This window comes from Anopheles cruzii, chromosome 3, assembly GCF_943734635.1.
Source record: "Anopheles cruzii chromosome 3, idAnoCruzAS_RS32_06, whole genome shotgun sequence".
NCBI classification, from domain to species: domain Eukaryota; kingdom Metazoa; phylum Arthropoda; class Insecta; order Diptera; family Culicidae; genus Anopheles; species Anopheles cruzii.
Genome location: NC_069145.1, coordinates 11,787,960 through 11,840,595, shown reverse-complemented (window position 1 = coordinate 11,840,595; position 52,636 = coordinate 11,787,960). Strand labels below are relative to the sequence as shown.

The window sequence follows — 52,636 nt, the reverse complement described above, 5'->3', positions numbered from 1 at the left end:
GGTAAAGCTTTAGTTTCACTATCAAGTAGCATAACCTAAGCGAAGTACCTTGAAGCTTTAGCTACTGCTTGTATAATACTGTAAACTGTGTTTCGAAATAATCATTACCGAGCAAAACGGCGAACGTAAGCTGTGTTCTAGGAAACGGATATTGGAGAAGATCAGCCATCGCTTATTCGCTGGCTCACGCTACCGTTAAACGAGTTCAACTAAAGCTATTAAAGTTCGCGCGGATTCTTTCTCGGTGTCTAGCTATCGTACCTCAATTCCCCGCTTTCGCATCACCCGCACTGGAATTCATAGATTTGGTCGCGATACGAATCTGCATCATGTGTGGTACTGTAACTGGAGAACTTTTTCTTGCTACCTTCGTTCTCAACGCTATCGGTTACTAATCGGTTTCCGCTAATTGGCCAAGTGAACGTGCTACCATTTTTGTGTGTCACTTCCTTACCTACATGGGCCTTATCATTAGTTTGTTAGCCCCCTGAACACCCCGCTCGGTGCTCGATCATTTTATTCACCACCAAAATAAAAAAGTGAAATTAGGTAGAGAGGGCGATTCGTAAAAAAGTTATGACTCCAGCGAGCTTTCCGGGTGTTTCCTAGTGGTCTGTTCTCTCTGTGTTGGTGAATGGTGAGTTTCTTTCGTTTGAACTAAATCACACGGCACGGGGGTGTTAGTTGGTTGTCTAGAAAAGTTGTGGTTTTATGCATTATTTGTTTAGAGGTCTAGATTATTTAATTTGTTCAATCAACCGCTTTGTTCCGCTGTTGCCTAGATTCCATCTCAGCACGCCTAGCACGCCTAAGTGATAAGTACAGTTGGTCGTTTTCGTTTTTGTAAACAATTCGAATTGCCCTTTCTGCGCACCCGTTACACTACGTTACACGTCGTTACGCGTGTTGTTTCTATCATCATTCGGCTGTTTTCCTGTAACAGTTCGCTAGAGTAATATCGTATCGTGTATAGACTGTATTGTTTGGTTGCTCCTGCCTGCCGCGAAGAGAAGGTATTAAACTCTATTTCAACACTAATAACGTAGTTTGTAGTTTTTGCTTCGCTAGTTTTGAACGTAGTAACTTTATCTCTCTTGGTTTAGGGTTGCTGCTGCCGTCACGTCGCCTATCCTATTTAGTTGTCGATTGTTAGGTGTTTGTTTGCTTGCTTCGCTTGGAGCGGTCTGGTTTGTGTAACTGCAACTTGGTTGGTTGGGGCTGTATGTTGTTTGTGTTGATGTTTGATTTGTTTTCTATCAATTATTAAAACTCTTTTCAACAAGTTATAGCTCACTAGTTCTACTTTCTGTGTTCTTTTTGTATTACTTGCTAGGTTTTTGCTTTGCATTAGTTCATTCGGGAAGGTGGTCTATGCGCGATAAGTCTTGATACAAATCTATAAACCCTACCGTTGGACTAGTCGAACTGAGAGGGGTCGCTTAGTACACTATCCGCCGCATCTAGTGGCGCGCTTTACAGGACCTTAATTGCTTTGTGCTAAAACCATGGAGTGGCGTGAACTAGAGCGTCTACCGTCGTAACAGCCAACAACAACGTATCGAGGCCGTGACAATAACACAAAGGTGACAACATAGGTACGGTAAATTCGAACGTTGTTAACTTCTCTACAGCCATCCTGCCGGCGGCCGAACCAAAGCCTGAACATGCGATCCCTGATCGCGCGAGGTCCCTAGACCGAATGCTGGACGGGAATGAGTAACAGATGCTTGCCGATTGCTACGTAAATTGCCAATTGAATTTGTTTGAACTCTCACTAACAACGGTCGCCTTTTGAAGCACTTCGGAGGGGGAAGAAAAAAGGGAACAGAGGACACAGGGCCCGCTACGCGCTTAACCCTCACTCACTCGCGTCCTTCCGCTGGCCTCGGCCCCGTCCGGTGCGGTGGTCCACTCGAACACCACCATTTTGGTGATGCTGGAGTACATGCACACCTCGCAGTGAAATTCTAAGTCTCAGAGCCGATCTTTGTCCCGGTCGAAGCTCATGGCCTTGAAGATGCCACCCCGGGACCGGAACGAGCCCCGGCTGCCGGTCGGAGGCGCCGTCGCCGCCGTCGAGCCGTTACCGCGCCGCTGCAGGTTGTGCTGATCGAGGGAGGAAGCCCGTGGCCGACCGAAGGCGTCCCGGTCCGCTCCCGGGGCGTCGCTTCCTTCCGTGTCCGTGTCGCTGCGCTTCCGGTGCCGCCGGCGCAGCATCCCGTCCCCGCCGGTAGCTTCGAGTTCGCTCGGGAAGTCCGTACTGAAGCTTTCGCGCTTCTTCAATTCGGCCGCCAACATGCGCACTTCCCAATCGTTGTGGTTCAGCTCCTCGTCGTCGTCCTCGCCCTCTTCCTCTTCTTCCAGTTCCTGTTCCTGTTCCGCCACCAGCTCCTCTTCGGCGTTGTCATCTTCGGTAGAATCCTCGCCGTCAGTGTAATCGTTGTCTCGATCTTCGTCCATTTCGCGACTCCGGGAGCGACTTCGCCGCATCAAGCGCCTCAGTTCCTGTTCGTCGTCCCCATCTTCCCCCTCCTCTTCCTCTTCCGCAATGTCCTGCGTGGGTCCCTCCACCGCCACCTCGTGTTCGTTCTCGGACTGCGAACTGGACGTGGTCTCGATGTTGACGATCACACTGTCGGAGACGATATTCCCCGTGAGCTCGGAAATTACCAGGTCCCGGTACGGGGTTCGGCCTGCCCGCCCGTGCTCCGTCACGGTCGTGGACAGTGTGACGCAGGTAGCCGTCGCCGTGGTGGACATGCGTCGCGGTGGCACTGGCGGTGGCACTGGAGGCGATGGCACCGGTGCGGATCCGCCGCCGCCATTACCGGACGCAGTGCGAGATGATGGCGGTGAGTCCTTGCGGTCGAAGCTGTCCTGATCGGTCGATTCGTCCCAGGTCGGTCGGTTGCGTAGCTGCCGGTGGCGCGGTGACGTCCGGGGTTTCCGGCTGCGCACCTTGGGCTGCCGAGGGGCGTCCGAGTCCGAGTGGGGCGACGAAGCGAAGATCGTGTCCAGCGAGTCGCCACGCTGCGGGAGAAAGCGACCGGAAGCCGGATGATTCGATCATGCACCGGGACGGAACCACGACGCGACGACCTTGAACTCACCATGAACGGCAACTCGTTCGACGAGCCGGTGCTGCCGGACCCGGAAGAACCGGACTTCGGGTGCTCCGGCGGGAGCTGCACCTGGAGGCCGACGCCGACGTACTGCTGCTCGGCCTCCAGCTCCAGGATGCGGTTCTGCAGCTTTGATATGATGTCGTCCCGCTTCTTCACCTCCAGCTCCAGGTTGAAGAACTCGTCCTGAAACTTCACCTGTATCTCCTTCATATGCGTCTGGATGACCTGCTTGATGCCGAGCAGCACCTCGCCGAAGAATTCCTGCTCCTCCAGGGAACCTAGGTGATGTAGTGGAACGAAGGTGATTCGGTGGAATGGGTCCCGGGGGTGAGTTGTTTGTCGAGACCCCACGGTTCGCCCGAAAGCCGTGCAGTGCGGTGTGCGGTACGATGTGTTTTTGTGGGGGGAAACGAACGCAAGACGCGTGTATCGGTGACAGCGACACAAGAGAAAAGCACTCGATTAGTGTTCCGGAAGTCAGGAGCGTCGCAAGACGGGGAAACGTTCGTTGTCGATTGGTCGGCCGGCGTCGATGTCTTCGGGTTCGGGGAGGAAAATCGGTACCGGAAGTCGGAAATCGGAGACCGGACACAGAAAAACCCATCCTCCGCCCACCGGATGGTCCGACCGGGACCGGCTCTGCCGGCGGCCGGCGCTGGGTCGCCCAGAGGACTGTACTACTTACTCGCCACTGGCACGGGACGGTGTATTATGTATGCGCTCAGTTCCGTTCCCTCCCTCGTCAGACATTGAGTTCAGGCCAATCAACAACAAATTGTGTTACGGTCACGACTTTTGGGGCGCCCAATTCGCAGGAGGGAACAGGAGTCTGTGGCACGCAACGGGCGGACAACGGGCAAGCGAAGCGTACGTGCGTAGAATGATATGCTGTGGCATGCAAATAAGTGGATTGATAAGAAGCTTGATTCGATGATGGTTGGTTCCGGTTACGGACTGGAATAGCGAACACACACACTGGGATGGCGAACACACTCAAAGCACGAAGCAAACGATTGCTCTTGGGATTGGCCAATCAGCGCCACGGTGAGTAATTGAACGAAAAGATCATTGATGAATTATGAAGCTCCGGAATCCTTTTGATTCACAGAGCGCACAGGCAAAGGCCTATCATGTCCAGAAGCGTCGATGAGAAGGAGCAGCACTCGCATCGATGAGTCGATTTTGCCAGAGGCACTCATGGTTTCAAGCGCAACTCTTCTGCCGTAGTTTTTGCGTAGGAAGAGGCAGGTGTTGTAATTGATTCCTGGATATTCTCGAGTGATTGGCTAGTTCTCATCATTAGAAAGATGCCGGATGCATCGATTCAATCGCTCCGATATGGCCACAATGGAGCAACACAGCTCATCAGGCCACTCGAGTATTAATCTTTCCAATTACGGTGGTTAAATGGCAACGGAAACCAATCCACCATTCAAACGGCCGAACGCACTGAATGCAAACGTATTCCGAATTGCCTAACTTCAGGCGCTTTGACAGTAACGCTTCGTAACGCGCGAAAGGCGAAAGCTCCGTTACAGGATTGAATGCAACATTGCTAGCAAGCAGGGCAGGATTTGTGGGATTTTGTTCGCACGCGGAACCGCGGGAGGTAGGTTTGGGCAACAGAAAAGAAAAGGATGGTGAAGCTAAAATTGGGATGATGAAATTTGCTCGGAATGCAAGGCAGCAGCCGATGAGCGGGCGCCCTGCTGCGTGCCACACATGCCAGCGCGCGCACTACTCTACCCCTTGCGGACACACCTACCTCTGATGAGCTTCCGCTGGTTGGCCAGCGCGGAAAGGGTGGTGCGGGACGTCGGGTCGACGACGGCGTCCGGATCGAGGTCGAGGTCGGTGTCGGGATCGCCGTGAACCGCGTACGGGAAGCCCGCGGGAAGCGGTTCACCGTTACCGAGGAGCGCCAGGGTGCCGGGATGCGGAACTCCCGTCCCACCGGCGCCCCGCAACCGACGCTCGTCCACCGGCTCCCGTACCTGGTGGTGGCGCTCCTCGAGCACCGCGTAGTAACTCGAGCGGAGTTCGTGCTCTTGCTCGACGGCAGTGGCCACCGGTGGCGCTGCCTGGCTGTCATCGTCCGCCGGCAGCGCCGTGGTAGGCGGTGGTGGTGGCGGCGGTGGTGACGACGACGAGGACGCCGCCGCCGCTGCCGCCGGCGGCACAACGGCACCGCTAGGGGACGTTTGTACGCTAGGAATGGGAAAAAGGCTACGGTCTTCAATAGAGTCACAGGGCAACAGAGTCGCACTGGCGGGGGGACTAGAGAGGGTGTTTCTGTGGAAGGTGACGCTCTTGCTGAACTTGCTGTGTCTGGCAACGTACCCTTCGACCGTCTGCGCCCGCAGCAGCCGCCTCATGTCCCGGCCCGGGCGCTGTTCTAGCGCCGCCTTGTCCTCGGACAGTTTCTTCAGTATGCTCTTCAGCTGGCGCCGCTCGAGCGTTTCGTTCGACTCGGGACTGAGGGGGACCAGAGCCCCGCCGGTGGTCGGGGATTCGCTTTTCGAGCGCCCCGTGGCCCCGTGCGCCATGCCGGAGCCCTCGCTCTGGCTGCGCGTCAGCTGGTCCAGCAGGTCGTGCGTGCTGGCCGCGCCGCTCGTGCTCGAGTCGGTGGTGGTGCAGTCGAGGCTGAGGCTGCGCGTCTTGCTGATGGCCGACTCCAGCTCGGCCAGCTTCTGGCGCTCGTTTAGGATCTTCAGCTTCTTCACGAACGGCAACCCGCAGTACTCGGGCGACAGGTCGTCCACCGACAGGTACGCCTTCGGTTCGCTCTCCAGCTGGATCGGCTTCGGTTTCAGGCGCACCCGGGCGGGCGAAGTTCCGTCCGCCCGGCTGTTGGCAGCTCGGACTGCTGGCTGCGTGCCACTCCCCGACGCAGCCACCTCGCTATCGCTGACGGACACCTTCTCACCGGTACCGAACGGGAAGGAGGAAGTCTTTTTGGGCACCACCGGACGCGCGTCCGCTCGTGGGTCACAGGTCGTGGGCGGGGCCGACAAGATCGGCGGTGGGGCCATCGAGACGAGCGAGTTCAGGTTCAGGTCCGCCGGGATCGACGTCTTGAGGGCGCGGTTCCGTTTCGATTGCTTCAGTATCGGCGACTCCTCGGAGGCCGCATTCTGGAGGCTGGTGTAGCTCCCGCCGAGACTGACGACCGTCGCCAGCTTCAGCTTGGACCACGGCTTCAGCTGGTCGTCGCGCTGCAGCTGCCCGAGCGAGCGGATCTTCTCCTTCAGCGACAGTCCCGTGGACCCTTTACCGTGCTGATGGGGCTGATGCTGGTGGTGGTGGGGATGCAGGTGAGGATGCAGGCCAACCTTGCCGTGCGACGGGCCGCCCTGGAGCAGGTGCTGCTTCATGTCGGTGGTTTCGTGGATCGTCCCGGGCCGTTCCGGGCCCGGGACCTTCGCGTCCCCGTGCTGCTTCGAGTCCTGGTGGTGCAGGCTCCGTAGCCGGTCCCGGAACGACACGCGCATGGTCGGCTTCGCGTGGTGTCCGACCGCTCCCGAGGTGTTCAGTATCGGACTGGGTGGTGCCTTCACCGTCGGCGACGTTGGGCTCAGGCTCTGCACGATCGACGGCGAGCTGGACGTCTGATTCGACGTGACTTGCAGCTGCGCGTGTGTGTGCGATGGGGGAAAGAGAGAAAGGGCAAAGGACACGACAAACATTACTTGCAACCGATCCGGCGAGCCGTGCGGGTGTATCGTGAGGCTTGGCGCTAGTTTTGGTGTGGGGTTAGAACTCCTTACACTCGTGACAGTTGCTGAGGGGAGGGTCACTAATTTGCATTTGCACATTCTCACGATGCAGGGCCAGGGCTTTGGGGGGCGGGCCGGGTTGGTGTGCTCGTGAGGTGAGGTTTTCGCTACGGATGCATATCTACGGGGCCAGCGCCCGAACTGAGCCGAGAGTCGGGTCGAGTGGAAAGAATTTACAATCATGAAGTGGGCCGCGATTCCAACGTCATTGAATCGGGCCAGTATCCTCTCATATGTCCATCGGAGAGGTAGCTGGGTGGAGTCTACAACTCGCTGGACAGAGCCGCAATGTACAGTACCTTTAGGGCCAACGGAACGGATCCGAAATAGTGGATCCAGAATATCCGTATACGATGCGATGTTGACTTGACCTGGTTGCAACAGGGTTGCTTTGATCACCCCGAAAGAATGTGTTCTACTCTTTTACACGGCGCAGCAGCCTACTGCGAGGCTTTGCGGAAATGTCTGCCATATTTTCTTCTCGAACGGAAGCAACTACAAGTGTCAGTAGTGCTCAAGAAGTCTCAACGTAGCTCGGCGTAGCAGTCGAACGCAACCGGGTTCTTATGTAGGAATGGTTCGCTCTAAAACATTCCATCTTAGTCATGGGCATGGAGCAGTAAATTGTAAAGTAATGGCCACCAGATTGTAGCATTGAATAAGTAATTTATCCAACCCATTCTCCGGGTCGAGAAGCGAAGAAGGGTAACGCAATTCACCCACACCGAGGCCAATCGAAGTCCAATACGGGCAATCGCCAGTGCACATCTGTGGCCGCCGGTAAATTGTTTTACCAGGTTCAAAAGTATGAAAGCGGTTTGCGTAAACAGATGACTCTAGCTGTCAATTTGGTCCTATCCACTATCATTGTTGGCAACATTACCTTGCAAAGGATTTCCACTTAACACGAAGCCGGCAGTTTTAGTCGGCAACTTACGTTTGAGAGCGTTCGAACATGCTCACGTTTGTGCCTGAAAAGTACGAAATGCAGTTTTCTGGTTCATTGGTTCCGAATGATTGGTTTTCTGCTCAAGAAAAGTGTTAGAGAATCGCATCAAATGCTGGTCGAAGCTTACGGTGATCATGCTCTTGGAAGATCGCAGCGCTTGGAGAGGTTCAAAGAATTTAAATATGGGGACTTTGACATCAAAAACAAAGTGCTTGAGAGCTACAAGAACTTTTGAACGAAAATGACACCCAAACGCAACAACATATCGCGGATCAGCTCAATGTGTCTCAACACGCCTTATCCCAGCGTTTAAAGGATCTGGAAGACAAAAGGAAGACATTTGTCCATCAGATTATGATTGGGGATAGAAAGTGGTTTCATTTCCATTACTATTCACCGAATCCGATAAAGAAATCCTACAATGCTGTGAGTCTGATGGGACCAGAAAGGTGTGGTGTACCACAAGCTTCTAAAACTCGGCGAAACCCCTAATACAGATGGCTGCCGATGGCAAATGATCCATTTAAACCAAGTATTGATCGACAAACGACCAGAATGGGCCAGAAGACACGGTAAGGTAACATGGCGCGAAGAACAGGTGGGGGCCTCATCTCGGGGGCCGCCGGGGGCCAAGAAAAGTTCACTCGCCAGAGTCGCACCGCCTTTACCTTCGAGTGGCATTCCTTCGCCAGCCGATCCTCTTTCGCTTTGAGCAACTTCAGTCTTTGCATCAGCGGCAAGCCGGCGCCGATCACTTCCGGTTCCGGTTCTTCCTGTATCGATTCCTGTGGTGATATGGCAGAGGTAACGTGAGTATGCGGTGGTGAGATTATTTGTGCGGTTGCTTTCGCGGCACGCTCTTCGCGGTCCTGCTTGGTCGGTGGTCGGTGGTGGTGGTGGTGGTGGTGGTGGGTTCATCGTCCATTTCCGAGTCCCGGTGCGTTCCCAGTTTCGATCGCGGAGGTGTGTTTGTGTGTATCGCACAAAAAGCACGTTGCAACGATTGGGGGTTTGTTTTGGTTGGTTGGTTGGGGTGGTTTGTGATTGTTGGCGGTGGCGTGTTGTTGGTGTTAGTTTCCGGGGTGTACACGTGGATTACAAACACACATATACACACACGTACGCACGCACACACACACACACACACACACACACACATACGAAAACACAGACAAATTTACATATCGATTGGTGTTCATAGTGTGGCAGGTGGCAGGTTCAATGGGTACGCGGGTGGGCACGTGTAAATAAAAAAGAGAAAAAGAAGAGAGAAAACAACGTTCTAAGAATGCTAAAAAGGCGGCAGATCTAGGAGGGTATGTACAACAACGCGACGTGAGCGATGCGGCAATGGAGCGTGTGGATGATCGAGTCCGAATCTGTGTCTCAACGCCGGTGAATGATTACGATCCGATGATGATGATGATGATGATGATGGTGACGAGATGGTGAGGGCCCTCTGTTTGGTGAGTGTAGTGTCACTGTAATGATGCTCCGGTGCTCCGAAGGGGCCCGGTTCTTGGTTTCCCGGGCCGGCAGAGCACGCAGACGAGACGGTGCTAAAAAAGGCAAAGCGTTACGCACGTACGGAGGGTAGGGTGTTACAATAGGGAATGTACAGGGGAAGCTCTACAACGCCATCGAAAGCCACCGGCTAGTGTGAGGGTGCTCTAAGACATCTGCGGAATACGAAGGTCCACTGCTCCAACGCGGATCGGACTCTAACGGGGGGCTCTAGTGGGTAGCACTTTTACCAGGCTGTTCAATAAGTTTTGAGCTTCAATAACCGAGGACGCTGTGTATAAGGACTCTTTGCCTTCAATGAATACAGTAGAAAGAAAGGTTACTGAATTTAAACTTGATTGTAGAAGCCTTAAAAGACGATCCACGTCAATGACGTCCAAAAACAGTAACCAAACAGATTTTATGCGTCGACTCATCATTATGGCTGAGACTTGGTCTATCAACATGATCCTGAATCAAAGAGTGATGTTGAACCTGGTTCTTCGGCTCCGAAACGAGTTTGTGTTCAGAAATCGGCCAAGAAGGTATTGGCATCAGTTTTTTTTTAAACAATTTTGTTTGTGGATTATTTGCAAACTGATAAAACAATAAATTCTGAATATGATTGTAAACTTTTAAAGCAGCTGGAGGAGAATAGAAAGAAAATAATAATGAAAAGACTCGGTTTGCAGAAGAAAATAATTCTAGACATAGAAATAAATAACCACAAGAGCATTTTGACAATGGCGAAAATCCATGAATTGTTGGAGCACCCACAGTATTTAGAAGATTTGGCTCCTAGCGACTTCCATCTGTTTCCAGACCTTAAAATCCTTATACATTGAAAGCGTTTCCCGTCAAATGATGAGGCCATAACAGCTGTAAAAGCGTATATTGCAGTCCTTCCAGATTCTTTCTTCAGGAATCGAATTCATAAATTGAAATCTCGTTGGCAAAAGTTCTTTGATGTTCAAGGAGACCATACTAAATAATAAAGTGTAAACCATAAAATTGTGTTTTTCTCATTGAAGCTCAAAACTTATTGAACAACTCAGTGGATACACCGACACCGGTTGTGAGATGCGCGCACACGGACAGGACCAACGGGTTCTCTAGCCGCGCTAAGCTCTACGGTCACACTGGAGGGCACAGTGGGCGGAGGTGGCCACTATAGGTGTGTGTGTGACAACGCAACTGTGTGTGTGCTAGTCCCAAATTCGTGGTGGTGGTCATAACGTGGTGGTGTGTGTCTCAAGGTGCTGTTAGGTCGGAGATGAGATGAGATGGTGGCCTAGGTGTGTGACTGGTCCTAGGATGGGGTCGTGAGGTGATGACTGCTGTGTGGATGGGTGGGTCTCGGGCAGGGCACTGACTTGTTTCTCTTTCAGCATTCGCAGCCGCTGCAGCAGCGGAAGTCCGGCCCCGATCGGGCTCGGCACCTTATCGGAGGCGGCCTCCTTGCTGGCCTCGTCCTCCGTGTGGATGTCGTCGGACTTGACGCGTGGCATGCGCTTCAGCATGGTTTTGGGCGTTTTGCTGCCACTGCCCCCGCTGCCGCCGCTACCGGTTCCGCCGGCAGCCGGTTGGAGCGGTTGCATCTCGATCGATTCGTTGCTCCTCCGGGTCGTACCCGTCCTGGCGATACGGAGCGAGCGATACGAACGGGAGATCAGGGATCAGTGCCCACCATCGGTCGTCAGCCACCTTGGGGACTTACCTGGACTTGCGCAGGGCGTTCTTCAGTCCCTTCACATCACACCTTAGCTTATCTACGATACGTTTTGAGGCACTATTATCACTACTATCACCTTGGTTATTGTGGGTATTTGAGCTCCGTTCGGCGGCGGCGGCGGCGTGTTCCTTGGCGGCGTGCCGGTTGGCGTGCTTCTTGTTGACGCACCGCACCTCCATCAGTCTTTTCCTTCCGAGCGTCTGCAGGATCTCTTGTGCTTCCGGGTAGTCCTTCATCGCGGTCAGGACGTCCTCGCGGGAGAGCGAGAACAGCTCCGAGTAGCCGACCGAGCGCACGTCCGCCGTTCGCCTAGACACACACCCAGACACAATTTACCATAAAAGAGCCCCACTCTTCCGGTCCGCCACTCACTTGTTCAGCCCGTCCAGGTTGAGGATGCCGATCTCGCCGAAAAAGTCGCCCGCCTTCATCGTCGTCAGCACCTTGCCGGTCTCGCTCAGCACCTCCAGGATGCCGTCGGCGATGATGAACATCTCGCGGGCGACCTCGCCCTTCCGGCAGATCGAGTCGCCGGGCGTGAAGATGTACGCCTTCATCTTCAGCACCAGGTCGTGCAGGAACTCGGGCTGGCACTCCTGGAATATTGTCACCTTCTTCAGCACGCTCAAATTGACATGTAAGGCCAGTTCGGTTTTCAGCTTGTCCGGCAGCAGCCCGAGCGCCGTGTTGATGTCCCCGCCGCCCTGAATCCGGCCGCGCGACCAGCTGTAGTCGTACCACCGGAGCACCCGCCGCTTCATCCCCCCCGGCACCTTATGGTGGCGCATGTAGGTCTTCGCCCCGTCCAGCAGCCGCTCGAACTCGAGCCGGTTCGCGTTCCGGTTCGTGATGACGTTGCCCACCTGGCCGACGATGGTGGCGAAGATGAACACACCGATCAGGTAGCTAACGATGGTGAACACGTACCTATCGGAACGGGGAACACAGAACGCCGGAATTACGCCTCGCGCTAGCTACTGTTGGCCGATGCCGATCGTATCAAAGTTTTCGAATATAACTGCCCACCGTTCTCTTGTGTCCCCCTGCCCGTTTGTGTCCCGGGAAAAGTGCTCTGAAGGTCTGTCCATCTAACGAAGCAACTGCGCGGAACCCAACAACACTTGGAGAGCCGAGAGCCGAGGGAGTGATATTCGAAAACTTTGATTCACTTCTGGATTGCCTCAGACGCGTGACGGGCCTTCAAGACGCAGAAGTCGAAGTTTCTTTTCCGACAGTCTTTCGCCAGTCCGAAAGGGCCATCAATTCCCCCCACCCCCACGGTTCGGTGTCCAATTGACTCGAACCGACATGATTGGGGCCCGTCAATCGATAAATCAACTTCAAGCTTCAGCCAGTCTAGTTCGGGCGTGACATGCAAAATATCTGCGTGTGTGTGTGTGATGAGGATACGGTTGACCCACGCCCAATATGACGAGGATGTGGAGCTTGGACAGTTGAGTAAGGGTAACGGACTAGACGGACGGACGAATCGACGGACAGCCTCCAGAAAACTTCGTGGACACCGAGACACAGATATGGTGGAGTTATATTCGAAAACATTGCCGCCATGACAGCGGCGGCGCATGCAGAACCCAAAAGGGACACAAAAATGCCGGCAGCGGCAGAATAGCGACCTCGGGTCCTATCTGCGTGACCTGCGTGTGCCTACCCGCGGGACGAGTTGAACTGGAGCAGCCGAGACTTGAGGCCACGGCGCGGAAGTGATCTAGGGCCGTCCGCCGATTGTGACGGTCTGGTGGGGAATGGTGGTGTTCCGTGTTCCCGGCCAGCCAGCCAGCCAGGTAGCCGGAAAGGCAGAGTAAGGCATTTGTGGGGCGTTAGACACGAACTCGCGGCGGCAGCAGACGGGTGCTTACTTACTCGGCGTTCGTCTCCGGGGTCGGCAGATCGCCGATGGTCGTCAGGGTGAGCGTCGACCAGTACAGACTGCCCAGATACTTGCGCGTCAGGGTGGCGTAGTCACCGGGCCGGTACGGGTAGACCCAGTCGCCCTGTGTGAAGAGAACCAGCGTCTTAAATTAGCACCGGGTGCCTTTGTTAACTTGAGCCGCTATGGTCTCCTACCTGGAAGCCCTCGGCCTCGGACAGCAGGAAGTAGAAGCACCCGAACCAGTGCGCCAGGATCAGCAGGATGTGGATCAGGTTGACCACCCGCCACAGGTTAGGCCACACGGTGCGACTCTCCACGATGTAGTAATACTTGACCGCTCGATAGACCTGCGGACGAACGGAAGAGCAAAGGGCACCGATCAGAGGGCTACGGATATCCCTCTCTGGGGTGGCTCACTTTGAAGAACCTCGGAAATCGCAGCATCGGCTGACTGCCCAGCCGAATCTGCAGAATGTCCAGCGGGATCAGTGCCGCCAGGTCGAAGAGGAAGGCGCGGGACCGCAGGTAGTGTCCCGCCAGTTTCTTCGAGTCGTACACCTGTGTGTGGAAGCAGTCCACGATTAGTAGTCCACCCAGACAGCGGATCTGGATCCGGTGGGGCACTCACCATTAGACCCTGCTCCAGGTAGCCCGTCCGCAGCTGTACCGCCACGTCGAAGATGAATACTATATCGGTGAGGCAATCACAGGAGATCCAGAAGCGATTCGCGTTGCTCTGCAGTTCCGGGAAGCTCTGGCGCACGATCAGCGTCCAGAGGTTGTACAGGATGCTGATCGTCACGAGCATCAGCCAGTAGAAGTAAAAGTTCTCGTCCGGATTGACGACCGTGCGGGGAATCTTGGCAAACCGACGCCTTCGGCGGACCGTTTTCTCCGCGTCGGTCGCACCCTCCGATCCAGTATCCTCGACCGTTTCCTGTTGAGGGGATGGTGTACCGCGTTAGGGCCGATCCACGACCTCGACACCATTCTTGGACCTACCTGAGCCTCCGGTATCTGGCGGGTCGAAAAGCGCTTCATAAAGGAATCCTCTCGCTTCAGAGGAGGTTTCTTCTGCATGGCAGAGGAAATTTGTACCGTTGTCCGCAGCTTCATCCATCGCTGGTTCGACTTCGTTCTGATGGTGGTGTGTGGAGACGGCAGAAGCACAGAAAGGTGAGGAAAGCAAACGGAGAACGGAGAGGATCGTTAAAAGACTTCGCTTCGCGCAGACACTAGCACTACACGCTGCCACTCGGCGTGGCGACTGCGGAGCACCAGCTTACGACTAGAGAGAGACAGACAGAGAGAGTGAGAGAGAGGCTTGCGAAAGAAGCGACTGTTACCAATCGAGAATGGTTTAAATTTCGAGCACGCCATAGTTTTCCGACAGCGGAAAGTGTTTGGTTTATTTACGATTGCTTTGCTGTGATTACGACACATGATATTAAGATCTCAAAAGCAAAATACACACTCGGGCACACGCTAGGGAGGGTTGTTAACGGGTTAGGTACATCAATAAGGGAACAGATAGTAAAGACCGTTGCCGTAGTTTGAACACGTTAGTACACATTTAAAATCTGTCAACGTTCGCCGAACACGTCTAGGTAGGCTAAGCTAAGCTTTGGGCCACGGGTTGGTCTAATCGTTCGCTTAACTTTAAACACACACACACACACACACACGTACGCTAATTGTTCGACTAAATCGGTGTGTGTGTGTGCGTGAGCTGGGACGTTACGAAACGTTACGCAAAAGACGACAGAACACATTCAGGAAGAGCAGAAGAATAAAGTAGTAAAAACTGTAAACGATTAAGAAACACTATACACGACACCAACCAAACCGTATCCATCTATTCGAGTTTTCTATTTTTTATCTGGTTAAAATGGAGTGCGTGTGTGTGTGTGTGAGGTCGCTTTCGGAAGGTGGTTGTGGGTTCAATCAATCACAGCTTGAGCCGCGCAGTAGTACTGTTGTTATTGTGAAGGTATATCGAGTGCTTCGGGTTAACAAATTTTGTGACCCTAACTGGGTGAGGTGTCGTTGCGACCCACTGATGCGGTGTACTAGTAAGTGGTGCGGTGTACTAGCAAGGAAGCCGGCGTAGCTTCCGTCGCAGTGTTTACTCGACAAGGACCACATCGTACAACAATATACACCGGACAGAGACAGAGCGAAGAGTGAGTGAAAGAAGTAAAATGTGAGAGAGAAAGAGAGAGAGAGAGAGACAGAGAGAAATAGGACACGTGGTCCAGGATGGTAGAGGAGATTGTCTAAATTGCAGAAGAGATAAAAAGACAGGACACATTCTTGAAAAGTAACGAAAGTGGAGCAGAACAGACGAGACAGAGTGACGAACGAACGAACGAACGAACGCCAACGAATAAACGCACAAAATCCGATCGCCAGCAAGTTTCACCGTTGTGTAGCTAGAGTTGTTAAGTAAAAAGAACGAGTATGAACGAGAAAAACGACACGATTTGAAAGTTTTAGCAACATAGCGAGCAACAACGTAGTTCCTCACAATAATGTGGTCAAGGTTTTTTTTGCACTCCACCAAATGTTGCTAAAGCTTGCAAGTTGTTTAGAAAACAGTGAGACACACAACATTTATTGTTAGTTTTGTTTTTATTTTCTATTCTATCTGGTAATTATCTGGAAAATTGATTGACATGTGAGAGAAATCGGTATATTTAGCGCCTTTGTAGAGATCAAATTAGAACTATTAATCAAATAATGTTAAGTGAGAAACGAGGACATAACGAAACAGTAACTAACAACCGTTCGGTGAATTGAATCGATTTCATCTAGAAAGAACCGCACAACAGAGGAATTTGACGCATTTCAATCAGCGCTACAATCAGTAAAGGGCAACATTGTAGGGTCCGGTTACGAAACGTGGGCAGGAGCTCGAAAGTCAATTAAAATCTATTTACGGAGCGAAAACCTAACGTGAGAGTTAAAAAAACTTTCCAAGAATTTCAACACGGCCTAGGATCGCCTAATGTGTGTCGACAGACTTAGGACTCAAAACTGGAAGTTAATGATTGGCGGTTAGTGGTTACGGTTCCCGCAGCCTTTAGCGTAGCGTAGCCGTCTGCATGATTCGTCCTAATTTCGCAAATTAGATTAGTCCATAGTTCGCAAACTAAATCGCGGTCGCCGTTTGCTTCACCAATAAACAGCAATTACACGCTTTGATAATGGCACAGTGTCGGTGGTCGGTGGTGGTCAAGGTTGCTGAAAGTCGTTAGAAAGTCTCCGCGTCGACTAGGCCCGGGCATGCTTGGGACACCCAACCACGAAGCCCAACAGGGTTGACAAGAGGCCGAGAGTTTCCTGGAAACAATCCAAACGCGCAAACAATATAATTGTGACTGCTTTTGCAATGAAGCGAAGGGAAGAATTCGGTCGCCTCCGGAGCGAAGGTAATTTAGACACAACCCCCCTTCGGCTTAAGGATCAGCGGGGCAGCGTTTGGGCCCCCCCCGCAAAGTCCGCTCGCAAAAGGAAGGCTTCTACAAAGTGCGACCGAGCTACCAAGAAAATGGTGGCCCAAAAGAAGTTTCCGAAAATTAATCTCAAAGTTGGGGGGTTAGCACCGGGCTAGACCCCGGCGGGTGGCGTTCGATCAAAGCCCACCGTGGTTCGCCGGGATTTGGCAGCGCAGTCGGATTAATGGCTTGACCTTTGGCGGTGTTTAATCAAACTTTAACCGGTGATCGCGACGGTATTCGGGTATTTGGATTGTCTGCACAAATGGTTGCACATTTTTGGTTGGTATTATAATTGGGCAAAATTGACTTAATGGGGTGCCTCTCCGAATGCCTTAAGGTTTCTGAAGATTTTAAGCGCCCCGCTTTGGGCGGCTTTCGATTGCCACGATGTGACAAACTCGCGGAGTCGCGAAACTCTGCTCATAACTTAGGCACACAAAATTGGTCTCCTTAGCATATTGAAACTTAATTGCTTCCAGGGCATTGTAAAACGGTCTTTCTGGCAGCGCTTTAACAAGACAAAGTGGCAAAGTTTTCCAATCAGCTGTCCTACTATCAGACGCCATTATGGCGAGCCATTCGTCATTGCAGACGCTGTCGGTTTCGCGCGGTGTCGAGCCCCGTGCTTGAAATTTGTTCATCCTGCGTGGGACTTTGCTCCACGATAGTTTGCCAACGGCCAGAATCCAAACGCGTTAACTTGAACGGAATTGCTTCTACGGAGCAGCCTGACGAAACACTTTTCCTCTGTTGTGCAGCTTTTTTTTCCTATCGTAAAACGGTGGAAAACAGGCACCGCGCAGTCATGGTGAGTTGCCAGGGCCAGTTCACTTTGTGCGTGCAGCTATGGGGACCGTTCGGGCGAGCCTGCTTCGTAACCACCGCCGGATCACCGGACAGAACGCTGTCCGGCGGTTCGTAACGACCCTTTAACCTGGTGCTAGGATACGCGGCCTGGTTGCTCGTGGGGCATCGCCACGACGTCCGCGTGGACTAAACGTGTGTTGAGCGACCTCTCTTCCTCGACCATTGGCTGGCACTACGTTAACAGGATCATAAGTTTGAGTTGCCACCGGCTAAGCTTATTAGTGCACGGCCCCGTTGCTGCTACTACTTATCGGCGGCCGGCCAGAACACTCTTGCGGAATGTGCGTTCCCAAAGGGCAGCAGGGGTTTTGCGTAAGGTATGTGGGTCATGCTCGTCATGCGGCTCGTAACGTATCGAACTCGCACCATCCGTGGGTGACCGTGGTGACTTGGCACGGTTTGTGTTGCCTATTGTTTGAGTTCGAGAGGTTGTAGTGTGTGTACTATTCGTCTACTGACGGAAAGCTGAGATTTAAGACAAACAAGAAATGCCATCACGAAGGCCGAATGGTTGGTTACATCCTTGGCACTCGGTTCGATACTTCCGTTCCCGTTTACAAGACTCTATCTCTAGCACCAGGTTTTCTAGCGAGACGCGTTTAATGACTAGTTGACTATCGCGGTGGTTACTTGCAAGCTACGCACATCCGGGTCCGAGCCTTCTCACCATCACTGGCGATACTCTAAAACAAACTAGTGTTCTAATCCATCCGGTCCAGCTAGTGGTACAAATAATAGAGACGGGCCAGAAATGTGTTTTTGAAACAAAAGAAAAAAGGAACAATTGTGAGAACAGTTTTAGAGAAAATATCACGACCAAAGTTGCAAATAAAAGAAAGGTTGCTTGAAAAATCCGATTTAACCGATGGTTCTCCGCATCTTCTTGAGTATCACTTTATCACTTGGCGCCATTGCACAGAGTGCAGCAGAAAACCAACAAAACTGTCACAAAACCTTCGAACAAGTTCGTAGAACCAACAAGCCAAGTTTTGGCAGTTTGGAGCATAACTGTCAAAGTTTGCACGTGTAACATCTTGTTTTTTGCGCCGCCCACCGTCAACGGCGCTCGGCTTTGGTCTGCCAAACGGCGATCTTCGATGGGTGAGGCCGACGCCCACCACGTTTGGGGTCGGTTGCCGGTCGACAGCCGGTTGTCGAAAACAACGCAAGTCGTTGTAATAAATGAACCTGCTTTCGTGGCTGTCAGAGCTGTCAAAGCTCAGCGCGGCCGATCCGTCGTCGTTCGCCCGAATCGTTCGTATGGAAAGCCGTGGGTGCCAAGCCATCGGGAATTGTTTTCTCTGCTTGCGCTGCACAGGCACAGGCCAGATGATTTATTTTATGAAACAGTAATGTAGGTCATCGCAGGCCGGAGATAAGTGCCGTCCGCCGGGGGTCCCGGAGGCGGACTCATCGTGCAACTCGGTTCGTTTGCAGTAATTTATGATCTGAATCGGAGAAGAATTGAGCATCAATAATGGCTGCTCTTGGCAGTGCAGTGTTGCAGTAATGGGTTTTCCCAAGTGATAAAGGCTACTCGCTCGTAAGATGACGGGGACACATTCACATTCTGGAACCGGAAAGAAAAAGTGGCCAAAAACAGAAAGGTTACTTTGCTGGAATTAGAAGACTAAATGTTACAGACGTCAAGAAAGGATTCGGAACGAGACAGAGAATGGGAGAGAGAGAGAGCGAGAGTGAGAAGGACATAGTGGTAGTGGAAGTAGTAGTATCTAAGTAGGCCGGTGGCCGAAGAAACAACATAAAAAACGAGTACGGAGACAAAGCATTAGATTTGGCACCGTTCCTCTTAATCTTCCGCAGCGAACAGTAGTAGGCCATGACGGCGCGCAGGTTCTTCCAGCTTTGCGCTCCGCGCGTCGTGCCGTTGGACGAGATGGACTTGCTGAGCTGCTGCTGCTGTTGGTGGTGCGGTCCTGCGATCCCGGACGGCTGCAGGTGGCTCGAGAGCGACCCGAGCGAGGCTGTTAACCGACCTGCGTCCAGCGACGAACTAGCCATCGACGGGTGGCTGACACGATGCCGGGTCAGCAACGCACCGCCGCCGCCGTGCTCGGCGACACTGTCGAAGGACACCATCCGGTTCAGGGGTCCGTCGCCATCGCCGTCGTCATCGTCGTCGTCGCGCAGCGAGAAGTGCCTCGATCGTCGGCTGCCCGTGCGGGACAGCGGATGGCGCTGCCGGTGGTACTGATACCAGCGGGCCATGGCCGCGCTATGATCGGTCTCGTTGAAGCTCTGGCTACGGTCGATCGCTTGATAGTGGGCCCGCCTCAGCCCGGCAGCCGCGGCCCGGCTCGAGCTGCCGGCCGCTTGGTCCGCACTGTTTGCGCGAGACACCAGCGGACCACGCGCTTCCGGTGCCGTGCGCCACGAACTACGACCGATGCAAGGGGTAAGCAAGGGTTTGTTTTCGGTGGACACATTCGGTGGACACCGACAAATTCGCGCGACAAACGACAAGTGAGAAAGAAACAGAGAGAGAGAGAGAAAGAGAGAGAGAGAAAGAAAGAGAGAAATGGGCGAGAGAAGGGACTATTTACAACGGAATGCATCAGACCTGCCGACGGTGGCTCCTCGGCTCGGGGGCCGGTCACACGGGGAAAGATGGATGCACACGGCCTTGGCTCGGCACATTAATCCTCCCAGTTTTGACAGTTCACGGACTTCGGGGAGTTGGGAGCAAAGAGACAAAATGGACGGCACAGATCTTGACGAGGGCCAATTAATTACGGAACCGACGACGAAGCTGGCACCGGAGCCCTTCGAATCGGTTTATCGGAGTGCGTGAGTGTTTGCGTGAGTGAGCTAGTGAGGGAGGATCTCTCAAAAGCACAGCACCGGCGCGTGTTCTACGTGTCCTGACGTTGAGGGCCGTGACCGTGGCGCTCGAATTAACCCTTCGGCGGCCTAGGTAATCGGGATCCAATCGCAGAACGGCCAAGGAAAGGGGGTCGAGTGTGTGTGTGTGTCTGTGGGGGTGTGTGCACTTTTTCGCAGTTTTTGTGCGCCTCGCAACAGAGGACATCCTGTTCGCAGTGATCGCAGGCCACCTTTTTAATCGAACAATTTCCGTTCCACTGCGCTGATGCCCCCGCGCGCGTCTAATTGAAACACTTACCGCTGGCCGGAACCCTTGCTGCCGGACGAAGCCTGATTGCTCGAGTCGTCCTCCTCGTCGCGGGACGTCGCAATCGATGCCGTGCCGGTGTTGGTCCCCGGCGACAGCAGCGTCGGGCTGAGCAGGCTGGAGCAGGCCGGGTTCTCGCCGCCGCCGGATCCACTTCCGGTGGTAGCGTGGCCGGATGCGGTGGCACCGAATGCACCGAACGGCTGAATCTGCGTACTGGCGGACGATATGGTCGAACATGTCGGTAGTCCTGCTGCTCCGGATGCGGCCGCTGCTGCACCCGGATTCGTTGGGTCCATCTGCCCGGAGCGATCGGTCGAGAGCGAAACAGAGAGTGAGAGAGCAAACAGAGAGGGAAAAGGGTATGTTAACAGATTGAAGACGTGCGGCGTCATCGGGTAGGGCCCCGGGTACCCGGTGGCCCCGTCTCATCGACACCGTTGCTACGGGGTTTAGTGCAGCCAGCTGTGAAATCGGTGCAGGATGCAGGTTTATAGCTGCGGTTTTTGTGTTTTTCTACTTTTTTCGGTTCTACCGTCGCATTGCCACCGCAGCCGTGTGTGTGCATATTGTATTCGCTACCGATGCAGGTGTGGACCGTGTGCGGATATTAGGGGATTATTACTTGTTTTCTAATTCCCGAACGGGCGTGTGAGCATCACAGTGCGTGCCAATGTACGAGGAGCAAGGGTTTGAAGCCGGGGAATGTGTAGCTTAAGCGCACACGATCTATGAAAGGATAACGCAACCGGCATCTTTCGGTTGTTTCACGGCGGGAAAGGACTTTATCGGTGTCGGGGAACGGAATACACTCATGGGTAGGCAGTTGCTGTAGCGAAAGTGCAAAAAACGATCGTTTCGAGGGTGCTTTGGATCATATTTAGAACGTTTATTAAATGGAAGTAATATGTGTAAGAAATATTGGTGGAATAGTTAGGGTGTAACTGAACTAGAGAACAAACGGCTTAAAACTTACATCTAGTTTGGAAGCGATGTTTTGAAAATCACACGAAAACTCTACCCCAAAAGAAATGCTTGGTCCAATCATGCTTGGTGTTAGCATTCCCCAATTCCTGTTAACTTTAAATTTGTGTCCCTCCAAACGCTGTGTATCGAACGCGGTCCATAAATAGGTTAGTTTGTGATTTTTTAACAACCCGCAAAATGATGGACCGATCGGCCGAGATCCAAACCGTGCGAACCCGGAAAAACTTAATCAATTTGTCATAAAACAGATCCCCTTTTCTGGTGCGAAACTGACAGACAGACGCTTTATTTCGACGATTTGAGTCCCCACCGTGGTTGGTCTGTTGGTGGACCGTATAGAATTGGGAGCACTCTTGGGCAGTGGGGTGATATCAGTGGGCGAAACATTTCAATCAAAGCGCCCCCCTTGGAGTGGAAGGTTGTAGGTCGAAGCTACGAATGGCTCCCCAGGGAGTAGGACGGTTCGAATTCGGACGCTGAGACGGTAATTTGATGGGTGCGAAATCAAACAACCGTTCGTGTGGATTGTGATTTTTATTGTTGACCTCTGTTTTGTTTGTTTGTCAAACCGAACCCACGATGTCGCGAAATTTGCGACGCTTCAAAAGTAACGACACGGAAAAGCGGTAGTAATATTACAGGCGCACTCCTAAAATTTTTAAAATACACACAGATAGGAACGTTCAATAAGAGAAATTGGAAACAGTTTAGAGAAGAGAAGAAGCGATAAAGCTTATGTTACATTTGTACAGTAAAAGTATACAGAAACGATGCATCGACACCGACACTGTCTTGTGAAGCGTTTTCAGCAAAACCAAACCGAGGCCGGCGTGTCGGGCTGCAGATGATCGAAAAAACGCTTGAACATGCTTAAAATTCGACAAGAAACACAACTAGAGAAAGGCGGCATTTGTTCGAACAGAAGAGTTGCGCATAAGCTGAAGGAGCTGTAGCAAAACCGAAATCTCGAGTAAAACTAGAGCAGGCAAACGGCTGCGTGGGAATGGCATAGCTTTCGGAGGAAGCAGCGCCTGAGGGCAGGATTTTTTGTACAGCTCGAACCGGCGGAAATAATATCGCTCAGCGCGTGGTTAGCTTGCGTAGCGCTAGAAAGCATGGCGTAAATGAGATCAAACAGGATCGCCAGTCGCGGTTGCCGGAAGCGCAGCGATAGCAATTCATGCGGCCGGTCAGCAGCAGAGCAGCTCGAGGAACCAAGCTGGAAACAAGCTGGAAAGCAAACTGGAACAGGCTACGAGAACAGGAACGAATGCAGAAAACAGTGTCCACCCCCCAGCAAGGGGAAGGCGGAGGATTTGTCGCCCATTCGCGGCGCAGCTCATGCTTTGGTAACGTACCGTCGCACCGTATGCCCAATGCGTCTCGTTCGAGATGACCGTCGAGGCTAACACCAGACGGTTACCAACAAACAACACCTGAATGTTAACATTCAACCTGCTGAGAAATAGAGAGAGAAAGAGAGAGAAAGGAATGAGAAACGCTGAATGGGTGCGGATAACGTAATGCCAGGGTTTCGGGCAGATCGAGTTTGACGACATACGAGGAATATCTGGCTCAATTGCATGCTGCATGTACTGTGATATTACTTCCCCTTTTCGATTTGCCTACATTCACCATTCTTGCCCCCAGCAGTTTGGCGAATGTCCCCAAAAACGAGCACGGGACAACTGCTTCCTTTGCACAAAGTGGCCACAAAGCGTCACGCAGTCAGTTTCGTGTGAGAAGAAAAGAGTTATTAAAGCCCCTCAAAAGCGCCGTCGGTCGGTCCGTTGGTGGAGTCAGATTGAAAAGAGATATTATTTGCATATGAAACGTGCCGGAAGCACTAAAAGTAGGCCCTGATAGCAAAATAGGACGTGTCAGACCGGAACGGTTCGCATGGTCCGTGATCGTGCATGGAACGATGGCTTTGTGTCCTGCCGGTAAGCCAATTTCAAAGTTTAACGGAACCAATCACGGTTCGCGTATCTCCTAATAAGATATGGGACTTTTGTTGGTACGAACGTTGGTTAAGCCGCTCGGAAAAGTGTTCCAGTTTACTCTGAAAGCATTGAATTATTTCTTCATCAATTCTCCGTAAACACGCGTTATGGTTCATTTTACCATCCAGGTTTTACTTAGTGTCGTTTAGTAACAATTTTAATTTACGTTTCTTCGAAACTTTTTTAATTCATTCGTTTTTCATTACTTGAGCATACTACCCTTCTCGGGCGTGTTAGAACACAATTTACTACCATAACGAGTTACTTCCGAAACGAAAAGTAACTTTTATTAAAAACTTCACATACCGGTAACATTCTTGTACGATATGGCAAATCGATCAATAAGTAATTTGTCACATCTCGACCAGTACTACGATGCACGGTAAACTTCCTCTATGAATCGGCTCTGTCGCCGTGTGTTGCTCTCGTCTTCTTCCCGGCAATTCCCCCCTTTGGGGAAGAGAAAATTAAAATTGGCAACGGAGTGCAATTCCTTCGATACATATTAAGCACCTCCAGGATGCGCGTGTATCGCTTGCAAGTTTCAACAGGTTCAAGAGCTTTGCCAACGCCACTGAACGCCATCCACGACTGAAGGACGGAGCTGGTCTGGATGGAAAAGTTTTGTGTTTTTTTTTCAAAAAATTTACCACAAAGTATGATGGGTGAAAATATTACCATTAATTCGCCTGACTTCCTTCGTGATCTCGCATCGGCACTTTCCGTGGCACGGCCACTCCGAAGCCGAAAAAGCCTATTTAGTTAGTACCCAAACTGATTCTGATTTCCAAGAAAATCTTGACGCCTCCAGCGCGGAGCGAAGCACGGAAGTAACTTCATAATTATACTTTCATAACAACTTGAACTCTTCTCGGCCCCACGGTACATCGGTCCGGAAGTTTATTTTCGTCGGAACGAGAAAGTTTTGCATCGATTCGTTCGCAGTACTTTGGCCACTTACCAGCTCCGCGCGCGCGCGGCGCAAGTTGATCAGTGGCGACGAACAAACGAGAACGCAACTTTCTTCACGTTCGTCGTGAGCACTCCGGTTTGTGTCCGGTTTGTGTCGTTGAAGTCAGCTTATGTTTGCTGTTTAATACGCACCGTGGCCGTCTCCTGTAACGCGATATCAAGGGAATACTTTGACCCTGGAAACTTGGTCGGACCAACGCAGCCGGCAGAAGGAGCGGTTATTAATTTCTTCCTGCAGTTGGCACAATCTGACTGAGGATCGTCTCCGTGGCTACCTCACTCAAAGGCTTACGGGGCATCACTGCCCGTTCGGTGTTGGGCTATCGCTGCAATCGATATCGGAACGTGCGTTGCCGTGGCCCTGAAATGCGCGCTCAGCCACCACGTGAATCATTAACGTGATTTCTTCGGGGAATAATTTACGTCCGCGCTGCCACTAGTTGGCAATATGGGGGTGTTCGTGTGTTTGCTTCGCGCATTAATGCTTCCCTCCTGAGGAATTCCTTATTCAATCGTTCGGAAGCCGACCTAAGCCCGCGAGTTGCTCCGAACCTACGGAAGGAACTCCGTAGCTCCGTATAAAACATTTTTCACCATCGCGGGCCCACACTGGGCTGGGAAAAAGCCATTGCGCAATGGTTGGAATGGCCACCCCCGTTACCCCGGCCGTGGTAAATTCAAACGAGAATTTCTACAAATTGTAATTTATTGCTTATGTAAATGGCGGGAAATAGGAGTTGCCAAGGTTATTGCTGGAACCGGTACACCTAACGGTGTCAAGGCTGGCAGCACGGCTGTCGCTGTGACCCCCCTTACTTCGTGCCACAGTGAGCGTGAAAAACGGGAAAAAGCAAATCAGTGTCGGGCACTGTTTGAATAACGGACTCGTCTCCCATAAACGTATCTTTTCCGCTTTTACGAACTTATCTGCCGCGTCGACGGTTTTATTTGTGCCTGTCCGACCTGTTCATGATTGGCCGCACGGAATTGGGGCCGTCATTTGTTGACGCTCGGTGCGTGTCAATGGTTCGTATTGGTGGGGTGGAATAGAAAATCAAAACCGAAATCACTTGCGACGTACGTATTGGTCGCCCCCCTTTGACACTGACCCTTGCGTTTACGGTTCGAAATGTCAAATTGGTCCCGGCAGGGGAATTTCCATTGACCTCCGAAGCGCTGGAGTCGTCCCTTGTTAGGTCACTGAAAATGTAATCCACTTACGGAAACTCTGCTCGACTGGCCCAAAAAAAAAACCGAACCGAAACTACGGTCTGAAGCCGGACGATAGATTGTGAGAGATGTCGCCCGAGACTGGCCGCCATCTCTCAGACCAGTGGACAACAACTTTGTCAACATCGCCGTCCCAACGCCGCCCGTCCGTTCGCCGTTTTGCCCGGCGGCGACACTTTACCCTGCACGGTGCACATGGATTTGGGATTTACTGACGACAGTTTGCGTCGCATCCGGGCGGATCTGTGTCGTGTCCATCATTGTCCGGTTAGTGTCACGCAGCGTCACACAGCTGCCAAAGCCGGGGGCCCGAACGTGAAAGCATAATTCTCGGCGACGGGGGTTGGGCACACGCTGGGGCGTGTGTGCTTCTGGGTTGATAGCGTCCGGTCCGATGGTTTGGGCAACAGATTGCCAATAACAGGCCAAAGTTACACCGTCCGTGCGTTCGGCTATGTGTTGCCGTAAAACATTATGACAGTGGTGCTTGACGGCGCGCCACTTTTTCTGGCTGGTGTACGATATTTTTCCAAGCAAACATTCATCAAACCGGCTTGAGATCCGAGCGATGCTTTCATCGGGCGCACGGTTCGCTGAAGAAGGATGCATGTGACAACCAGGAGGCCTTAATCGAAACTGGGTAAAACTTTGCTCATTGTTCAGATGACTCACTTGCGTATTCATAACACGTCTACTAGTTTTGTGCATTTCTGTTGCAGACTGATCTTGCTTAACAAATAGCGAAAAGTGTGTTTTTAGTAAAAAAAAACTCTTTCCAAATCTTGAAAGAACAATTAAGTTATGTTCATACCACATTCATGCTGGAAAGGAGAAACTATGAGTACAACACCCGTGAGGCCGATTGGCACAACGACAGTGAACATCGTGTTGGTTAATAGTGGGTCTTTAATGTAACCGTGATTGGAGCAATTACTTCCATTTCCATGTGTGAATGTGCTTTTAAATACTCCTGCGAGAATCGTTTAGTAACCTTTTCTTTATTAACAATCCGGTAACCTTTTCTTTATTAACAAATTAACTAATCCGCAGTTGGAAGCATAGAGCTAGGGACACAACTGGTTACGCTATCGCAAAAAGTAATTACTAGCCAAGCGAAAAGCCCGAGTGTGCCCTTTATGTTTGCCGTGGGGTTGCGAGAATTGAAACACAATTGTTTTCACGGAACGGTGGCGAACGGTGGAGAGATGGTATCGAAAATATTTATGCGCTTTTCAATTAAATTATCTGCGCTAGCTACGGTGTGATTTATTGGCCCATAGTGAACGGGAATGAACTGATAATTTAAATTATGCGTTAAAGAATTGAATACCATGTTCAAATTATGTTCAAATTGGCTTAGCTTACAGTTTTTAGTTATCTTCCCCGTTTGTTTGAAATTATTCACCGCAAGCTGAATGAAATTACGGCACGGTTAGTTGGTTGTTCATTTGGCAAATATACAAGTTGATTGGATTTTCCGGAATATGGCACATTTGCATGTTACAGAGTATGACTCAAGCATTATGGACCAACGGACGTGCTTTCCACCATCGATTCGTTGTATGACTTTCATTCACTCATTCAGATAGCGCTCATTAGCGAAAGCTCGTCCACCATATCGATTTGGCTTCAATGAATTCCGGTATTGAGTTTGGAAAATATATCCGAAACGCGGACCACATTCCATGGCCGTCGGCCCGTGCGCTTGCGAAGCGTGTCCGTACGCGGAACCGTGCGCGAATGCAAATTTACATTAGCGTTTCATCAGAGAGACGTTTTCAGCCAACCCACACAGGGCTAACGGTCGGTTCAGATTTCCAATCACCTTTCACAGCTTTTGGCTCACGCCAATCTCAAATATCGGCGCACAACATGGGCCGGTGAGCCATTAAACTCTACTCTTTTGCCGTGTCAAGCACGCGGAGTTCTGTGGGTGGGTTCAATTTAGCCTCCGTTCTGGCGTGCGGAGCTTCCGGGGCCAGAAAACGCGCTGCTAACGATTATTCGATCCCTTCAACCGAAGACTGAAGATTCACTTTTCACTTCTAAGCTCCAGTTGGCACCAGTGACGTTACGGTTCTGGAGTGTGATTTAGAGGGCATCTTAGCAACGCACCAACCAACAGCGCCAACTGGGTGCTGCTCTGGGAAATGGCACACTCTATCGCCATGACGCCACGGCACGGAAATCGTGAACGCAAAGAACGGACCACGGTTGGCGGGAGTGGTGTCATTATTAAAATGATTTATGGCATCTTTGAAGGCCGCTGGCGCCCGCAATGAGCATAGCAGGGTTAGCGGGGCCACAGATAGCGGACGGATAACGAAGATGCAACGCTAACGAAGCAGCGGCACCGGAACTTGCAGTTCTCTCGTGTCTTGCAGCCGTCATCGTCCTGTCGCATTGTAAATTAGGTGTTGTCGGCATAAAGTCGGTGCGAGTTTTGCGCTGCAGGATGCGATGTGTCGCGTTCAGACAATATTTTGTCATCTTTTGTCCTGAATTGTGGTGTGCTAATCAGCGAGGAGCTACATTTTGGAAGTTTATTTTATATCTAAGTCGATTATCGCATCCGTCATGTTCCCAAATTGGAGCAAGTTCTAGCACTCTGTAGTAATTTGGCCGTATTATGAAAAGACTCATCATAAAAAAGTACAAGAGTCACCGACTGCAACAGTACGCAATTTACGCAAGCTTTCTCATTGAAGCCATGTTGCTAAAGGTTTCGGGTTCATGCATGAGACGCTAAAAGTAGCAACGATGAAAGGGCGGTTGTATAAATAGGTGCTGAAAATACAAAAGTTACTTTATTTTACTCCATTCTCTTTCCGGTAAACATTTGGCCAGCGAAGACGAAGAAAGCACACGAAGGCTTTGTTCTAAAATTCGGGCTAAATTTTAACCACCATGCAGAAGCCACGATAAAATGTTCACAAATGTTGACTTAAAAAACTGTGCCAAACGTTGGCTTGGAACTCAGAATGAAGGAAGTATGTGTATCGACTTGTGGATGCAAGAATGAAATGCCGTTTGAAACCTAATCCTAGCAGGGAAATGTTTTTTGCATCAAATTTCGTTTCTATTCAAACCGTATTTATGTAAATCAGCATGTGGGGTTCTCTTATAAGTGGAAATTCTTTCGGCATAAATGGCATTGACGTTCGCGAAAAAACATGCTCCTATGAGGGTGGTGTTTATAATGATCGTTTCCTTTTGCCCGGGCTGTGATGGAAGGTGGAAAATAAGATGTTACAAATTACAAAAATTTGAAGCATTTCGCAAAGAAATGCGTTGCTCGTTATCTCTCCTTCTTGGAAATGCCAGAAAGAAACTAATGAGATCGCTTTAATGAATTCCACGATAGAAGTTGTGTCAAAATCTCAACAACACTGTAACGCAAAATGGCAAGCGGACTAATGAAAACACAAAAGATAAATTATCCTCCGCCAAACCGCAAGACACGGACATTGGTCAGGATGTGGAAAGAAAAAGCGTAACCGAGCAGCAGCAGCAGCAACTTTTGGCAGTGCCTTTGGTTATCCTCGAGTCATCGAGATAGTTAGCAAACATTAGTGCAGTTAAAATCATGATTTGGTGGACCTTATTCTTCTCTTCTCTGATACTTAAACGGAAAAAGACGCTGTTTTTTATTTATTGAAAAGCGAATAACAGTGAACATCAGAGAATTGAACCAAAAATTAGTTCGATTTCTCCCACGAGAGATTGAAATGGAGGCGCCTGGTGGCGCTCGCTTGGTAGTGGAAAAAACTTATGCGAATTTTAAAGAATACACGTTGCTCGCTACGACAACATTTGAGTTTGTTTCCGCTACACCAGAACTATTTGTGGAACTGGCCTGCATTCGCCCGGCTTCCGAGTACGCGAATGGGAATAAAATCACAGCGGGAGTCGAGCACGTGCCGAAAACTTGCTGCTCTCTGATTGCGGCATAATTCGAGAAAAGATATAAAAATAAAGCCCCATAATTACTTTCCTCCGCAATTCATGTCAACAACAGTGGTGAGGACAGCAACAAACAACCTCTCAAAATTGTTTTCGTAGCGCAAATTTATTATAGGATGTGATCGCAAATTTTATTGGTCTTCTTCCGATAGGGTCGGATTTAATGTGCATAGCGTGCCTCTACCTACCGCGGTGGTATTTATTTTTAAATGCTTAATGCAAAAATCCCATCCAAATGCCATTGTCAGATTGGGGGCATCTCAAAATAAACTCGTGTTACAATTATGTGCGGAAACCTTTTCTGCTACCTTGGCTGGTGTTGTTCTGTTTCCGCTTCCGCTGGCATTAATGCATTTCAAAAGTTTTTTTTAAGGACACAAATGTTGGTTTGTTGGTTTTGATGTAACCTATTGAAATAATCAGCCGCTCTATAAATAAGCTCCGCAATAAATCCTCCATGAACACAGCATGTATGGCAAGCGTGTCGCTATTTTATGACAATTTTTTCCACATGAAAACGAACAACTCTGAAAGTTACTCCTTTCTGCTGTTTTTGCTATCCCTGAGATATATCTCATGGCTTCATGTAAAAAAGAAGATCCACGCACCGTTCGAAGCGTCCCAACTCTGCCGTCAGCGAGCGCTTTAAATTTATCCATCGAAGTCAGCTTCAACAGAAGCCACCCACAAATGCGGTTGCCCAGCCCGGTCCGGTTGGTCATTTTGGGTCGTGTCGAGGCAAATTCTTGCAAATTTTATCACCAACCACAGTGCACGGTAGTCTGTCGCCGGCGAACGAAATTCTGCCGATCGCCCGACAAAAGTATGCAGGTCCGAGTATCTCTTTTACCAGGCTAGGGTTTTCGTCAAACAACTCCAGCATATTGTTGCTTGTTACCAACTCACCAACAACAGGGACACGCTATTTCGGTCCGCCGTAGAAAAGAGCGGACCAAAGCATCGGCCACACGTGGACCTGCCTCGGGGCTGTCAGAGGCTGTAACCCGGGTGCTGGTAACGTTTAGGAAAACATTTTGATAAAACATCGCCATCGTCATCCGTTGGCTTGTCCGTGGTGGTTGGGTAGCCCGGAGAGCGGCTTAGGTTGTTTTATTCTAATGAAAGAAAGACTCTATGCAAATGTACTTCGTACGAATTTTGGCAGTGCAACAGTTTGTCGCTTCCGGCGGTTCGTCAAGCGGTCAATATTGGTGGCTTTGTTGAGCGGCGTTCCCAAAGCTCAATTGATACAGAAAGTGGTCGCGGGGTCACTTTTAGTACGGTGTCCTCAAAGTGGTCACAGCACGGAGTGTTGTTGAAATTTGATTTAAATTAATTGCCTCATTCAAAACGAATTCTGACCGCGGTTTAACGCGCTGGGTTGCGGATTTATCTGCCGCTTTCATCCGCGATGTGCTGTGTGACATCCAAGGCTCACGTTGTGCTTGACCACATGAAAGAGATTAATTTATGGTGCGAGAGCAGGTACCGGGCGGCTGATTACGTTCGCGGTTCGCCAATGTCGTGTGCCGTGATTTTGCGGCGAACGGGCGTGGGGTTGCGTAAACATTGGCACCTCGCCCAGGATAAACAGGACACTGTGTGGCTAATCAACACACAAATTGACTACTCGATAAACCGTCTGGCACGCTTTAAAATAGGCTTTCGATTTTAAGCCGTTTGCTTATCGGCTATCAACGTCCGCAGCGTTTGCACAGCTCGGGCCGCTTAATGGCGAACGTAGGTCCATTAGTGTAGTTGATGAGTTTTTAAAGACCCTCGCTCGGTACGGACTCCAGTTGGGACCCCAAGGTTTAAAGAGTTTAGCGTGCGCTTTTCCAGTGAATTCAATTCTAAGACGTTGACTAAAACTACGGCTCTCGTTGGACTCCTCTATGTGGGTACTATGGTCATGTTCAGAGGTTCACTCTGCTCCACTACTTGGCCGTTCGCCTATTCGATCCGTGAGAAACGCTACGCTACGCGTCAAAACTTCACAACACGTGAGGGCGAAACTCACTTCGGCGATACGTACCTTCGGCTCGGGCTCTGCCAACAGGTGTTCCAGCTCCTGATTCGCGTCGACCAATTTGGTTCGTTTGTTTGCGTTCGTTCGACGCACGGTGGAGTATTTGAAAGCAAATATTGATCGTTAAATGCTGCCTCAATTCGAATGCGTAGAGTGAAATTGTGTGTAGCTACAAACGGGACTTTGCGAAGTGGTCACACGGACAATATATGCAAATCACACACTGACACACCGGAGCTGGACCAGACGGACCAGATGGACTTTATGTACAAGCCACGACACACGAGACAGCGTGACATTCCGAGCAAAGGAAGGAAACTCATCGAGCGACAGAGATGTGAATCTTGCAGCTCGGTCGCTCGCTTCGTGCCCTGTTTGCTAACGTGGCGGCCCATTGTCCCGAAAACTTCATCTCAACTTTCACTATTCCGTGGAAGGACACGAACAACAACGGAATACATTTTAAGGAAATGAATCAACATACCGGACAGAAATACATAAATCACTCGCCTCAGCCTGTATCAGTTAAGGCTGAGTGCCGCGGCGAAAGCTTTTGTACGGCTGATGAGAATAAAATCAGAATGGAACCTCTGGCCCCGTTTGGGCGGGAAGGGCCGGAACTTTTTACACATCCAGCGCACGGAGGAAGGCCGCACGCCGAGCCGTCGTCTTTCGGTGTCGTTCGAAAATGTTTCCCCCGATTTGGTTCTTTTTTTTGCAGGAGTTTCTCCATATTTTTAGCGAACTTTACCATATTTTTGCCTGATAAGCTCGATTTCAAGACCATGCTTGGCTGGGCCCTTCATGCACGCGTGAGTTATGCGGCTGTTGCACGATCCAAACGACACCGAAAGCCATCGTGGCCCAGCCCCAGATGAGCAACAAATTTGTTTTGCGCTTTAACAAGTTGTTTCGTCGCTGTCTTCGGGTGGACTGGTGTCCACGGTGCTAAACGATTTTTGTGTGGTACCCGAACGGAACAATGATTTACGGCAAGTGGGAATTAGGTTCTTGAGTACGAAAATCAAAGAGGGCGCTACAAAACGGAAGCACACTCAGATCGAAGGCAATCTTCGTTGCTAATTTTTAGTTGCCTTCTCCCGATACACATAGAGTGGTGGGGTATACAGCCTCTGGGGTCCCACGGGGAGAACATTGAACGAAGCGACAATGAAGGAGTGTGCAAAGAAGGAACACAGAAGTGTTGCACAACACGGAGGCTGCAATCGGATCGTCAGATCAGATCGGCACATCGAAGTACGAGTATGGCTCAACTTGTGCATAGTACGGACATAAAACATGACAGGTGTTGTAGGGGTTTAAATTAGGGGAGGCTATTATAGTACATTCAACCATACCTTGACCTCGCGTATGGTCGACGGTATGAAGAACTTAATTTTCCGTCTAACCTCCATGATGTGGGGCATGCAGTGGGGCAGATAGTGAGAGAGAGACGCAGAGAAACAACAGAGGAAGAGAGGCCGCCACTGGCCGCGAAGATTGTTCGGTCGATGTCCAACGTTTGGTGCCAATGAATGCGAGTCCGTGAGTGATCACCGGGAGCACGATCTTCGTGATGTCACGGAACGATCGTACGATATAGTGAGCTGATGATGATGATGACGGTGATCGTGATATGATGATGCGCTACGATGCAATTGGCCGTTACGGTTTTGTATCATTCAGACCCTTTCGAGTAGTGAGGATTTGCACTGGCTGCATTTCCTGCTCCATATGTAGGGCTGAAAATTTGGCGACTGTCGATTGAATCCGACAATAAGAGTATCACATTAACATTATCATGCATCAGAGATCAGAGTTCTGCCAATCGGGCATCGGGATCGATTTGCTGCTGTTGATTAAAGATTGTTAAAATCCACACAACACATTGCCAAAATAAGTTAATTTGAATGGTGTAGCAGAAAGTACAAATGATAGAAAAGAGAAAGTAGAACCAGATGAAGAATAGAAGAGAGAAACAGAGAGAAGAAGCTTTAGTTTCGAGATGTTAGTCAAGTGGCGTGAAACAGTGATGAGAAGAAGGCGCATTTACATACCTATAAAGTGAAATGAGAAGAGAAAGAGAGAAAAATGTAATTAGAGAAAGAAGAAAACTATATTTGAACACGAAACAGCAGCCAACTGGCGGGCCACCGGACAAACATTGGCCGTTTTTGCCAACAAACAGTGGAAACAAAACTATTGGGCACGATCAACAGGTGATACGATCCTGGAGCAGGGCAGCTAAGAAGCAGAGTTTGGAAAAACATGTATAAGCTCTTTATGGAATACGACACAACAGTGTGGCTTTCTTTGCGGACGGGCAGGGTGCTACAGATCTACCAAAGCTCCGTCGGTACGAGTGGCTTATGATAGGATTTTTGCTTCCGTAACAACGCTAGGGCTAAGACACATCCATTCATTTACTTGAGAGGGTTGTGATGTAACACTGGGGAAGCCGGGTCTAACGATCTAAGACGCTGGACAGTAAGGCCGCGAAACCGGCGGCGGTATTCTTGGAATGTTGGACAGGGAAAATAAAACAGAACAGTTAACGACAAATTAATTCCATTACGTGGAATAAATGTACTGTCTTAATGAAGCACGGCAATAACACGGAACGGAACACGGAATCATTGTGCGTTGGAACACTAAGCTCACGGGTAGTGGCAGCGGTGCTCGGGGAACTATGACCATTTAATCTGGGACAGGAAGTATTTCTGTTCATTATATTGCTTTTCCAAACATCCGGGCGAGGCTAGTCGCACTGTGACCCGTGATTAGACTCAAGCTAGAGACCCACCCTATGGCTACTTTAGCAGGACTACTTTGAAAAAAAGGCTCGATTCAATAAAGTAACACTCTCTCGATCGTGTTTAGGTCGCGGCTGACCCCCTTGGGCCTTTTCCGAATGCAAACCACCGATTAGATAATGTTGTTTTGGTCCGCCTTGGCGTCCGAAGCCACTCGACCGAGATTGCAGTATTTATATTCATAGCCGTTGGCCGTTGAAGATATAGAAATGGCACCAAATGAGGAGAAAACAACCGGCCAAGAGGCAACACTATTTGTCGTCCAACGTCCTCGAGAAACCCTTTCTGACCTTGCCCAGCCCAGCCCGAGCCGGGTCGCAAAATGCAAATGTGATGAAAGTTTAATCTTCTTTGCCAGATTGAGTAACCATAAGTGCGCCCAGAATAGTACGGAACGGGACGCGTCTCGGAGTCTTCGGCTTGGCTGCCTAGACCTAGACGCGACCCGGCGACGCCCGATGCGATGTGCGAGAAAACAACATAATAAACGTGTTTGCCTCGTGGGGGAATGCTCTGCGAAGCACTTTTTGTTTCGGTTGCTTGTTTTGATTATCGTCCATCCTCCTACCGAGGACACTGCAATGAGCAGGAAGTGGGCCTCTAGTTGGGGAGCCCGGAATAAAATTGTGGAGCCAGCAGAACTGGCCCACTGTTTTGAAGCTTTTTCGCTATCTCTAACCCCGGGCATCGCCCGCCCATTGTTGGGCGCTGGAGCCCAGTTTTATGTTGCTTCCTTTTCAATTTAGTCCCGCAATGGCGTTCCGCGAGCGCGAGCCTCCTAGCTTGTGGGGGAGAATCCTAGCTTTAGAGACACGTTGGTAACGGATGGCAATAAAAAAAAGCTCCTGGAATGGCGCAAAAATGCGACATATCAGAGAGAGCCAAATTGGACCATAAAACAAAACAGCGTGGCCCGTTTAATAATGCAACTTGACAACATTGTGTGGCATGTCTATTTCTATCTCGTTCTGGAACTACTGTTTCGCCCTTCAGATGTAATTTAAGTTGCCTATCGATCGGCCTGGAACCGGGCGAGGAATTTTATTGGCAAGTCAAGAGTGAACCCCAAATCGAGGACGAAATCGCACACACGCCGCTTCATGTGAAGAAAGTAGCTCCAAGAAACTTGGCCCCCTTTAACGAGTGTTCCGAATCGATCGATGCTTCCCATTGACCGGATAAGAGCAGATCAAGCCCAGGGCACGGGAAGCCCGGTTCCGAGGAAGTAGTCAAGAGTTTCCCTCGAGTGAAGCTCAAGTGGAAACACAATCGCAAGATGAGACAAGTTCTGGGCTGCACTCGACGGGCAGTAGATTCCGTGCCCGTAAGTAAGCTGGTGCCGGAATCCATTTTTGCGACATTTCCGGCGCCGCTCTCCGGTGGTATGAACTTCCGTTATGGGGAGCACCAAAAACTAAAGGAATTCCCACTCGACTCGAGGTTGCCACGGTTTGTGCAGTGTAAAATTAATTTCGCTCCTCTTCAACAACTCCGAGCTCCGGAATTTCATGGAGGTACAAAGTGGTTCATAAAAGAACACGCGGCTTGGACACGGTTGTTACACGGTACACGCTTACCAAAGCCGGTGCAATTCTCCGTGAGAACACTAGCGGAACATTAATTACCTGCTGCGCCCCGTCCTTGCGCCCTTGTGAAAATCAGTGGAACCATTCGCTTCCAAGTGGTGCGATAAAAATTTGCACACCTCATTTACGATTTGTACGGAGCGGTTCACCACTCAGCCTCCGGCACCGGCGCGTGTCCTGTCTGAAGCAGGAGGAGCTTTCCACATGATTGGCCCTCGTGATCGGGAGTCCTTTTTGTAATGCTAATCGAGGGAAATGGGAGCAACGGCAACGTCCGTTGGGACTCTGTGGCTGGCGAGATTCGATATTGTAAAACAATCATTAGGAAATCCGTGGCCGGGAGATGATGATGATGCTTAAACATGTTTTAATGGGGCTCTGCTTGGGGGCAGCCTGGACCAGAACGGATCGGAGCACGATAAGAGTGGACTGCATTATTTATGCATTATTCGAATAATTTGTGGCACTTTTATGTAGATCTTTTCAGCATTATAAAACCATTCATTAGGGCATTCAGCTGTCACCATCAATGCCAAAGTATATTAAGTAGTAATTCATCATAATGCCCAAATTGATAGCCTTCTTATCGCCAAATAGATAGCCCATTATCACGGCCATGATACCCCCCTCGCTAAACATCAACATCAGCAAATTAAACTAAACGCGTACACATCGTAAAATTGTTTAGCGATTTGTAGCAGCGTTCCATCCACGCCATCGGAGCGTTTCCTGCGTGCGGCCAGCTGTGTCGGAAGTGGATGTTGTTTTATGCAAATCCGGCCCCAGAACACAGACGTCACTTTCGCGCACTCCCGCGTCCCACCACCTATCGTTTATCGCTTTGGATGTCTTCGACTTTCGGTGCCTTCGGTTGAAGTACCTTCAACACTCCACCCGGATACCCGGCGTAAGTTTTTGTGGCACGGAAGATTAAGCGGAAAGTACTTTCCCCGTTTCGGGATTCAATGGAGTGGAAAGCATTGGGCCGAAAAAATGGCTACGGGCACTTTTGTTGCCGGAGCCCGAGCTTTGAGTTGGCAATGTTTACGCTTCATAATTGAAACGGTGCACGGCAGCGTTTGTGGTATCGTTTAAAGTTGACCCAAGACTGATGTCTGCAAAACTTTTCTTGTGACAACGCTTGGCTCCGGTATGGGAGAAAAAGTTTGTCTAATTAAAATGCTTGCGACGCACTGCGGAATGGTTGAATGCCCACGGAACACTTGGCCTTTGCGTCCAACAAAGTCTCCCCGAGCGTGAGAGTCACGTACGCCACATAACCGTTCCGTGTTTCTGGAGTCAGCTAAAAAAGCTGTTCCCCACAAACACGAAGCCCCGATTCATGTGTGTCGCGCTATTAAGATCCTCGCCCAAGAGGACAGCTCGTGAAATTAAATTGTCTTCCGCGTGGCAACCCGGAAAAGGAGCCGCCCGACTGCGACGGCACCGCACTTTACGAGCTGGCGAGCGCCCGGAAAGCGTGGATTGGGCGTTTGGCGGAAAATTGGCGTCGCCGGGCCGGGCTTCGCAAATTTGCACAAGTAGCAACACGCGGATCCGGGTCTCGGCGCACTCCGTGGACTCAACCCGCGGCTGGTTTCACGGTGCGATGAGCAACTGCTGGAGCAAATCCAGCCGGATTTATTGCCCTGATCTCTGCGAAACGTCGGGTGTTTAGTTCCAGTCATCTGCCCCGGTGGAAGGCCAATCAAAAGGATCCCATTTCTCGAAGAAAAAAACAAACTAGAGAAAGGTCACATACACGTCGAGTGCGATCTATTAGCGCACACGGAACGAGACGCCACGCGACGTTTGTCGCTCGTCTTTGGCCCCCTCCGGAAAGACGCGCCCCCTTCGGAGAGACGCGAGCGGGCGATAAATTCACGTACGCCAGCCAAATTGGATGACACTTGAGCGGGAGAGCAAACACAGAAACAGTTTACCGTTCCCATGTTCAAGGTGGTCCTCTGGAAGGCGGGTCCGTTTCCATCTGACAGCAGGCGGAAGCAAGATCCCCAAAACGTGGACAGCAGACCACGCAAGAAACGGTCCGCTTTCTGTCGCTCCTGAACGCACCACAGGTCACCGGGCGAGCCACCTGACGGACGGTCGCCAGAAAGGTGGCCGAAAGGACACCGGAAAGAAGTGGCAAATCTAATTTTGCGTGAAGATCCTCCGGCATCTTCTGTTTGGTCGCCCAGGAACGCGTTAAGTACACAGCGCGTCGCTGCTGCTGCTGCTGCTGTAGGCCCGAAATGTGTGCGCTGACCAGTGGGTCATGACCTTGCCGAGGGACAGGGTGGCGGACAGGATGTTTTCGCTCCGACATACCGCCCCTTCCGCGTGCCACGGTTATTTTTAGGCGCCTGTAACATGCTTTAGCACTTGCCTGACTCACCGGAGTTGCCGGAGGCCCCAAAACGGGACAGGGGCCGGGAAGTGAGTTTCGTTGCCCGCCCGGTTTTATTGACTACGTGTATAAAGGGCACCATTTGATTTGGGTTCGCCGAATTGGGACGGCACCAGGAGGACGGGGACGGAATGGGCTTTTGATTGTGCCCGTCGATTCCGTCGTTCGGGGTCCTTAAATGCTCTTACCAGGAGTTTTATGGCAGGTTAATTTTGATCGTTATCGTGGGCCACGTGGTCTGCCGGCTGTTATGATGGGAAGTCTCGGACCAGCTTACAGATGGATCGGTCCCACACTGGTCCCACTTACGCCGAGTGGCGCACGTACAGCAACAAGGCGCGAATGTAATAAAAAAGGATTTTGGAACCGATGAACGATGTATCCGTGATTAAGACTTCACGACGAGCGCGTTGCGTGGTGCCGTTAAGTAAATCGTCGCGAAGAAGTCTTCGCCAAGGTTGCACGAGGACTGGACTCTTAAGGAATCGATTGCTTCGAGGAAACCGATTTGACTGCGATGTAGCAATGTTTGTGTGTGTGTGCACGGAAGGAAAATATCGATTCTCCTTCGGCTGGTCCTTCTCTGGTGTTAGCAGATTGAAACTAGTCCATCGTTCAAGGGCTCCTCAGAAGGTCTTCCGGCCGGAAATGTCGATTTCTTTCCCGTTTAGTCCCCGTTTAATCACCTCTTCCCGATCTGTCCGCCTGTTTAGGAGGACCGGTCGAGAGGATGTATCGTGTTCGCACGTGGACCGTTACGACGGCAGCCAAGGATATCCTTCAACCGGCCGCAACTGGCCGCTGGCCCGGCGACAGTAAAAATGATTCGAAAATCGTAAAAATAATTGATTTTTTCTCAGCTTTTCCTTTCGTTCCTTTTTTTCTGGTTGCCGGATCTCGGAATCCTTTCCTATTTTCGTCTTTTATGATACTCGGGGTAATTTAATGGCATTTTCGAAGGTATTCTCGAAGTAATCGAACGCAGCTCTGGAAGAGTGCACGATTCGGAACATTAATCATCGCATCACGCATCTTTTTGCAGCAGAATGATTTAATTATTTATTTATGAGGTTTGTCCGGGCCGTAATGGAAAACAAATGGCGCATGAGCAAATTGTCGGTGTTTTGTAACGTGTCCTGTTAAAGTGTACTGAACCAACCGGGGTTCCAATGGATCGAAACCTCTTCTCGTGGCGTGGCGCTGTTCCACGAAGAAAAGTTGAGCGGATTTCCCCGAAACTGGTCCGACTAATGGATGAAAGATGTTGTTCTGATGCTCACCCGCTGCCATCTGTCGTAACCCATTTGCCGATGCTTCCATCGCCGGCAGAAACGGAAGCTATCGGTAGCCGTCATAGTCTCCGGTGTGTTTTGGACGACGTAAGCGGCCTGTTTGTAGTTGCCGTACGCCACACGCAACGAAACCAACCCATAATTCGTTTGGATTATACAGACATCAAAACACAAACAATGTAAGCCCTCCGAGTATATCTTTCTGAGATCTTTGGCACAATAAACAGCCCGTGGCAAAGGCAGGCCAACCTTATTTGCCTTTACACAAGTACGCCATCTTCTGGGAATATAGACGAAACTCTTTCGGTTTCGCTCCCCGTGGCCCGTGTAAGACCCGATTCTGGGCGTTTTGATGTGCGCACACAGAATCTGTGACAATACTACAAAAAGCACTGACAGTCGAGTTTTGCAGGACGCGAAGAAAGAGAGCATCGAAATATGCAAAATTCTTTGTACAAACTGTCTGTCGTGTGTTGTGTGAAGTGTTGTTCCATGGCAAACGCTTTCGGGTGCGTCGCTTCCGGGCACAAAAAGGGCACTCAAAAGGTGCATCGAAGCGAAGCGACGGCGGAACAAACACATTAAAGCACCTACGAATATGCACAGCGGGAGGACTCTCACGGGGAAGGCTGTTCCGGGGCACGTGGTCAAGGACAAGGGATTCGGTTCAGACACACGGCGTGGGACACACGGGCTAATGCTACAGTACAGCGCCGTTCCAGGAGTTCCGCAACCGTTCCCGGCGAGGACAAATATTAAAGAATAAACAGAGACACAATAAACGAACAAAAAAAAAGTAAAACTACGTCAAAAATTGGGTTCCACAAGCAGCGCGTCCTCGGCACGGAACGGAACGAAAACATTCGCAAGTGGCGTACGGTAAGGAAAGTGTGCTCATAGTTGCTGGTGTTGGTGGTGGGTGGTGCATTTAACGCTAGAAACCGGAAGGGTGGCGGTGGGTGGACTTACTGAAAACAGTGCAGACGGGTTCGGGGTCGAGCTGCCAGCGGCCGCCGTACTGCCGTAGTTGAACTGGGTCTGATAGCTACTGCTGGAGAGGATCTTCTTGTGTGCTGATGCATGGGCTCGATAGGCACTGACACTTAGTTTCATTGTGTATGACACGGGGCCAAGGGCTCACGGGCCGAAACGGCCCTTTCGAAGGGAACAGACACAGACGCAAAACACACTGGACTGGACTGGACGGCCGCACCGTCTCCCGCACACCACTCCGGTACTCCGGTAGCTCCGTACACTCACATCCTTCCACACGGTGGCCACGGAATTGGAACAAGTCACAAGTTTTCGCATTAACTTCGCTGGCTACCGGCGGGGCGCTTTTCTCTTACGAAATGCGCGAAGCAATTGAAATAGCACCTTAGCGCCAGCACTCCTTGTTCTGGCCGCGGCACCGGTCCTCGCCACCGGGCTTCGCTGATTGCCGCATCCACCTGACGTCCGTTCTCAAGGTTGACGGTTGACACACTTGACACATCACACTCCGCGTACACTCCGCGCACTCACGTCACCGTCGGCGGGCCGGAAACAATGGTGGTGCACCGGCAGGCCCGTACGCTGGAGGGCGCCCCAGGACATGCAGGCCCCACCGTGACCGGTGTCGCCGGCGTCACACTGATACGAGCGGTTCCTCCGGTTGCCATTACGGCGTTTGCTTCAACTGACTTTTCTCACGCTCACGCTGGCCACCTCCGTTGGAACCTGTGGATTCACCCCACGCGGGCTGGTGTGCTATCGAGACCTGGGAAAACGAGATAAGAGTAAGGGTCGATAAATGGATACGTTGACTTACGGTACATTATCTACGGCTGACGGCGACGGGAAGAGTAACAAATTGATCCGTCGCGCAACCAGATGGTCGGTCGTCGACGAAACGTGGCCGCCCCCTGTTGTCGTGATTGAACAAATTAATAATAATCAACTGCACGCAAAGCCTGAGTTTTTGGGTGTGCAAACACAATCCGTTATCTTGTTTAATGGAAGTTACATTTGTGCAAAGAAAGTAAACAGTCCGATTAGGAAAGAGTCCATATTTGGTAGAGGCTCATCATCGCGGCTTTTATGGCCCGTCTGGAAGGTGATAATTATTTTTATTCGTTGCAATAAAATGTAGGAAATCTCATTTGGGCTTATATGACTGGATTGCTTTAGTTCGATCAGAGCTTAGTTCGTTGGAACCAGCAGCCTAAAATGACTGAACTCTCCACTAGGAAACAGTCTACAGGGTTGTGTTGTTTCGTCCTTGTCGATGAAGAAAAGTATTGCCCTTAAGGGTTTTTTTATACAATTTGTGCTGCTTTCGAGGGATTTTTTTTCATATCAATACTTTGTTAAATACCCGTAGGTGATTATTGTTTGTTTGTCATGCACAAAGATTTACCGATTGGATTATTGCTTCATTACATTGCCACGCCACGGAAGCGCGCCTTGGCACCAGAAACCATCATCGATTAATGCCGGTCGTCACCAAAATCCGAGCTCGTTTTAATCAGTTTAAGAACGATGGCTCACGCGAAGGACGGTGCAGCATAAATCAAGCATAAAGCTCCATGGATCCCACACCCGCCGTGGCTCATAAATACTTGTTAAATCGTGACTGGGCGCAATAATTGGATAAAAAAGTGGCCGTTAATCGATAGGTTGCGTGTGCGCGCTTTATCGAACATTCTTTTGGGAGGGCGTTCGTGTGAAGTTTTGGTGCCATTTTGCCGACACACATAGCGATGGCGGCCCGAGGGCTTTGTCCCCTATTTTCCGGGACTCTCTGGGACTCGGAACGACCCGCAGGCTAACTACGTGGCTACGAGTAGAAGAGGCTCTAATGAAGGATTCCGTTGAGGCAGCTGTTTTGTAAGCGGGCCCCGACGACGACCATTCACGTTTTTGCTGTGCCGACCATCGACCATCTTTTATTATCATCATCGTCGTCATCAGCATCGCCATTATGCGGTACAGATGCGAAACTTCAGCAAGATTGATGGCATGTGAGAGGTTTCGACAGAGCACGTGGCGCCCCGGGATTAGGCCGTGTGGCCGGCCACTCACTTCGAGGAGCTTTTCAATTCTAGCCAGTCGAGCGGCCAGCTTGAATCGAAACGATCATTAAACAGCATTGATACCGGCTTGTTTCCGGGCGCACAGCATAGCTTTTCCCGAACTCCCGAGTGGCCTGTTGGCCGCCATCGATACCGGCCACCCACGCCAGCCACGCCTACGGTGGTTTTAATGTCTTGATTATGCAACGTTGTGAAGTAACACCGAACCGGCGTTCGGACAAAAAATGCTGCCGAAAAAAACGATTACATTGATTACGAACATCACCCGGTGCGGCTTTTGTCGATCAGGTTTTATGCGGCCTCAGGAGCCACTCATCGCCAGTTACGCCATCGATGAGCAAGCGGTGCGTTTCACTTTTGATTGGCAGCAAAAGTGGCACGATGAAGTTCTCGGCTTGATGATGATGATTCATTGCTTTTGCGCAAAATTAATTATGCAAAACATGTTGACGGGCTCGGTTCAACAGTTTTGCAAAGTGATGAATGATCGATGAATGACACCCTTAAAGTGTCACTTAATAATTCTACTTTGACACGCGAATTATCTGCAAGCGCACAATGATTGAGAAAACTGCCAAAGACGGAGATGTATTGGGGGAACAGTGCTGTTGGACTTCGTAGGCGCCCCAGTTCCATGCAGCGGCAGTTATGAGGCGCACTTCCGCCAAATAACACATCAATAAACGGGATTGATTTGCTGCCTCCCTATGTTTATTCATTTCGCATTAATTCAATCGCGCACCAGCCCTATCCGTGTCGGCGACAAACAACAATGTTATGTTGTGGCAGCACCACCAACGGCATTATGCTCATCATCCGCAAACCAAATAATATTTACCGCCACTATCGGATCCTGCGGCCCACGGACACGCTTCCATCCGTCTTTGCCACGGGTCGGCCAATCGAATAACTTTTCCCCAAAACTTTGTTTGTAAGATCCGTCCGCGAAAAACCACTGATCCCTGAAGTCCTGAAAACTACCCCTCCGAAACAGATCGGACTTGTGAGCTTTTTATGTGTGTGCGTATGCGTGTGTGTGTTTTATCATCCCATTTCCGGGCGGGTCCATCCACCCCACCGGCTACGACCCTCCGACCTCTGGGTGGCACTTTTTCGCCCGCTCGAGCTCAACTGCTCCAGGTTCGGTCCGGTCCGGTTGTCAGGTTCGATGCACTGTCCGGTCAACAACTTCGATGAAGGAGCACCAAATCGAATTCGAAATGAAGCTGCCCTCGGTCTCGGTGCCACCGGGCAAGGAGCAAGGAGCCAGAAAGTTTTTGTTTGGCTGATTCGATTCTCGTCCCTGTTTTTGTCGGCGCTCTGCCGGGCGGTGGACAGGAGACAGCGGAGACAGTAATTTGTGTTGGTTCCGCAAGGCGACATGCGCATCCCGTTCGTTCTGGTTTTTCTGTCCGTTTACCGACATTCCATTCAGGCCGGGTCCATGTTCAGGTGATTGATTCACTTGATTCGAGCGGTTGGTTTTGCGACTGAGCGCCAGACCTGGTGTGCGGGGCCAGCCAGTGCTTGAAAGGTTACATGTTACAAATGGAACGGATTGGTCATTGGTTAAGCAAATCAATTGGTGGAGTTTGCGTTGGAAACACTTCAAATCATGCCGAGCTGAGGAGACGGTACTGGTTCGATTCCGGTCGGATAACTTGTCCGCCCGGTTTGAGCTTCATTCATGCATTCGTGATCGGTATCGGTATACTTCACCGATGCGTGACAAGTAAAAATACGACGTATTACATCGATACACCGTCAATAATCGCCCTGTCGACTTGTCTCGTCGTTGGTGAGGTATAAAAATAGCACAAACCCCAAACTGCAGACACGTTTCACGGGTCCACAACACAGAAGTCGGTAAGCTCACTCGTGCAGACACGACGTGGCGAGCCAGGAGCCAACCGTCGAGCGTGGACTGCCTTCCGGCTGGGAAGGGGCCCGGCTTCCGGTCACTTCCGACTCCGGACACGAGTCAATGGCTGGCAAATCAGTGAGCTGACGGTTCGGAACAGACCATTATTGGCTTTCGGCCGCTCGGATTTTCGGACCAAAGGACGGAAATAAAATAATGGAGCAGCTCTATCTGTATGGTTTCTTTGGCCGGAGCGGCGAGTAGCAGAACCGGAAGTTGTATAATTATGTTTTGCCTTTTCACAGCGCGCCACAGCGGTCACGGTGCTTTGTTGTGTTAAGATTTCGAAAGGGAAAGTGTGTACGCGACAGCAGCTGGCAATGTAAACGGTACATGCGTTGAGTTACTTTTCAGAACGAATTAATAAAACGGCTACGCAAACGGGACTGACCGGTATTTTGGCTAACGCTGCTATTATGTTGTGTGTGGAGCAATCGAGCGGAGCGGATAATTGAGAAAACCTGCAAGGTGTTTAATTAAGAAACTTTTCACTGGCCCGTCGAGGCTGCTGCTGCGGCTGATTACCGAACGGCAATCAGCGTACACTTTTGTGACTTCGCCGCGATGTAATTGGTTTTTTTTCTGGAATCGTCCAGCACCGAAAATACGGACAGAAGAACCGTGTCAGCGATGGACAGAAACATGGTCGGGCGCATTAATCGAATGCAAATCGATGTTCGACCGGTTTCGGATGAGCCGACAAAGTGATGCGGCCGACCCTTCTAAAATGTGCAGTTCATTAACAGGTTCCGCCATTCCACGACATAAAAAAACACAAACTAAATTGTTTGTTTACTGTTGAGAAGAACCTTTGCTGGAGAGCCATCGGTTTGGGGACTTTCTCTTCGAAGAGAGAATGTGCATGCAAAACGGGTATCCGTGCGGGTCTCTGGCGGGTCAGTCGATGGCAATCGATACTGCCATGTGGTCGAACCGTTCGATGCTGGCGCTTATGTTGGGCTTACTGTTGTTGTCGCCGGTGTACCATCGTGTCGTCGTCGTCGCCGCCAGTGGGCGGCTGAACGATGAGTTTGTTTGGGGATTTTACGACGACAGCACCCAGCGCGTCTGCCACTCGCAGTCCGTCATCGTCCCGCCGACCTGGGAGGCATTTTTCGCGCTCTTTCGTCCGGTCACACGGCTGGTTACCTTCACGCCGCCAGGTGTAAGTAGCACGAGCGAGAGACGAGCGAGACGTCTCTAATGACTTAATACAATTTGCGTTGCATTACTGTCCTTCCAGGCGGGCCAGTCGGTGCGCTACATCCGTGTCTGGACCGATGCGCCGTGGTACCGGTTTCGTGCCGAGCTGGTGCTCGGTGGCGTCGGCACGAAGGCACCCATCACGACGGCGATCCAGCTGAGCCGCCACTGGATGCTGTTTGCGAATGTCGTGATTTACTGCTCGACTTCCTAGCCTTAAAGCTGTTGGCCGTTTGCAAACCAGAGAAAAGGCCTAATAAACGCTGAACCGTTGAAAGAAGTTTAGTTTCACGCAATACAAATAAAAAGGGGTTACTTTTGAAATTCTTTAACGTACGTATTAGCATAAAAAAGGACAGAACGAACACCAAGAAGTCAATCAGGCTCCGGTACCTGTCCCATTGGTAAAACAAAAAGAATTCGCTCGAGAAGCCGAACAAGAACGCCATAAAAGGGTGGAAAATCGGACTATTTGGTGCTCAAATGAAGAAAAAAGGGTCGAGCCATATAGCGGCGAAAGAATCTCAATAAAGGAGAAATTTTTCAAATACTCCGCAAACGCTGGTTAGTGTCACGTGGCTGCACACAGCCACCGCTTCACAGGCAGCAACCTTCGCCGGAGTGGCAGAGAATGTTCTTCGTTCACCGGATCTCGGATCACGTCATGTCCCGGAGATCCCGGAGCCCAAAGTGACGTTTATTAAACTAATGGTCACGTGAAAAATGGTCGTGAACTAAAGGTCGTGTAAAAGATGGGGTTGTAAAGTTGTCCAAAATTGGATCGATTTTTTCGGGACTCGACTTCGAAAGGTGGGTAGAGTTTGAGAGCAAATAGAGTCGGTATCCATAATGCAGTTCCAATGTGTTTCCATAAAACTTCCTTTTACTTAAAAAATTACGACAACGGTCAGCCGACATTGGAATCCTAAATTACATTAGCCGGTTGACGAGCGTGTTCTACAACCCACATCCCACAACAGTCCGCCTGTTCCCCACACACCCCGGGACACATCCCCCATCTCCACACATGAAAGGGATGCTCGTGACAAATGCTACGCCCATCTTCAAATTCATTGTCCCAAAAGTTGGGCCCCAGCCCCGAAGGCTCCGATTTGGATTACAAATTCTCAAATCACTCGGAAACCGGGACGCATTCTGTGCGTTTAGGTGGGTTAATAAAATTATCTTTTCCCTCCGGGGCACAAAGGGTCCTTGAGGCCCTTCGAAGACCTTCAGAAGGTTCGTCCGGATGTTTTCGCCCCAAACCTTAAAGCCGTTCCGGAGCCACTTCCTGCTACTGTTGCCCAAATGGCCGAGTATTCTTGCGAACAACTTTAGGGAACGGGAAACCTAAACTTTAGTATTTTTTCCACCGTTTCCAAGCTTCGGGGAGTTCCGCGAAGCGTAGGAGCACGGCGTACGTTGGACGTCCCCCTTCATAAACCAAAGCCAAAGTATTTTTTCTTGCTTGCTGCTTTATGGCCGCTCTTTAGCATGCCAAGAGGCTGTGTTGTTGTAAAATTTTGCCATGTACATGTTCGTTGTTTGTCTTTTGCGCTCGACACGCCTCCGCTTCGGCCGTATTTCAGCCCAAAGCCACCACAGATTTACTGAGCTTTGTTTTCGGGCCACCGAGGGTAATCGATTCTGGATGGGAAGATAAATGAGGCCATCAGCCCATCTCCCCTAGAGTTTGGGTCCCTCGATTTCGCATCTGACCACACCATGCTGGGGCGCCCTGTTTTCGTCGCACAATCCTTGTTTGACGGGGCAACAATAGAGAAATGAAACAAAGTACTAAATTTTAATCGTGAATTGTTCGCTATTACATCATTCTTCGCTACGTAATATGCCCGTCATCGGAACCATGCCACCGGTACGTGTTATTTATTTTCCGGGTCACAGGGCCCGAATCGTTCTCCGATGGAATGGATGTGATGTCATATTTTATAACGGGATAATTTTGGCACATTTATCACAAGTCCCTGGCCCCTGGCCCCTGGCCCGCAGACAGTAAACACGCCGCCATCTCTTTGAAGCCATCGTCCTCAGTCAACCAACTCAGAAAACGGGACGGAATTGAAACGAACTGGAAACAATGTACCACTCGCTTTGTGTACGAGCGGAACCAATTGTGCCGCGTGGAAAAACTTTTCACTTTTGTGTTTGATTTCTCCAGTTTTTATTTCCTCCTAAGATGGCTGCGTCACGCACATTCTGCCATTTCGACCGGGGCCATGTCAGAAGCATGGCACTGGAAATTGGGTCAAACGGTTGTTTGAACTTTCGAACGGAAGCTGCTCGTGGTTCGGGGTGGCATCACGAAGTTCACACCGAGGCTGCACGCATGTGTTGCTCCCGTTTGTGGTTTGGTGTAATGAAATTCGTGAAACGGTTACGTGGGCCGCGATGGTCTTGGTGTGTCCTCGGCATCGCTAACTGCGTTCTGTTGTTCGGAATTGGGTCCTTTTAAGAGGGAAATTGTACGCGGGAATGTCGCGCTGGGAACCGGAATACGCGGAATGCCGCGGGACCAGTTTTTGGAATGAGATTTTCAACGCACTTGTACATTTAATGCTTGTTTGCATAGTTAACTAAGTTTAAGCCAGGGCGAATTTGGCGTGGGTTCTTCCTAATGATGTTTTATGGTACGGAATACGAAAGTCTGGTGATTTGGTCTGATTTAATCCCGGCGACCGCAAGCGGATTGCTGAATGGTAGTAGAAGATTACCATGCCAACTATTCTGATATTTTTGCCATTTGCGCAATCATTACAGCCAAAAACCTACATTCCGCAGATTAAAGTAAGCTCCTATTGAAAACGAGAAGGCTGCCCTTGGTTACGGCCTGTCAGCAGCCAGTTTTCGGGAAGCTCACCGACTCACCGACAGCCTCTGGAACGCTTGCCAGCTCGGCAACGCGGATCCCGGGCTATGCTGTGGTTTCACGCGAATTTGTATTTCCGTTGTTATGCGCTGCAATCCGGCCCCAAACGAGGATGCTTCGAAGGGGCACCATTCCGAAACTGCTGGCTCAATGCGTTCGTTACCAGCATTCGGGAAGCATTTTCGATAATCCCGACAGTGGCTACGGCAACGTTCATAATTCACAGCAAACGGCCAGTCGGCCAAAGAAAGTCGTGTCGGAAAAGTGCTTACCAAGGTGCAGTAAATTTGACCAACAGGAGAGAAGATGCATTCGGTTGTGCGAATGTTGCCAACGCTGTTTTACGTGCGTTCTTTTCGTGGACAACAGCATTCGGGGCTGGCCGGGACACAAAGTTTGCTGATTTTTTCCGGCCAAGGCAGTTCTCACCTAGCGCACGTGTCGTCGCGGTCGCAGTCCAGCAGCAGTGGCCGAAGCACCATCAGCCAGACAGGATGATGCACGGTGTTTTGCAACAAAGTTGGGAAATTGCAGTTTCGTCGTTCAAGGTTCAAGGCAGCAGTTTTACGACTTTTTGAAGTTGCGGTCGCCGTTCGCCATTTGCATTTGTAGGCGTGCATGGCGTGTTTGTTTGCCGACTAGTGAGTGTGCCGATCCGGCCATAAGCCGGATACGGGGACGACAATCTGTGGGCTAAGTGGAGTGCGAGGCTGGGGCACATTATTTGCTGCTCGACGCAAATTGTTGTGGTGTTAATAATATTTATACTCCAAGCACTAGTAACGCCACATTGTTGGGAAATGCTGCAGTTTCCTGTTCATACACCTCCAGTGTTGCCGTAAGGGAATTAATTTTAATCACGAAATGTGTTGATGTGCATAAAACTTACATGATATTTGCTTCCGAGAGGTTGGGAAGGCCGCATAAAGAAACGGCGGCCATTCTATGGAATGTGTTGCGCAGGAAAAGCGAAAATACGTTGACTATCATCCGTCTCTTATTTGAGGTCCACTATCGTCGAACGAACTAAAAGCGTAAACACGCTTTAAAAATTAAATGTGAATTTAAAAGTTGTGGATCTTTTAAAAAATTGGTTATCCTGGGCATTTCACTAAACAGCAAACTCGCCGATAACAAAGGGGATTTCCAACCGACCGCACTGAGGAGTTGCACAGCAACTACTTGCCGTCGTCGGTCGGAGTTGGATGGGTAAGTTGGGCATTGAATTAAAAGCTAAGACGAAAAGGATTTTGTTGATTTCGGACCCTCCTGTAGCTGCAAACGGAAAGCATCTTGGGTAAACCCACCTTGTTTTTCATTTACCGTTCCGTTCATCATCGTTTTGTGCCGTTTAATGAGCGTCTGTGAGAGTTTTAGGAAGTATTTACAGTCTCTGGCAAGTTTCGCATTATCACGAGTAATAAACAAGTTTCCATTTAACGTTTGGCTGCCTTTAAAACAGTAATTGGTTCCGCTTTAAAATCTGGTTTTAGTGAGCCAAGCGCGTGATGGTGAGCCAGAACGTGAGCTCTGACAGATACACTCGTTCTTGTGTACCCCTGGAAGACTTGCACTTTGCGGGGCATGGTTTACTTCATCGCGCAGGAGACTATTCTGTTCAGCGACGATGAATGGGAAGCTAAATATTGACTGTTCCTGACATGACACAATTTATCACAATAGCCGCTACAAGGCAGCCAATGTCACTAATCCTTCATCTAAACAGCAGCAGCAGCCACAGCGGGTTCTGGCCGGGTTCACGAGAGCGCAATTTTCCACAACATGCTAACAAAACGGCTTCCACCGTAAGGCCCGCGTGTAGGACAAAAATAAGAATGAGTCGACGCGTACACATATTGTGCGATGGGCGCAAAGGCGATGGGATGGTACTCTTTTCTCTGCCCTGTTCCCGAGCGAGCTTCGGTGCACTTGGCGTGTTACTATCATAAGCACGCGTTCATCTGGTGGCTGGCCAATAGGATGCGGGACGGGACACCATAGAAGCAATAATCCCTTCCATCGTCCGCAGAAAAGAAGCCAAAAGGGCCAACAATCTGAAGAAAGGCAGTTTGAGAACCCCGACGCTCCTTCTCCGTAATATGTACAATAATAAAGGCAAGAAAGTGGACCCGTCTTTTTCGCATGGCCATCTTCTTTTGTATAATAATCCGCTTTGCATGAAAACCTATGTTCGCCAATGTGTTGGAACCATACAGTTGGGCTTTACCAAAAGTGCGAACCCGAACAAGACAACTTTTCATAATTCGCACAAAAGTTTAAATGTAAGATTAAACTGTAACAAAAACATTTGAACCTTACGTAGGAATGATGCCGTGTGATTGAGACCAAAACATAAAAAGAACCATACTTTACACAATTTAATCAATCAACTCTTAAGACGAATATCCCTTCTATCAACAATAAATACCACGAAGGGCACGTGTCAGCGGAGCGTCCTTGAAGGGAAACTTTATCCTTTGCTTCGGAACTCGCATCGCCAACATTTGGGATTTGAAACGTGATGCCATACAACGAGTACCGCAAGAAACAGAAGTGTTCGCAGAATTAAGACGCGCACATCGGCGTAGAGTTTTTTTAAATTAATTACTCTTCACGATCCAAGTTTTCCAAGATCAAGAAATTTTCAAGAGGAAATTTACTAAATCAAAGAAAATTTTAACCATCTTAACTGCGTTGCGTGTTTCAAATTGAACGGATTAACGACGAGAAGGCATGCTGTATTGCTGTATTCCAAATGTGAACAAAACACTTTGCCAATCACAGTGCCTTGTTGGTTAACCGAATGTGCCATCTCTATCGTACAATCAAGGCTAAATAATGAGCAGGACTTTTAATTATCTGATTACCGCTACACAACAACATCTACAGAACGGAAACTGGCGCAAACACGTGGCAACAGCTCGGCCGAGCCAATTGCACATTGGCCATTTCGGGCATCGGCATAGTGGTCACGTTAATGAAATAATGGGCCAGACCAGCCGGCCTGGCCTAGTGAAGGTGTCGCCGAGCGCTTGCAGGATTAGAGTTTCTCGTTAAGGGGAAGGTTGTAATCAAATTTACTTCACCAACATTGGCTGCCATCGGAAAGGCCACTCTGCGCTGGGGACGCCATGGAATGACCAAATGTCATTCCATGGCAGCAGATTAGATAAGCAATGCCCTTCGACATTGGTATTTGTTGCCGAGCTTTTTCTTCCCACCTCCAGCAAATGTCTTTGGCTCGGAACGGAACGGGAATACTGCAAATTGATTTTCATTACATTTCCCGGTCACTTCCATCGATCGGAGACGACCGGGTTCGTGGCAGCTGTCGACCTTTTCTGCGTGTGTCTGGTTGGCTACAAGCGAGCAAAATGTCATTCAAATATTCTAGCACACTTGAAGTGAAGTTAGTTGAAGAATCCAATTCTTTCTAAGACATCAAAGATGGATCAAGGCTTATGATAAAAGAATAGCTGAATTTGCTATATTTTTTCAATGTAATCAAAACAGTAATCTGTTTCGATTTTCCTTGTCCTAACAATTTTCGTAGCAAATCACAACAAATTTAATAATATCATGCCCTCAAATCGAACTGCGAAATGCTGCCAAATTTATTGAGTGGACACCAAACAGATGAAGTCTAGTCATGGCCGTGGGAAAAAAACCATCGGAATAGGTTATCAGAAAATCATTATTTACGACCACCGCTTGCGGGAGGCTGAATAAATAATGTTCCGTCGTCGCGACGGGTGGAAAACATCCAACTTCC

General features: G+C 50.2%; 2 protein-coding genes across 2 annotated transcripts; one reads left to right on the top strand and one right to left on the bottom strand.

Annotated features, from left to right (window-relative positions):
• Window positions 1-642: 642 nt before the first annotated feature.
• Window positions 643-40,892, bottom strand: LOC128271520 (uncharacterized). Its single transcript, XM_053009088.1, has 15 exons — window positions 40,749-40,892; window positions 20,486-20,793; window positions 13,979-14,114; window positions 13,605-13,913; window positions 13,394-13,534; window positions 13,171-13,323; window positions 12,967-13,097; window positions 12,755-12,838; window positions 11,458-12,012; window positions 11,071-11,394; window positions 10,727-10,988; window positions 8,519-8,719; window positions 4,891-6,754; window positions 3,111-3,403; window positions 643-3,030 (listed from the first exon to the last, which is right to left on the bottom strand). Exons 1-15 carry the CDS (start codon window positions 40,890-40,892, stop codon window positions 1,975-1,977), a joined length of 5,961 nt encoding a protein of 1,986 aa, XP_052865048.1. The 3' UTR covers window positions 643-1,974.
• A 4,804-nt stretch (window positions 40,893-45,696) lies between these two features.
• LOC128269848 (uncharacterized) lies at window positions 45,697-46,191 on the top strand. The gene is made up of 2 exons (XM_053007252.1): window positions 45,697-45,939; window positions 46,018-46,191. Exons 1-2 carry the CDS (start codon window positions 45,697-45,699, stop codon window positions 46,189-46,191), a joined length of 417 nt encoding a protein of 138 aa, XP_052863212.1.
• The last annotated feature ends 6,445 nt before the right edge of the window (window positions 46,192-52,636 follow it).

What these genes read in the sequence shown, in the direction of transcription:
- LOC128271520 (XM_053009088.1), bottom strand. Translation starts at nt 40,892, where the DNA reads ATGAAACTAAGTGTCAGTGCCTATCGAGCCCATGCATCAGCACACAAG. An exon ending in AACGCCCTGCGCAAGTCCAG is followed by an intron (nt 10,989 to 11,070) that starts GTAAGTCCCCAA and finishes CCGTATCGCCAG; the next exon opens with GACGGGTACGACCCGGAGGA. An exon ending in GAATGCTGAAAGAGAAACAA is followed by an intron (nt 8,720 to 10,726) that starts GTCAGTGCCCTG and finishes CCGACCAAGCAG; the next exon opens with GACCGCGAAGAGCGTGCCGC.
- LOC128269848 (XM_053007252.1), top strand. Translation starts at nt 45,697, where the DNA reads ATGTGGTCGAACCGTTCGATGCTGGCGCTTATGTTGGGCTTACTGTTG. An exon ending in TTACCTTCACGCCGCCAGGT is followed by an intron (nt 45,940 to 46,017) that starts GTAAGTAGCACG and finishes CTGTCCTTCCAG; the next exon opens with GCGGGCCAGTCGGTGCGCTA.